General features: G+C 34.9%; 2 protein-coding genes and 1 long non-coding RNA gene across 9 annotated transcripts; 1 reads left to right on the forward strand and 2 right to left on the reverse strand.

Moving 5' to 3' along the window:
- Positions 1 to 8,338: 8,338 nt before the first annotated feature.
- LOC113691054 (WRKY transcription factor 1) lies at positions 8,339 to 15,937 on the forward strand. 3 transcript variants are annotated; one of them, XM_027209233.2, is made up of 5 exons: positions 8,339 to 8,625; positions 11,801 to 13,199; positions 13,285 to 13,459; positions 13,544 to 13,702; positions 13,983 to 15,471. In XM_027209233.2, exons 2-5 carry the CDS (start codon positions 12,101 to 12,103, stop codon positions 14,038 to 14,040), a joined length of 1,491 nt encoding a protein of 496 aa, XP_027065034.2. In that variant the 5' UTR covers positions 8,339 to 8,625; positions 11,801 to 12,100; the 3' UTR covers positions 14,041 to 15,471. The 3 variants fall into 3 exon arrangements, with proteins under 3 accessions (XP_027065034.2, XP_027065033.2, XP_071906841.1); XM_027209232.2 differs by having other exon boundaries at positions 8,359 to 8,625; positions 15,399 to 15,937; XM_072050740.1 differs by lacking the exon at positions 8,339 to 8,625 and adding an exon at positions 10,712 to 10,847 and having other exon boundaries at positions 15,399 to 15,937.
- Positions 15,938 to 16,680: 743 nt separating this feature from the next.
- On the reverse strand, positions 16,681 to 19,778 carry LOC113690598 (scarecrow-like transcription factor PAT1). 5 transcript variants are annotated; one of them, XM_027208589.2, is made up of 3 exons: positions 19,689 to 19,778; positions 19,420 to 19,558; positions 16,681 to 18,676 (listed from the first exon to the last, which is right to left on the reverse strand). In XM_027208589.2, exon 3 carries the CDS (start codon positions 18,524 to 18,526, stop codon positions 16,892 to 16,894), a length of 1,635 nt encoding a protein of 544 aa, XP_027064390.1. In that variant the 5' UTR covers positions 18,527 to 18,676; positions 19,420 to 19,558; positions 19,689 to 19,778; the 3' UTR covers positions 16,681 to 16,891. The 5 variants fall into 5 exon arrangements, with proteins under 5 accessions (XP_027064390.1, XP_027064391.1, XP_071906842.1 ...); XM_027208590.2 differs by having other exon boundaries at positions 19,645 to 19,775; XM_072050741.1 differs by having other exon boundaries at positions 19,420 to 19,515; positions 19,689 to 19,742.
- Positions 19,779 to 33,482: 13,704 nt separating this feature from the next.
- On the reverse strand, positions 33,483 to 37,384 carry LOC113689993 (uncharacterized). The gene is made up of 3 exons (XR_003448284.2): positions 36,467 to 37,384; positions 35,869 to 35,944; positions 33,483 to 33,550 (listed from the first exon to the last, which is right to left on the reverse strand). It is a non-coding gene; the product is annotated as an uncharacterized lncRNA (long non-coding RNA).
- Between the last annotated feature and the right edge of the window lie 34,705 nt (positions 37,385 to 72,089).

Consider the following 72,089-nt stretch of genomic DNA (forward strand, 5'->3'; position numbering starts at 1 on the left):
TCAGTTCATAAGTGAGAGAAAATCAAGCCACAAGATGTAGCTTCTCCATTCCTCTCAGACAGACAGTTACAATAGGACAATCAATTTTGTCGAATCACTAGGGTTGATTCAAAATGAACTAGTGGGTGATTTTTATACCATTAGAAAGCTATGAATGTCTAGTTTCAAATCTGCAAATGGCACTCAATTTTGACTTTTGTACAAAGCGTTACGTTCAAACAAAGAGCTACTATTCGGCTGCCTTGACTACCATTTTCCGGATTTCTTCCATTTTTGAAAACCCTAGTTTTGAGCAACCAATTGAAACGATTTTTGGTAGACACTTTGTACACACAATATACAACATATAACCATCAATTTCACAGCCAAACAAGCACCAAAATTTTGAATTAAAACAGAGCAACATGGACAGAAAATTTCGGCTAGCTTGCACTTCCATTTTTGTTTCGATTTCCCTCCACTTTCTAACCGTAATTCTCTCATATAATTCATAAACAACATCAACCAAGCAACAAATCCTCAAGGCAGCTACCTATAATCCACCTCAAGACAGCTAGCCTAAAGATTAAAGAAAGAAATGAAACACCTCAAGTCCGCTAGCCTATTCCTTGCTTAGGGTTGTAAACCCATGCAAACTAAAGCTTCATTCTTGAAGAAATTAGAAAGATTGAAGAAGGTGGAGGGTTACCTCTTAAACCCTTGAAGAAACCATAATTTTTCCACCCAAAAACTCTCCAAGAAACACCACATGATGATGCCTTTCTCCAAGCTAGAACTAATCTCCAAATAGTATGTGATTTGGGTGAAGATTTGTGAGGGAAATGGAACAAGATTTGGAGCAAGATGAAGAAGCTTTCTTCCTTCCTTTTCCTTTGCTATTTCGGATGACCAAAGAGAGGACAAAGAGAGAGTGGTTTGAGTTGTGTGAACCTTCCCTAGAAGATTGAAGAAATTGTGGAACTATGAATAGGGTTTGAATAGTGTCCTGTACTACCACTTTTCTCTCTTGTTTGTTGTACTGGGGCACTAATTCTCCAATGTAATTCCTTTAACACTATATTTACTCACTGTTATGAGTCTAGTATAACTTTTTCAAATCTCCACTTAGTTGTTCCTACGCGTAATACGCGAACTTTCGACTCGCGCGCGATAAGGCGAAATTTACGAGTAATTCATGCAACGATAATATAATTAACTAATTCTAGGGTAAATAATTATAAAAATAACTATTTGAAGAATAAAAATATGAGTCCTCACACTTTGAGACTATTTTCTAATGGTGAAGTTTTGTGATATTTTGACCTACAGAACCCAAGTTACACTTTTTCAAAGAATGTCACCAAAGTGAGGAATTTTGTCAAATGAATTGAGTGGGACTTAGAAAACTCTGGAAAAACTTTTATAGGTTTTAGACCTAACTTTCTTTGGTTAAAACTTGCATATTTTGATTTGAAATACTTGGTGATACATTAACCTTAGCATGCATGAAATATTTCACTTGATTTAAACAAAAAATCATGGCCCTTTTAGTCTTCTAATATTAGGGTTAAACCTGTAGTTTCTGTGGTTGCTAAGTGAAGTATCGAATCTCATATTTTCTCATTATCTTGGTTTTATGTTACTAGACTCTTGATGGATTACATGATCACAGACTTGAGAATGTTCTAGAGGAAGAACCAGGGTGACCAATTTGTGAGGTCAAGTGGTGAGTGTTCCTTGCATGTTGTGTTTCCAATGACTATGTGAATTATTGTGAATATTTGTTTAAGTGTTAAATGCTTTTCAATGATTGCTAAATGCATTTTCTATAGGTGCGTGTGTACTTTATCGCATTCGACCTAAGTAAACGTGAAATTTCCAATGATCAAATGATTGAATGTTACTTGTATATGAATGTAAGCCTTTGGTTGAACTGGACCCTTGCCCTTCATTGCTAGTCGACTCGAGCTAGAAGCGGACTTGGTTGGGCGACTGGTGACCCTGGGACAATGTTTGGTATACTCGAGTATGACCATGAAATCTGGTGGAGTACTGACCAGTGAATGCAATGCAATGAATGAAATGAACATTGAAAGAGTTTTCACTTTTAAATGTTTTCAAATATCAGAGGAATAAAGGAAATGGTCGAAGACTAAATGAATGAATGGCTCCAAGAGAGCACGTATCCTTCCAATGATTGAATATTTGTTTCTTGATGTTTATCACTATGCAAAGTGTACAAATTGTTAAATATAATACTTCTATGTTTTCTCTACCCGATTGCTTGTTTGGGAACCTCACTGGGCTTTTAGTTCATTCATTTAGTTTTGTTTTCCTTACAGGAGTGGAGGCCGGATCAAGTAAGCATGTAATAGTGTGTATAATCTTCATGTACTCGTAGTTTTATAGATGGAATGTATTTTGGAGATTTGGTAATGAAATCCTATGTTTCACTTTTGAATTGTAAATTAAGTTGGAATTCTTGGATGAATGGAACTTTTATGTTTATCTAGAGGTGTGAAAGACTATTTCAAGAATGTAAGTGAGTGAGTCCTGACGAGAGTTGGGCAAGCAATCCACCAAACCCTTGGGCTCGCCCTAGGGGAGGTGGGGTCGTCACATATTAGGCTCCAAATGACATCAAATTCATGCACAAATAACAGATTTCAAATAAATGGTAGACTAGTCAAACAGTCAAGTGGAATCGAGTGCGATAAAGTACACACCCGTCCAGTCCAATATTAAACCAAAGTCACAATCATATAAATAATTAATTTCAATCACAAGTAGTTCACTTTACACAATAAGCCATGTGTGACAGCCCCACCTTCCCCTAAGGCGAACCAAAGGGTTCGGCGGACCGCCTGCCCAGCTCTCGCCAGGTCTCAGTCGAGCCGTTAAAAGAAATCGAAAACGTTCAGGAATGTAATAGCGCGCTCAAACGATTCAAAGTCGCCAAATAGCAAAACGAAAATCAACACCAAAAATGAATAGTGGTTGCCACATCACCACCCCGCCAGGAGCCCAACGAGTACAAATATGGCCATATGACTCGGGAAAACATTTCCAATCCAAATAGGATACATGAACAGGGTAAATAGTTTTATACACATACGTTGGTAATTTACGGAACAAAAGAAGATAATTAGACCAAAATACATTTAGGGTTTTCCAACTATCGAGGAGCTTTACAAAGATATAATAAAACTAGCTCGACTCGTGCGTCAAAACATCTTAGCCCCAAAAGTGGTTCCCTGTAAGGAAAACAAAGATAACGGGAAGGGGTGAGCTTACGCTCAATGAGGTACCAAAATAATAGCAAATAAGAAACATGGAACTTCATATTCAATTAATCACATAGGTGCATCAAATAAAGAAGTGAACAAACACCATAGACAGAAAGGATACGGGTGGCTCTCAGGAGCCAAATTCCCATTTGCTTCACCGAAACTTGATCAAAATAATAGTTGACACTCCGTCAACGTTACAGAAGTAACCAATACCGTAGACTCCACTTTCTTCAATTCCTTCCACCTCACATACCCTCACCGGGCCCGAAATCCAATCAGATCAGAATTGGTAATACTCGAGTATACCGGAATCAAAGGTCTCAATACCCAAAGATCCCAAAACAAACTACCGTGGTTCGTTATCTAATCGACTAGGCCCTTGCCGGCCTGACTCGAATAACTAGCCACAGGGGTTGAGCTCAGAGGTCACAGAAAGGTCGTTGGATACAAGCTTCCAAACGACGTCAGAACAGATACAGATACAGATAGCAGATTCAGATACGCACTCAAAATTGGCATATGAACAGACAAGAGAACGAGTGTGATAAAGTATACCCTCGCCTCCATTTTATCAAAACAGTATTTGGCTCCAACAGTCATAAATCAAGTATTTCAGATATTCAGATATTTCACATAACGGGTAGCAGGTAGTGGAACACTCACCGGTGTCAGTACAGATACCTCAAAAGTTTTTTGCCCAAAAGAGAGTTTTAATCACCAAGAAACCCTAAAATAATCAAAGTAAAACAATTGAAGGTTCCACTTTCAAAATCGAGTATACAGAATGCACATGTGAGGCTCGACAACCAGTTGTAGGCCTCGCCAAATAATTACTAATGCAAGGGTGCAAAACATGATTTTTGGAAACGAAAAGGTAACATGAAGACCTAGGCTCAAACAATCCAAAAGCCTTTCATTTCTACCAAAAGGCAAGTCAAACTTAAAGGAAACAAACGGCCTACAAAATTGGACAGCATTTCCCCTAAATTTGCTTACTTTTCCAGCCGTCATGGCTTCATTATTTTCCTCAACCAGTCCCAAATTCACACACAACATAAGTTCATTCAATAGCCGTTTAGTAAGCTCCAAGTAGTACAAGTACAATTCAAGCGAGGGAAAAGTCCGGAAATGAAAGTCAAGCCCTAAAATAGTCAAATAAGCACAGTAAGACTCAATTACAATTCATAAACCAATTCCAAATACCACCAAAATAGGGCTCCATAAGCATACATAAGGATTAGAGGAAACCAGAAAATCCGGAAATGGAGTTAAGTGTTAACCCAAAAAAAATAGTTTTTTGACATCATTTTACGGTTTTGGTACCAAAGGCACTACGATTATCGGATGGAGGTGCAAGATACACTGTTTCGAAGCTAAGAGATAGGGCTACAATATTACAGAAGGTCACTAAGCCCAGTTTCAAGTGTAACCAGGTCAAAAATGCAATAGACTACACCGGGACTGCAAAAACAGATTCACAGAACGCATTCTGGTTCAAACATCATAAGTCAGCCTACCTAAGTCCAAATCCAGAAATTCCAAAGCCATCAGAAATCTAAGATACAAGGTTACATTTCATCAGAAGACCTCAACAACCAATTCGGAAGCATTCCCAACCAAATTAACCAATTACAGACGCAACTATCAAATTCGGGTAAAACCAGGGCAGCAAGGGTAATTCGGTCTTTTCACAAGTTACACTGCTCCGATTGACTTGAAATTTTGCAGGAACCTCTAAAATATCATTCCATACAACTTTCATGTTTTAACCCAAGACCAATTCGGCCTCTAACTATGAACTACAAAACCGGGCAGAATGTAGGAACATGAACCCTAGTTTTCCAATTTTCCTTCCAAAGCAGAAATTTCTTGCAATTAACCACTTTTTCCACCTTCTAGATTCATTAAATACCATTTCCAATCATCATACATGACCACATAATCATATTCATATGAAAACAGAAAAATCTCCAATAATTATAAAACTTCACCAATCCAACCAAAAATCAAGATATAATCCATAAAATTGTATCTTATACCACCACTAATCATGAATTAAGCATCATTAGAGGGAGGAGAGGGGTCCTTCTCAACTTAACTTAGCAACACTAGAGAGAGAGCAACTAGTCCTCTTAGCTTTCCAAATAACTCCACAAAACAGCTCACAAACACTCCCTTAAGGGTTTCTATGGAACAAAAACAAGAGTAAATGGTTGATTTGGTAGATTGGAGCAAGATTGAAGCAAACTTGGAGAACTTTCTTTCTTTCTTTCTTGAGAGAGAGGGCCGGCCACTAGAGAAGAAGAAAATGGTGAAATTTTGGTAATTTTTGTGATTTATTTGGTCAAATGGAAAAAGGTGAATAGTGGTCTTCAAGTCCATTCCAATCACTAAGTGACACTTGTCACTTTATTTAATGCATCCCTATCTTTTTGTTTCCTCTCACACCAATCCAAATAGCACCCTCTAATTATCTCTTAACACCCGGTAAATTAATTCCAATATCCAAAACTTAACCGAGTTGGCCGAATTTTTCCGAACTTTCCGCATTAGCGGGTCCCACGTCCGGTATACGCTCTTAATTTCTCAAAAAACTATTTGACACTAGAAAAATCATCTAAAAATCCTATTTACTCACAAAAATTATTTAGAAATTTTCCTAATTAAGAAAATGCAGAAAACATGCCATTAAAGATAATAAAACCTAGAAAATGGAAAAGTTACGGGTTCTCACACCATGCAAGTGGTACACTCACCTTTTAAGGTAGAACAACACTAAACATTCGACTCTGGGTTGTGCTCGTTCCCATCATCAAACCCTAAAAGTAACCAAGACAAGATGTCGTGGTCTGACCATTCAAAACTTAGGTTAATGAAGTGCTCACTTTAGACTTAATTATGAGCCATATGCCTATCTAGGTTTGGCCTCTCAAAACACGAAGTTCAAAGACAAATTTGAAAACTAATCAAAGAATATCCAAGTGCATTCTAGGGCTTTGGTTCAAGTGAGTTGTTAGTGTAAAATAAAAAGCACTTAGACTCACAAGATGTAAGAAACCAAAAGAGGAAAATTGGATATTTATAACTTATGAAGCTTAGCAAAACATACATAAGATATATGCACGACTTTTAGAAGAAAAAACAACCAATCTCGAGTCTAAAGTTGGGCAAACGAAACTAGAGAGAATGCTAGAAAAAATCATTATTTTTCCTCTTGTTTTACACATGGTTTTTGGACAAAATTCAACCTATACACCACTACCAAGGTGGACTCAAGCAATCATAAGTAACCTATGTCCAAACTAACCCAAAATCACCCCTCTAATATCACTCATATCACAAGAAAGGAAGTAACAAAAATTTCAGCAGCACTTTCCCTTATTTCCTTAACTTTCCCTTCCAACCTCAACACCTATATTCATAGCAATCCAACCTCAATCACAACCACAAGTTATAGCTTATAAAGTACACTTGTTTAAGGTCACAAAGCCACCCAAATAGCCAACTATCTAACTCAAGAACTACCCTAATAAAGCTGGAAAAATATAACCCTAAGCTGAAATTTACAACTACAAGCTGAAATTTTCCATAATGAAGCCAAAATAACATATAAAAACTAGAAAATTCACGGCAAGGCTGATAGATCATAGCCAAGCTCAAATCATCATATCAAAGCTGAAATTTCTCACTCAAAGCTGGAATTTTCCAACCACCACACAAGCCATCAATTTTTTCATAAAAACTACCAAAATCAAGCCTTAAATCTACTCATATGCATGTAATAAAAGAGAAGATGGTTTCTTGATATAGTTACCTTGAAACCCTAAGAAGAAATGGAAACCAAGAGCTTCTTTCTCCCAAATCTCTCCTCCAAAGTTCTTAATCCTTCCTAAATGTCACTTTTTATGGTTTGGATTGCAAGTTTATGGTGAAAACTCAAGGATTCAAGAAAGATTTGGAGGTTGAAGATGAAGTTTTTCTCTCTTTTTTTTCCTCAAGAGGGTTGCCCAAGAAGAAAGGAAAGATGATAGATTTTTGGTCAATTTTTTTGTTAATTAAAGGTTAAGAAAGGTCTTTGTCAAAGTCAAAGCTCCATGGCTTTGGTGACACTTGGCTTTCCAAGGTTAATTCTCATCTATTTGTCTTCCAAATGCTAAAATATTTAACCAATCTCTAATTATCTCTTAACACCTTATAAAATAATATCCCTTTGCACAAAACTCCTCTTAATCTTTAAAAATTTATCACACACAAACGAACTTAACATGCACTAACTTATACAAGAAAAATGGTTAAAAATCTTAACTCTCTTATAAAAAATATCTAGGAAATTAAGACAATAAAGTAAAGTAAAGAAAATGTATTCAAAGAAATAAAATCCACTCTTGAATTAATCATTTGCACCCTTGACTTTACTCGAGATTAATAGCAATTTCTAAAGAGAAAGCCGAATTAGGAAAAACCCAAAGAGAAGGATCAAAGTAGATATTTGACGTTATTCAGGATTAATTATAGTTCTCACTAATTAATTATTTGCAACTTAAATTATCAATTGTAACATTTGAGTAACTTATACTTCTAATTTGTGAAACATTGTTCAAATCAATTGAAACCCAATAAATTTAGAAATGTAATTTTGAACTAAATCCTATAGTATCCTTAGATGAATAATGAATTCCAATAAACAAATGCAAATACATAGTATCAAGATACATATAAGAGAATATCAATAAAGGTCTTGCAGTCTTTTTATTAAAAAAATAATGAGAGAAACTCATCTATCTTCATTTGATTTGAACACTATACCACAAATGCAAGAGTACGTGAAATCCCAAAGTCTTAAATTGATAGTTTAGGACGCAAGTTTGAATACTAGGTGACTGAGTGAAGTATTGTTCGGGATGCAAGTTTAAATAATAGATAATTGAGTGGTGCATGTTGCAATTAACCCTTTATTCGATTTGTTTGTTTGCACTTGCTCTTTTGTGACCAGCAGAACCAGAGACAGCAACAAAAGGTCAGATAGGGGTGATAGTTGGACTGAGTCTAGTCAACTCAGCTCAAAACCGCTTTCAGTATTTACTATATATTTATTAATTTCTATATATTTATTAATTAATTTTTTTAACTAACCACCCCAACAAGCTCCTCATTTTAACTTAATTTTCCCCTCTTTTTTTTCATTTTCATTTCCTCTGGGACTGTTTTTCGTCCTTTCCTTTGGCCCTTTTTCTTTTAGTATTATCGTTACCGTTAAATTACAGTTATATTTCCGGCGTCTTTCCGGCCTTCGTCAACCGGCGGCCTCTGAATGTTTATCTGCCGGCGTTTACTCAAGTAGTCGACTACTGACGAGGTGGGAAAATTACACTACTGTTATTTGTTTTTTTCTTTTGCTTTTGCATTATTCTTTTTTATTTTTTGAAATTATAGCTGAACGGAGCTAGGGTTCTCCTGTTTGAGCTTTAATTGTAGGAGTATTTGTTAGTTGGAAATTTGTATGTCTTGTTTAGTTAGCTCATATTCTTGTTTATATCTTTCTTTTGTTTCCTTTTTTGTTTCTTTTTTGAGATATTTTGGTTTGGTGTATCTTGTTGTCTGTGCTTTGGTATTAATTCTTTGAATTTTGAGAATGTTTTATTTCCTCAAAAGTAAAGGTGTTTCATGCTCTGGAAATATAGTGGTGGATCATTATAACAAGAAAAAGGGGCAAGTTTTCTTTTCATTTGTGTTTTTTTATTTTTTTTTACGTAGTAGAAAGGAAACTTTATTTGCGGAAATTTGAAAACGAAAGTTTATTCTTCCGAAGTTGAGTGAATACAAGGGGAGAATTGTGAAAAGGGCGCGCTTGAAGACAATTAATTCATAAAGAGGAAATATTTCGGTGGTATTTTCTGTGAAGGCCATTTACACTGCTTTTGTTTACAAAATTAGACATTTTTGTGCGCGCATAGCAGTACATTTTGTAGAGAAGTCAATATAAAGAGCCTTCATAATAAGTAGCCTGAAATTGTGACTTCTTCAGGTGTTATGAGGGCTCCAATTGTAGCCTTCTGATAAATTTTTCCCAATTTTGTGGCATATAGGGAAGAAAATGATCGAAAGTTCTTGAATTTTGTGATTTTTTGTTAATTATTGTTTGGTCAAATGAATTATAATGTTCATAAATTGAACTATTGACTAGCTGCCTACAAGTCATATGAGTTGGTAGTTATAAATGCTTCTTTGGTATGAACAACTACCCTTACAAAACGTGTTAAATCCTTCATTTGCTGATGTTAACACAAAACGTGTTAAATCCTTGGTTCTCAAGTTTCATTTGTCGCACATCTGTAGTGCTTCTTGCTTTCTTGTGTTTCACTTTATGTCTGTCTTTTCAATAATCAGCTCATATGGTAAAGCTTCAGCTTACTGGATGGTAGTAGCCTAAATGTGGTTATAGAGGGAAAGGGGGTCGTCTCTAATGTGCTTCTGTAAATTGCAAAATTTTGGAAATAAATAGTTGAAATGCATTTTTTTAATCGGTAAAGAAATAAAGTAGGTTATGATTGGAATACCCAAGAGATACTCAAGAAAGTAAACTTTGTTGTTCAAATAAATATGTTTGAAATATAAAATATTCTTCCATCTATTGCTCTTCTTTGTTACTCTTAGAGAACAGTCCTTTATGTATGTCCAGTAGATATCTTATTTTGTCCAAATGGAATCTAGCTGATGTAATCTTACTATGCCTACTTGTATCGAAATCAAATTATGACTTTGTGTTATATTTGTTTTGTTGGATAAATCTTAAGCCAATACACTGAACTTAAAAGGGTAGAGAATGATGTAGCTAAATTGGAAAAAATTCGGGGTGAACCTTGCATGCTTGTGTGGCTAGCAGGCTGGTAGGGATGCAATGAACCGCAGGATATGGTGGATTTCACTGTCGGAAGTCCATTTTAGTGTTCGTGGTTCATTCCTTCAAAAAGGGTGGAGACCTGATTCGGTAGCCTTTGGGCTTTAAGGATCACTCTCTGCTGTTTTTTCTCATCTTTCTTTTGGTTTCCTTGATTGCAAGAGATCTTTGCCGCATAATGTATCCTTTGATATAGCTCGAAGAATATGACCCCATGATGTATCGGAATTGGGCTTCCTTGTCTTGGTCTTGTTAAATAGATTTAGAAAAAGTCCCTGTTTTAGCAACCAGGTACTCAATTAGGAAGTCTCCTAGAATGTGGGCCCGTGCAAAGGATTATGGAGCCTTTTTGCATGGTTGTGCACATCCTCATAGTAATTGTAAGCAAGTTGGTACTTATGAAATAAAAAATGGCAAGCAGGTGAGCCATGAAACTGGGATTATCTCAAGGATTGTGCAAGGCCCCAAATCCATTGGGCTAGCTTTTGAAACACCAAACTGAAAAGTCAAAGTGGTCTTGAAAAGTTTCGTTTCTCATTTTCTTTTTTTTCTTTTTTTCTTTTTTTTTTTTTTTAGATTCTCAGAAAAGATATCTTTTTCTTTGGGAATTTTTGAAAAACAAATACCTAATTTTTTATGAATGAACTCCAATTTGGGACTACATGCTTTGGAGTTTGTGAGTGAGTTCTGTTATTCGGTAGCCTATCTCTAATGATTGGTGATAAATGTTAATATCTTGATATTATAGGCCTTGAATCTTATATTAGTCGCAATCTCCTCTTTAAACATGTATAATTGACATATTGGATTGTTAAGAGGTTCTGATTTGTTTGGAGTGAGTATAATCTCATTCACCCACCATGATATTACTTATAATCGTTGAAGTCCTCAAGATTAGGAAGTATAGAGCCTTTTCAGCATTATCTATGTCTTCTCAGACAACAGTTTTAACATTATTGGGCACATATTCTGTACGGGCATTAAATCCATTGCTCATTCATGCCAAAATGAGTCTCTGACAAAGTTGGATTTGCTTTTACTTTGGTCTTTCTAACTTGTAGGAGAGTGAAGAGGATGCAACTGTTAGTCTAGTCGTAGAGGCTGGAAGAAATGGGGAGAAATGATGACTTTTGGTTTGTTGAAGTTTGGATATGATGTTTTTGATTTATATAATATGGTTGGAACCATAAACATTGAAAATAGAATGAGTGAGATTCACAATGAAATTGCCTAAATTAAAAAATGCATTGGCGATTAATAAGTTCTTGAAATTAGGCATCTCTTATGTCTTCTTTCTCCCTAACACTAGTTCATTTAATAATGTATTTAAAGAGCTTTATACCACAAAGAACTTCCTTTTTTCCCCCTTCTGTAAGTAGTTGTTGGAACAATTTGTAGGTTTCAACGTGTTGAAGTATTTCATTTTCTAGAAACCAGCATCTTGGACTTTGGACTTCTGTGTGTGTATTTGTGTGCGAGGTGGAAATATATTGGACTTTCTTTGAGTTTGTTACTGTTGGTTCTTAAAATTCTGTTGATTTGGTAACTTGACTGGCATGCATTTACCAAAGTTTGTAGTCTTTACAGTATTGCTCATCGTGACTCTTGTCGTCATCATTTGGACACTCTGCAGGTTATGGACTTCTCAAATGAATTAATGGTATTCTGTCAAGACTCCTATCACTAGCTTACAGGACGGTTGGCCAAATGAGTTTTCTCTGAACAATTGCAGCTGAAAGAGGGCTCATTTACCCAAGATTCATCAATTGAAATACTAACCAAATTGATTACTGTCAGTGGGTATCTCCAGAGGAAATTTGTGGTCGGACTGCACAGGAGAAAGAGTTCGCATTTCACATTCCATATCCTAAACCTCCTAAATTGCGAAATAAAAATTGTGGATCATACAAAGTGTGAGAAAGTGTCAAGCAATATGCAGCCAAGGGATAGCCCTCATAATGGGGTTCCTGTGTCACCATCCAATTCAGGTGAGGTTGTTTCTTGTGTAGTACTGAAAATTGAATCAGGAAGTCTGCAGCAAAAACAGATCTCTGCGAGTGAAAGTTGTGAACCAGAGGCGCATAAAGTCCCTCCCTTAGTGAAAAATGAGAAAGATGAATTGAATCAGTGGCAGAGCCATGGTGCAGGAAATCATTCAACAGCATATGGTGAAACTGAAGTACTTGATAGTGGGAAAGATGTAGCAATATCCAATCAAGTTTCTATTATACCAAAAAAGGAGCTAGTTTCTGATGGTCAGCTTCATGCATCAGTGTCTAGTAAGCAATTAATCCCTGAGAATGGAAACAGGGCATCGCAGTTCAATCAAGTGTCTGTGCAGCCAAAGGAGGAGTTGGGTCCCTCAGAGCAGAATTTGAGTCCACATACTGGAAGCAATACACCAATGTCTGGTGAGAAACTGATACCTGAGAGTGGGACCCATGTGTCACAATTCAATCATGTTTCTATAATTACAAAAATGGATCCAGATGGTCCAGAGCAGGAACAAGGAACTGATGCTGGAAAAGATGCATCACTACCCTGTGAAGGAAGAGGAACTGATTCTTCAGTGCTTGAGAAGTCTTTGCAACATATGCAAAATACTAATATGCGTGTGTGCACATCTTCATCTGATCAAGAGAAAATCACTTATTCTGCTAAACCAGAGAAAGTTCTATATAAGTTGCAGCCAAGACGGAACCCTGATAGTGGGGTTCATGCAACACAATCTGAACAGGGAAGCAATTCCCCTAGAATACGTGAAAAAGCATTGGATGATGGATATAATTGGCGGAAGTATGGACAGAAGCTTGTTAAAGGAAATGTTTTTGTAAGGAGCTATTACAAATGTACTTATTCTACTTGTCGAGCCAAAAAGCAGGTGGAGAGATTGCACGATGGACGTCTTACAGATATTAAGTACATTGGAAAACATGAACACCCTAAATTGCAAAGTAGTCCCCAATGTACTGCATTTGTGTCTCCTTCCGAAGTGAGTAAAGCAGACATGCCTGCAATAGCTACATCAGAAGGTAAACTAAGAGTATATGGTTGGTTATGTTTGAATCTTTTGACAGGTAAGTAAGGAATTTAATTATTTATCCTGTGGCTTCTTAGCTGAAGATGAGCTGGTTGTTGCCCATAATGATAAACCTCAACCTATTGACCCAGCAGAAACTCCAAGGGAGTTGGCTGCCACAGCAAGTAATAATAGTACAGGAAAGGCAGTTCCACAGTTGCATAATCCAAGAGATGATATTGATAATGACTTCAGTCCCACTTCCAAGAGACAGTAAGATAACCAAAATGGTTTCTCTTAAATTTATCTAGGGCACTTTCTCAGACCGTATAACTGACAATAATTCTTTGGCCACAGGAAGAGAGAAACTTGTGATGTTCATAACAATCAAGTGAAAAAGACTCATTGTGAATCAAGGCAAGTGGTTCACATGATGAGTGAGGTTGACATAGTAAATGATGGCTATCGCTGGCGCAAATATGGGCAGAAATTAGTTAAAGGAAACCCCAATCCTAGGTATATTCAGTTGCATTACATTTGTGCTTCTGATTGGTGCTCTATGTCAAATTTTTAAATTGTAGTATCAATAGGAAATGCTGTTTCATAACTTCCATTATTAACCTTGTAATTTTTCAATTGAGCTTGTTCCATGTTTGTGGCATCATATGCTGCAGCTGAACCATCTATTTTCCTTTCTTGGTTTGGGAGACACTGTATATGTAAATGCCTGAGTTGTGGTCCATTCTTTGTTTCTTCTCTCTGAGATCACACATACAACATTTGTTTCCTATTGCAGAGACTTAGTTCTGAGCAGAGGAATGAGTAACCTTGGTGGAAGCAGCAAAGGGACATGAAACCTTGATTTTTTTTCCTGAATTTTTATGCATCTTTTACAAGTATTCTGCATGGACATATAATGTTAGCTATGGCATCTACACTAGAAGTTACAAATTTTAGGGGATGGATTCAGTTGTTTCATAATACAATGTCTTAGTATGTTCAGAAAATGATAGTTGATGGAAACTTGTGATTTCTTGTTGCACTTTAATTCTGTATAATCCGCTAAGGTTAGTTATTTGCTTGATAATATACTTCTCCTTTTCCTGTTCCATCTTCAGCTGTAGGTACTACTATTTTTACACGCCAGTTAGTTTCATTTAATGCAGATAGCAGCTTGTCATTTGTAATACAGTATTCAGTTTCTGTTTGACAAAATATGATAAGCAAAAATAGTGATAGTCTGTTCTCTTGGCTAAAATAAAAGTGACTCCATAGTTAAGTTGGTAAAATTCTGGTTTATTGTAATGAATTTCTTCGATTTAGTATTTAATTTGTTGTCTTTTTGCTCCAGCTTTAATTGGTTTTGGCGTGCTTCTTTTGTGGGTCTTATAAAGGAGTTGCATCTTTTATTTGTGTATGTCACCTGTGATGCATCTATTCATGGCAAAACTCCTGATTTATATTTTGTTTAATTAAATGTTATCTGAGGACTTTTTGATAGAATATTGATGCCTTATTTCAACTCTGATTGAACCTAAGCTCTTTAATTTTCAATGCCTACTATTAAGATCCAAGCAGTTGTGCATTTTCTGTTTCCATTGTGCTACTGTAAGTTAAGATAGGGTTTGTAATTGTTTGCATCTGCTAGTGGCCTATATAATGTGCACATCCACTGTAAAACATAAAAGAAAATTGACCTGATTGTAGGAGGAGTAATTTTGGCAGACATATTAATTGGCTTCCAGCTTTTGATGCGCAACCGATTTGCTTAGGAATGATTCCTTGCCATTACTACTAGTGATTTTTGAGGTTTCCCGATAACCTCTTCCTTGGGAGTCTACTTTCCATTTGTGATTTTAAAGTCAATTCCTACCATCTTTGAAACCCGATTCCATCTTTAAATTCAAGAAGCCACTGCATCCAAGCTGAGTTTGCTCCCTATGACTCTATATCACGGTTGCTGATCTCAATCATCCTAATTAACATAGAGATGTATTAGACTGGTCAGTGATGATTTCTGCACACCTTTCTTTCTTTTTCACCTGTCATTCATGTTTTAACTTTCATCCTATGTGGGCATTCATTTGGATGTTATGCCTCTGGAAGTCCCGGCAACTTTATGTTTTTGGTTAATTGACAAATAATGCTTAAAGTTGCTGTGCATCAAATTTGCGTTTTTATTGTTGTAAAATGTGTTTTCTTGGCTCTTCAGGAGTTACTACAGGTGCTCAAATGCTGGCTGCACAGTCAAGAAACATGTTGAGAGGTCATCCCATGATCCAAAAGTTGTTATCACAACGTATGAAGGAAAGCATGATCATGATATGCCTGCTTCTAGGACTGTTGGACACAGTGCAACAGAAAGTGGTACTAATGGAACAACAATGAAAGGAGAGGCAAAATCTGAAATTGGAGAACACAACGCGGTTGGCATGGATTTGATAGTAAAGATTGGTGCAAATTGATTTGGAGCTGCCCAATTACTATCTTTTTGATAGCTAGCATCATCAGTGACTATTTTGGTTCTGAGCAATTGCATCACTTTGTTCTCGTTTGTCCTCCAATTTGGGTTTTTTAGGTCTACTATGACCTGCTCCGAGAATGGAGTGTGGAAAGGGGTTGATAAAAATAGATATCTTGGATTGAGAAAACTAATTTAACTGCTTCATTGGTCAGGATTGATGATAAATAGATACTGCTGTACAAATTATTCAAAATAGGAGCTATGAACACATCTAAGATGTTCTCAAAGTATTTGTTCTTACAACGAGACTTCATATTTTTAAATAGGAACTAGAGAGCTTATAACAAGACTTAGGATGCGATTGATAAAACTAAAGTTTGAAATCTGAGTTCTTGAATTGTTAAGTATTAAATTAAATACATTTTAAGTGTATATTTCATTCCGTGATAAGTGAATAATTTATTATTTAATTTTGAAAGTAAATTTTTTTTCGAAAATTTAGTGTCACTTAATTAATTTAAATATTTAATTTTTTATTATCAAACAGTCTGAATATATTAAAATTTAAATTCATTAAGTTTAAATATTAAATTAAGTTATCAAACATACCCTTAATATTTTTTAAATATTTGTATCCTGAGTCAAATCTCTTGAGGTAATCATGTTGCTCATGATGATTATTTTTATTTTACATTATTTTAACTTTTTTTTTTTTTTTTTTTTGGTAATAACTCGTGATGATAATTTACCGTAAACGTTGTGTATCCAAGTGCTACGTTTTAAAGAAAGAACTGGACCTCCTTGCTCATTTCACCTCTTCATCCTAGATATCTTTCATGTTCAAAGCAATTACTGGTGTCGTGCTGTGCATTGGTTTCCCGATCCACCTTTTCTTTGTTTTTCAGTTGGGTACCAAGCACTTCAAGCTTTGGTTCCTTGACAGGACTTACAAACTGAAACTCATCTTCTAGTGATCCAAAGAAAAGAAATCCATGTAAAAAGAAACGCCAGCATATAATGCAAAACAAAGTTTAAGAAATGCAATCTGGTTAAATTGATCTCAAAGAAAAGCAAACTAAGCTGGACTTTACAGGTTTCATAGCTTGAAAAACTTCTACAGAAAGCATGAGTCACAAAACTCAAAAGGGATGGTGATGGCGAGCAAAAAAGGAGAAATAAAAATTGATGGAAAACTTGAGGTTCCATACAACCTAGCTTGTCCCGTCAGATGGAGACGCAGCTCATTTCCATGCACAAGAAGCAACCAAATCTCTATTCATCCAACCAAGATAAAGAGCCCCATCTCTTTCTTCTAGCCTGTATTTGTCCGAGTAGTTTTCTAGCAGTTTTTTAATGGTGGCATTAACCAAGGAACATAAGGGGTATGGACTAAAACCAGCCATTCTGAACCGTGATTTCCACTTCCCAAGAACCTCATGTCTTTCCACCCTTTCAGGACCCTCACAGGCAATTACGTTGACAACATCTCTTGCCAAGCAGTGCTGCTCAACATTGATTCGCTCTTTGTGATCTCTTGGAAGAGTAACGTCAATGGATTCAAACATAGCTGTATAGTAATCCAAGGTTTCAAGGAAACGAGGAAAAAATGCAGCAGTATTTGTATTTGATTCTTGTTCAACAAGAGTCACCACCTTGGGATTCAAGCTTTTCACCAGCCTTAGCAGTCGATCCCGAGGATTTTCAGTGCTGACACTTTCATCAGGCATGTGGTGCAGCACAAAAGCAAAATTCACTGCCAGTGCTTCCCCTGGTTGAATTCCTAGATCTTCAGGCTGGACTTCACAACCAGACATGGCAGCAGCATGGAATTCGAAAGGCACTTTGAATGACTCAGCAAGCCTAGACAACCTCTGTCCCACAATACTCAATCCTCCTCCACGTGCATAAGCTGAAGTGGAATCATCGATACCAGTTATGCGAATGTGTGGTGGCCCTCCTGGCCGAGCTGCAAAAGCCTGTATCAGAGTCACCCATTGACTACCCTGAGAAATTTGGAAATCAATGATGTGAACTCTGTTTTCATCCTTCATTGCTTCAGCAATAGCACCATTTGCTGACATATATCCAAATTTGAAGTAAGGGCAAACTTCATAAAGAATGTGCATATAAGATAAGAGTTCGAAGCTTGCAGGCTCCTTGCATCTCAAAGATTTGTAGATGGAACTTCCTGAAGCAGCCAGTTTTGCAACAAGTCCTTCCAACATGTAGGCTCCTAGACGCTGGATTGGTTCACCAGAAACTGACACCATCTGGCGTAGTTCAGACATTAGCCACTGTGATATCAATGTATCATTATCTGCTACTGCTTTTGCACAGGCAATAAGAATCTGCTTCAAATCTCCTCGGGGTATAACCTCGATCATTTGTCTCCAACTGTTTTCAAGTGCACCTTCATTGATTGGCAACAAATTATCACAAGCCCCAAAAAAGTCAGAGTCAGGTCCAAGCATTGCATTTTCTAGCTCCCTCAGCTTGTGCCTAAGGTCATTTACATCATTGGTTATGCAAGACCCACTCAAAGGAGAACCATAATTAGTTTCTGGTGACTGAACTGGATCTGTCATGTGCAAAGATTCTTGCTGGGACACAGGGCTCCCAATCGGCGAAAAACTCACAGTTGAAGGAGAATTGTAGATAGTATGATTGCCCGTCAATGACGATGACTCCAGGGTACAATATCGGTCATGAGAAATCTGAATGGGACAGCTAGGCCCATATCTGCTGTTATTACAGCTCAACTGGGGTTCAAAAGTTTGAATATGGGGCAGAAAATAGGACTCTACCTTCTGCAGAGGCTGATTTAGGAAGAATGTATTTGGCATGCCTACTTTTCTAGGTCGTTGTGACGCTTGCATTGAAAATGCTAATTCTTTTAACTTTATATTGCCAGAGTAACTGAATAGTCCTGTGCACACAGTTTCTGCTAGTTTTGCCAATCTATCCAGCGATTATAGATTGCTGATTATAAAAGATTCTCATGACTGCTAGAAGAGCATTTGCTTTCTCTGCAAATGAGAAACCAAATTCCATTACAAGGATCAGAAGCATTGTCAAGTTAAAATTTCAATTCAAGGATATCTGCTCTCTAGCCAAAACCATGAGAATCTAGAGAAGGACGATTAAGTTATTTGGCTGCTGCAATACCAGATTACTTCAGGAAATAACAGGTAAAAATATGAAAAAATTCTGCTTAATACCAAAGCCCTCCTCAATTAATATGACATTTTGATTAAATTCAATAAAAGTAGATAAGCGCGAATACATTCAAGAAACTTCTTGTTTGCTGAGAAAAAATAAAATCTAAAACTTTTTCAACCAGAATGGAGAACGTAGGTTTCAAACTCAAAGTAAGGCGCCCGAACATGAAACCAGTAAACATCTCACAGCCAAATTTGCCCAACTTTACAAAAAAAAAAAAAAAAATGCAACACAAACTAAGATTCTTCACAGTTTACAAAAGACAGAAGTAAACCATTCCTGAAGCACAAAATTAAATTAAAAATTACAGCAAAATGCAAAGAAAACCTCGAAATTCTGGCACATGGAGCAATTTAGTCATGCTGACTCAATTTTCATCCCACATCAAGAAAACTTTCCAACAAATTTAACACCTTCGGTAATTCAAAAGTTGCTTAGAATCAGCCTCAAAGTACCAAAACACAAGCGGGATTTAACACATTTCAGTTAAGAAGCATTAAATAATATCACAAAAAGAGTTTCTTGAGACTGAGAAGCCAAAAAGTCCCACCTTTGATAGATCTAACTCCAACCCATTTGCTGTAAGCTCAGGCTGAAAATGAGAATCAAGTCCAGAGCTCAGAAAATTCCATGAAAGGGTCTTGACCTGTGGCAAAAGCTTCATAAAAAATCACTGGTTTCTATCTTATCTGAAAGTAGGGGAAATGGTGTGAGTGAATATCAGAGCATGGGAACAAGAAACAGCAATATAAAAAGACCAAGAGAAGCAATTTACTGTAGTTCATTTTCAAATGACTAAGCTCTTCATCATCTACCAACCTTAATTCGAAGGAATCCCAAGTTTTGTGTCCTATTTTTAGCAGTGGGTTGAGTGCCCAGAGATGAGAGAAGATACCTGGGAGAAATACTGTAATATAAAACAACTAGGTTCAGAAAATGCCCTTAAAACTTCAAGCATTTACCGGTTACGCCCCTCGCGGCTTTTGGCTGTTGACATCGGTTCGTTTTGACCAAAATTCTTACTTCCTTTTAAAAATGAAAGGTTTGGCTTAACTGGTACTTTTGGCCTCTCGTTAAAGACAGGACTTAAGTTCTAATATTTTGGCAAAAATAAAATTAGGAAAACAATTAGTTTCATTCCTCACATTTCACAAAAATATTCTTTTCATTTTTCACTTTTAAAACGAATCGAATTTATCCTTAACATTTAAAAATTAAATCTATTACATTCCTGAACTCAACTTTCAATCTGAATCCAACCTTACAACCCCATTATAAATTCGAGAGTATAATTGGTACATTACTTAGTTACTCAACTTGATATTCACATGAAAATTAATGAACCCAAAAAAGGAAAATAAAAAATTATAACATAAAAAAGAAAGATTACTCTTTCCTATATTCTCATTATATATACTGACGGGTCTAAATACCTATCCCATCATTTCAATTTAAATTTAAATACCAAACTTGTATGTATAGTATACATCTAGACTCACAAGTATATACACTACAATGCATGAAAATATTTATCCAAACCAACTATTCCAAGACATAGGAACAGCCTTTTTATGTTATACTTTTTTATTTTTCCTTTTTTGATTCAATAAAATATCATGTGAATGTGATGGAGTTGATCAAATGATCCATCAATTCTATCCACGAAATTTGTTATTGACTTATTAGATGGTTTGATTCATATTGAAAGTTGGGTTCAGGGATGTAATAATTTTAATTTTTAAATGTCAAGAACGAATTTGTTTCGTTTTAGCAATGATGAATGAAAATAATATTTTTGCGATATATGAGAAATGAAACAAGTCATTTTTCCATAAAATCAATTCTTGATTGTTTCTAAATATAGGAAGTGCAATGAATGTTAGTGTATACCTATATGAAAATTAGGTATGTCATATATGCATGATTGAAATTTCAAATTTGAATTCATATTATATGACATTGAAAACCAGTTAATATAAAAAATTTATACATTGAGGGTTCATTTGGTTCACAGACTGGATGAAATATGATGACTATAAAGTAAATCAAGGGTTTGATATATAAAAATTTGCATTCACTCAAACTCAACCCCATTCAGGCCCTTAAAAATAGGTCCTAACCTAGTTTTTTAATCTAAATTTTAATTTAATTAAATAATGGGTCAAGTTTTGACTAAGTTGGAGTTAAGTTGAATAAAATCCAACCCATTTAAGAGTTTTTAAATGAGCCAAACTCAAGCCAATACAATATTTTTCTTTGGACTGAACTTGAGCTTATATAGAATTTGATTGAGAAAATAAAGTCAGTAAGGGCAATATAGTCCTTTTATGTAAGTAGGGGCAAATTAGTCAAAAATTTAAAATAATTAATAGGGGTAAATTTATCAAAAAATTTAAAATAATGATAGGGGCAAATTAGTCAAAAAATTTTAATATAATTAGTAGGGGCAAATTAGTCCGTTTATTATCATATTCTTGTGTGAGAGTATGGTTATATAATATTCAATATAAATATGTATTATTCGCAAGGGCAAATTAGTCCAAATATTGTTATGTTAGTAGTAGGGGCAAATTAGTCAAAAATTTGTAAATTAATTAGTAGGGGCAAATTAGTCCATTCATGTTATATTATTGTGTAAAGGTAAGGTTCTATATTTATAAGAGTATAAATTTTATATTATTTGTAAGAATAAATTAGTTTAAAATTTCATCATCCTATCTCTTAGTCATCCCCGATGATTAATACCACTTGCTCCATGGGATTATTTTATCCCATGAATGGACATTAATTTGACTAGTTGGGATGTGTCATCCCATGTGTAAAATTAGTCCATTGTTGTTATATTATTGTGTAAGGGTAAAGTTATATATTTATGAGAGTATAAATTTTATATTATTTGTAAGGATAAATTAGTCTAAAATTTCATCATCCTATTTCTTAGTCATCCCTGATGATTATACCACTTCCTCCATGCAATTATTTTATCCATTGAATGGGGCATTAATTTGATTAGCTGAGATGTGTCATTCCATGTGTAAAATGCAACCAAAAATGGAGTGACAAGGATGATTAATCCAATACTGTATCATTCCATGAATCAAACGAATTCTGATAGTGTATAAAAAAAGTTATCCAGTTATCCAATGTAAAGGATTAACTTTTTTAAATATAGTAGTTTTTTTACACTAATAGCTTTGGATGTATACTATACATGCATGATTTGAATTTTAAATTTGTGGCATGATCTAAATCGTAGAAAAAATTATACATTGACAGTAGATAAAAAATTATCCTAATGTAAATGTCCAAACAAGTGCCTGGATGGTACCTGCTGGGACAAAAGTAAAAAATAAAAATGAAACAAAAAGGACATTGGCTTTCCCTACTTCTAGTAAGAAAATTTCGGATTTTTTTTGGTGGGATCTTACTTACACTCTTTTAACTACCTTATTTGTTCTTTAATTTTTTAAAACAATTAAGTTTTATCTCAAACACATTTCATTTCCAAAAGAGTTGAGTAATCTATTTATCTCAAATCGGAATCTAAATAATGCAATTCTCTTTAAACTTCAAACTCTTATGAGTTTCCGCATAATTATCTTTTGTAATTTGGAAAAGTATTCTATTATACACAAAGTTATATCCATTAAAATCACATAGGAGCTTTGGAATTGCCAGTAGTGTATTAGGACTCCAGATCCATTATGCATCTTTAAATGAAAAAGGTATAAGGAACTCATGAGTGATGACCAAGAATGAATGAATTTAACTATTTTAGCTTTTTTTTGGGCTACTTATAGCATTGAAAGTGTTCATTTTACTTTTTTTCAGCATTCTCAGATTGCAAAAATAATACCCAAATCTTTAATTACTTTGGTATTTAAAAGTGTGTACTTCTTTGTTGTTTGATATGCGCTTTTTTTCTCTTCTAGGTCTCACGATTTCTTTTTTTTTTTCACAATTTGAAATATGTTACATAAGAATTGTCAACAAAAATTCATTTAAGGAGCTAATCTAATTAAGCCTCATATGCCCAAAAAGAGTTTTTAGTTACATAAGAGCTATATATATGAATCTAGATTTGCCCAAGACAATATATGCTGTAAACATGTGAATGATTAACTAAACAGATACTTCATTTTTTCTTGAAAGGAATTAAAGAGAGATGTCAATTAAAGAGATATGTTAATTACCTCTCTATCAACATTCACCCGCAAATGATTGCTGAAACGAACATGTCAATGGAATAAATTAGATTTAGTCACTTCCTTCAATTGTATAGATCACTTGGATAAATTGGAGAAATTCTTGCTGACAGAATATATACGACTTCCTTCCTTGAGGAAATGTCAAACTTTTTTTTAAAAATTTTTACAGTTAGCTTGTTTATCTAATTTCACTTATGTTTTAGAGGTTATGTTTATGTTCCCTTCTGTTGTATATCAATTTTTATTTTATAAATAAAATTTTGGATTGTCATCCTTCTTTTTTGTATGGGAGAAAGAGTATATTACAATAGAGGTTGTCAAAAATAAAAGTAAAATATACTCCCTCCATCACAATTTGTTTTTGTTGTGGTTTAGGAATTCAACTTTTTAAAAAGTAATTTGATTGAGATATTTATATTTCTCTTTCTAATTTTATCCTTTAATATTCAAAATTTGAATTTCTTTTTGACAAACCTCATATACGGGGATGGAATGCTAGCCCAAATTTAATAATACTTTGAAAAATCAGTAAACAACAGAGGGGGACATGTAGCTTTATTTCGAGTACATGACGAAGAATAAAACAATAAACGAGAGTACTTACTTTCTTATAAAAAAAAGTACGAATATATACAAAATCTTACCTCTCTAATGGTAAAATAGCCTTACATGACTCGACAAATCTGCAACATTATTTAAAATGATGCACGAAAAACCTTGCAAAGAGGCCAAAAAATTTGCATTAGAATTAATTTCTCGATAAACATGGAAAATTTAGCTGAAAGTTGCCCTAAAAGTGACAAAATCCTCTCAATAGTTTTACACAAAGGCCACCTCAACTTTTTAGAGGTTTGAAGAACACAAACTAAAACTTGAGAATCCACTTCAACAAGCAATGGGAAAATCTTGCGCTGCAGACATTCTTACAAACCAAAAAATAGAGCCTGAGTTTCAATAGATAAAACATCTAATTCACCGAACTCCTTATGAAAAGCAAACATAAATTCTCCATTAACTCCACGAACAATACCACCCCTGAAGCTATCCCCTCTCTAAGACTGGCATCCATATTCAGTTTCCAAAAACCCAGATGGAGGAAACTGCCATTGAAGTGAAATACAATGCCTTCTTAGGCGAGACTTAACGCGAACCCATGAAGCTACCAACATATCTGTTCAAAAACTGAATTTAGCATGTAACATACACATAATTTAAGGAATGGACAATTTTGAAAAAAAAAAAAAAGACTAAAAAGAGTTTTGATTTTTTTGGGATGATAAATATTTTAAGATATTACAAAATGAAAAATATGACACTTTCAATGGTATCAAATAAACAGGATTTCAAGAAGACACAAAAGCTAAGCAATATGATTTTTGGTGCTTGACAGTTGAAATTCCAAGTTGGAGTGCATTGGAATGACGAATGCAGGCGTGAATCTTGTTTGGACTCTGCTTATAAAGTAGGACAATCTAAGCTTAGCGTAAAAGTAGAACTTTTGGAAAGAAGTAAAACATAATGAATGTGATTTTGTCATGACTCTATCAATATCATTAAGCCACTTCGGCAATGCGCGTGTTGAACAGTAACAATGTTACAACTACTAATTGAGCAATTTTGAACCATCAGTTGAATTGTAATGGAAGTTCAGTGAATTGTTCCTGTTTCATGTTCGTCATAAAACAGTCTTAAACTTGAGTGAGATGAACAACTTCAACCGTGAAAATTTAAAGTCAACCAGAGCACGGATGGAACTAAAAATTTTAATTTGAGGATATAAACTTTTGAATCAACATAAAATTTTTAGATATTTATAGGGGGACAAATAGTTTAAAATTCATAGAAAATTTCTATTTTGGCTTGACTTTAGCTAAAAGACTAAAAGTTCAAGGATTAAATTGGTTAAACTAAAAGTTTAAGGACTAAAGCCGCTTTAATTAAGAAAAGTTAAAACACTACATATGATATTTTCCTTATTTCAAAGAACAAGTGCATATTTACCCATTACAAAATGTAATTTAACAGTTTGTAGTAATCGATCATATTAACTGAATAGAGTCATGACCATTGCTTCTCTTATTACATTTCAAAACACTCCAAATTTAAAAGATTGATTTTCTTTGTCCAAATTAGAACAGTTCATCACAGGATCAGCCAAATCTCCAGTTCAAAATAAAAAATAAATCACTTAAAAAAATAACTTGCTTAGATACTGACTTCCAACTTGGAAATTTGGAATAGCCAAGAGATCGGAGGTTGTTTTAGTCATTCAAGTAAAGGGATTACTCACCTTTTGTCCATTCGGATTAGAACTTATAAAGTTGAGTTTAAAAGTGATTAGCAATAGTGTCCTTGTAAAAGCATTTATTAAGCACGAACTGGAAACTAGGACTGACTAATTAAAGCTAAAAAGATTAGAAGTTTTGATTGTGACCCACACGCTAAGTATTGAAAGCGAAGAGCACCTTTCATTGTTGGCTTTTTGAGATAGAGATGACGTAGGAACAAGTGCCTTCCACTTCATCCATTATGCTCGAACCTCATTAGAAATGCACTTCGGACATCATTATCATAAGTTTTAAATTTTATAATGCTGTCTCCATCTTCTCATATTACCATTTTATTCTAGCAATAATTTTCTTTTGTAATATATTTTTTCTTTAAACATAATTTGCTTGTAGAAAGCACAATACTGCAAACTTCCAAACTCGTATTTCCCATTTACCCAATTTTTTGATGCATAAATGTGCAAAAACTTTTCCATTTTCCACTGCCAATTAAGTAGGGGTAACCAAGTGATGTTGTGTTGCACTAATAAATGAATATAGCAGAATATTTCTGGGAGATTGTGAGTTCCTACCCTTTTGGGATTAAATAGTCTTACACCTTATACACTCGGCCCCATGCAAATCGCGCAGTGATTTCTCCCCCTGCAATTCTGTTTTGGAATAAGCATACAAAGTGTTGAGGAAAAGGGAATCTTGTTCCACCTTTGTTCTTTGTCATTTGTCCCCTCCAAAGTGAGTTTATCTAGTGGCCCACCATTTATTATCTTCACCTCCTCTCTGTCCAATGGAGGAACAACATAGATCTTCATGATATTCTAATTCCTTTGAAATTAGCCTAAACGAATGAGTAAGCAACAAAATAGAGAAGACATAAACAAAAGTTTGATTCTTGAGTGCAAAAAGCGTCACGCATGCATTTTATTTTGATTTGAAGCTTCTATCTGCTGCATATTCTTTAACAATAATACAAGAAATCTATCCGTGGCATCCGATGTATATCAATATAGAAATTCATTTAACCAAAATCTTTTTTTTAACCCTCTCACCCCTCCACACCTTGTCCATCTCAACTACTAGGTACGAGATCAAAATCTGTTTGTTACGTATTCGAATTTGATAGAGGTACTATACTGCTAGTTTCAGAAAAGTTTTTTATGCAAATGGTCTTCAAATTGAATAACGTGATTTTTTGTTGTTAATTTTTATGAGGATTTATTTATGACATTCTTTATGTATTAATACATATATTCAATTAAAGTGTTATCCAACAAGACCACATTAAGTAATTCAAATCGAGGTTTTATAAATTTAGCACACAAAAATGTTAAAAGCAAGTTAATCATAATTAGACCTTGGAAAGACGAATGGTCCTCTTTATGCACACATGTACATGTAGAGAGGTTGATTAGGGACAGGAAAATTACTCCCTCCCTTTTTTTTATAACTGACGTTTAAAAAATTTGCTCTTAAGTACTTTTATCTGTTGTTGTATTATCCCCATGCAGTATTAATTATTTTTTTACAATTTTGCCCTTTTATCTCTCTTTACCAATACAGGGCTCTTAATTACTACTCCTAGTAATTATTACTTCTCTCTTTGCTTTTGGCCTAGTAAAACAGTACCATTTAATATTCTAGTGAGAGAAAACATGAGTGAATTGGACAATTAATGAGGGTACAAAAGGAAAGTAGTGTATAGATTTAAACAATGAAAAACTTTTCTTAATTGGTGTGCAAAACCTTAAACGTCAGTTATAAAAAAAGGGAGGGAGTAGTACTTAAATGTTTTTTTGATAAACGAAGTCATTAACATGATGTTGCTTGGTACAGAATTACAGGCAACTAAATTTCACTAAACCCGCTTCATTTCCTTTTTTTTTTTTTCTATCGATTAAAGATTTTAAGTAAGCATTATTCTCTAGTTAATTAAGGTGAAAGAAGAAAGATGATTTGTGTGTTATATACTGAAACTTATACAGGTTTCAGATTCTCCTTTTTTTATTTTACATTTTTTCCTCAAGCATATCATGGCCATGTCCCTTTCTTTTAATTTATTTCATCAATTATAGGAGAACTTTCTCGGAAATTGACTACCCAAGGTAGCAAATGAATTAAAAATTATTGAAGGGGAACAAAAATTTTGATGATTGCGTGAATTCCAAACCTATATTCCATCACAGAAGCACACAACTAGAAAGCGAATAGACGCACATCCCATCTCAAAGAGAAAATCTAACAAGTAAATTTGTCTAGGCAAAAAAATTAGAAGGGTGCAATAGTGCATTCATCTGATTTGGAGATGGTACCTTCGTCTTGACTCCCAAAGGCCTAGTTGAATTTTTCTATAGGAGTAGGTTAGTATTATTATTGTTTGTTATACCAAAAAAAAAAAAAAAAGATTAGCCAGGTAAACCTTTGTCTAACGGGTACCCATTGGATATGCGTTAAAAATATATTTTAGGTGTCATATTTTTGGAAATATAAGATTTATTAAGGAAAGAAAATAAATACAATAGAGGGTGGATAAGATTAAATAGGGAAAGTAATAAATGCAAGGGAAGATAAATATTATTAGTATATGCACCTATTAGAAAAACCCTTATATTTATGTGAAGGGCATAAGCGTCAAGTTGACATTCAAATGTGGACTCATTCTAAGAAAACTTTCATGCATAAATAGTCAATGCAATCTGTGTTCTGTATAATTGTGATAACCACAAAATTTTGAATCAGAGTAAGATACAACTAGATGTTCGAAGAATTTGTATGAAATTCTTGATATAAACCAGAAAAAAAGATATACAAGGTCCATTTCGTCGCCAGAACTGACCTCCTGACCATGACTTAAGTCATCTATATTAGGGCAATGACTTAAGTCAGCTATATTAATGACTCATTCTAATTATGTGTAAGTTTCATAGGAAAAATAAGAGTTGATTTTGAACCACATGAGGAATGAAGAAAAGCTAATTTTTCTGCTGATCCTCTTCTACACGTTAGAAAAAATTTCTACAATTCCGTGCTTGCAAATGACGTTGTATATTAAGCTAGTACTACTTTCTTCATTGTGCATTCGAGGAATATATATATATATATATATATATATATATATAAATATATATATTTATGAGTAAATCTTATATACGCTAATAATATATACACTACCACTGTTAGATCTATGACATATGTGTAAAAGTTAAATTTCAAATTCAAAATTTGCATAGTTGTCGTTCATCCAACGCTAATAGTATATATTATTAGCGTAGGAAAGATTAATCCTATATATATTGATAAAACATTGTAGTGTTATTAAATCTATACTAACAATAGAAATTATAACGAGACATACACGTACACAACATATCTGAATACTACTACTACAGCTATGAAAAATTAATAAAATATTATAGTATGAAATACCAAACATAATCAAATTTAAGATATAATACTTTAACCAAAGATTATTTGTGCATATTTTCAGTTGTTAGATTTGCTAATTAACTAGTTCAAGCTAAAATATGGTGAAACCTAATGTAATAGACCTACAAAGTTTGAGATTCAACAAGCAAATCTGAAAATAACTTAGATTTAACATATGAAATCGAAAGAGTAAATAAAAGTCTCACTAGAATTCCAAGAAGAGAAGAAAATTCTAACTAGGCAACCCAAAGGAGGAGAAAACTCTCACCAACTCAAGAGAGAAGAAACTCTAGATGAGAGTTATTACAGACAAAAAGAAAAGAAAGAAAATCATGGAAGGGAGAGAGACCGATTAGAAAGATGTTCAGTTTTTAAGGAAAGGAAAGAAGGAGAAAAATTTAGATTTAGAGAGAAGATATTGTACTGTAGGTATTTTTACCATTATATTTAAAATTCTTTTCTCTTAATACACTTGAAAAAAAATCAAATTAGAAATTCATTTGGATGTGAAGGTATTTTTTGGACTTTTGATTTTCCTTTCCCCAACCTGCTAGTATTTTTTATGCTCATCTAAGTAACCAAAGCATCATGAAATGATGGATTATTTGTATGATGCTATTGTAGCACAAATTTCATTGTCTAAAACAAAAGATAAGAGAACTTGTAAAGATATCAAATATATTAAATCAAAGAACAAAAAGATTATAATTTTTGAAAATTTTTAAATCAAAAAAATTAATCTCCTGATTCATCTCTTCAAAATACCTTAATTGAAAGGTTGAAAAGACTTGTTATCTGATTAAAAAGAGTGTGTTTCCTAGAAGTTGTGTGTAGAAAATGATTGAATTGAGGATGACATTTGAACACTTGAATTTTCAATCTTCAAACCTTCAACATGGATGGAAGGATTGATTTGACTTGGATTTGAGGGAAAAAGCCTTTGAGAGAGTTTGATAGAATTTTTCCAAAATTTAGGGATTTCAATATATTTCTTGAGGGAATACTTTAAAACCAAAATATGTAGGCATAGTCCTCTAGAAAATCCTCTGAAAACCTTCTGCACTTGAGTGACTTATAATTCAAGAAGCCCACTTATCTTGGATTTTAATAATAGGTCAGTATAAATAGTTTATTGTGAATTAACAAATCAATTAATTTGCTCTAGTTTAAATGGATAGTACAAATTTAATTTGATTTAACATCACATATAATACTAGACCAATTTGTCAGTCCATAACATAACAAACCTTCATATTTAATTTAATTTAAATTAATAAAAATCAACTCAATTTATTTAATCTTGACTAAATAAATTTTAAAAAAAAATTTCTTTGTCTATAGCTATCTCACTAGCAAGATTTACTGTTAAAAACAAAACTTGATCTTAGAACATTTTATTTGTGGATTTGCATGTGATATTTACATAATGCAAAAGTAGCTGAAATATGGAAAATTGCTTTAAAAATTGGATTCAAATGATAAAAATACATTGGTTTAAACACGCAGGTTAATGGGTGCTCAATGACCACCCATTAAGAAGGGTTTTAGGGGTTAGTTTTTCAGACAATTAAATCCACTATGCACATGCATTCAGCTATATCAACATGCTCATTTTAATTGCTAAACTTCAAATAAGACACTTTGGTCCCTGAAATATAAAATTGTCTCACATAAATGAAGTCATTGATGGAATGGGACAAATTATATACTTAAGTGGAACAACTATGGTACTTCACGAATTAAAATGGAACAAATTTTATATTTTGGAAACTAAAGTGTGACAGAATTTAAATTTTAAGAACTAAAGTATCCATTTTTAAAATTTGAGGGCTGAAATGAGAATTCAGATATAGTAGATACTAATACTGTATAACAAAAGTAAACACTATTAGAACAAATATAAATATTATAATAACAAAGATAGACACTAACACAACAATGGTAAATGCACAACAAATTTTCTCCTTCATACAAACTCGTGTCCATAAATTTATATGTTTTTATATGTTGTGGTATTAGCATTTATATTTGTTGTTCTAGTATGTACATTTGTTGTAATAATATTTACACTGCACGGTACATTTGCTACTAATAATTATAGAGCCTGTTATCCAATTTGTGACTACCCCATATCCCAGGCCAGAAGGACAATCCAAACAAGGTGCAGTATCAAAGTAGCTTACATACAATACTTTTACTTCATCTACTTATTTAAGTATATTTTACGCATGGAAGTTTGAAATGACGTTTTCAAAATTTTCCGCAATTCCACGGAACAAAACACAAGAAAGAAAAGTAGTAGACGTTCCACTATGAGACTTGACTTTGCACCCAATTTCTCTGTCGTTCTACCCCGACAGACTATAGGCATTATTTTGGCTTTTCAGTATTTTAAAACTTTTGACCCAATAAATTCTACACAACCATTTTCTGCTTCTTCTGCTTCTTCTTCTTCCACTACTTCTTGTTAGTTGAAGCCTTCATTTTTTGTCTTCATCTCCCTTCAAAGTCGAGAGATTCAACAAAACCGATTCTTTGCTCTATATTTTGGATCGCACGTGGGTCCTCGTGACCCTCAAGTTCATAGTTTTGTGGGTAGGTTAATTTTCTTTTTAGAAGTTGGTTTGATTTGTACTTTTTGTCCCCCATGCATGATCCTATTTAAATAAATATGTTGTTCCCAACTTTTAGAGTGGATGATAAATGTGGAAAAATAAGCATCATTTTGTACTTCAAATTCACACACACACACACACACACAATCAAGAGTTCTTACTTACAATCCTTTCCATTTTACCACATAACCCAATTGTCTCCCCAATTGTTCCAATGTGTTAATAGACATAGTTTCTAAAATTGACAAAATAATTCAATATTGGTTTTAAAAAGGAGAAAATAAGTATTTGTATATAAAAATAATTAGATTTAAAAAATAAAAATGTAAATATGCATGAAGTGATGAAACGTGTTTTATGTTTATTTCAACGAATTTCATTTTGTTGTTTAAATCCCCTGTATATTTGTATACTCCTTCAGTCCTAGTTGATCCCTCTTAAATAAGAGATAATCGTTGCTTCCAAACAAACAAAAAAAGGTTTTTATGTAGCAAAAAAAAAATTTTAAAGTTTGGATGGATTGAATTAGGCCGATCTTCTATTGACTAATGAATATGGAATCATTTACTTATTTTTTTGGTGTTGTGTGGGTTGGTATGTCAATGGGTTGGATATTATCCATATCCAATCTAAATCCAATATACTTGGGTAGGTTTGGATTTAATTTCTCAAATCCAGATCCTACTCAAACCCAAACCTTGTGACAGAGTCATAGGTCTGGTTTTGTAGGATCCATACCCAAATCTAAACCCATACCAAACATTTTCCAAACACAAGTACATACATACATACATACACACATATATATGTATATATACACTAGTAAATTTATAAAATAATCTAATATTCTATGGCCAATGAATTGAATCACTACAAGAAATTTGGTCTTTTGTGACAATAAAAAGTCACCATTAAAAATTAAAAAGTCGTCATTATATGAGTATAGTGACGACTTTTTCCATTGTCACATCGTTATCACTAATTCTATGTCACAAATAGATATGTGTGACAACCTATACAAAGTCGTCACTAAATATTACTATTTAATGACGAAGACTAAGTCATCACTAAGGATTAGTATTCTGTGACAAAGTTTCTTGTCACTGTTTCAAAATTTTTGCTATCATAAGATAGCAAAAGTCATCACAAATTTGAACGTACACAGTGACGACTTGAACTTGTCACTCTCACTCCTAGTATTCTGTGACAAGAATAGTCGTCACTTAGTGAACTTACAACTTTGTCTACAAGAGCTGCAATTGTTCATTCCAAATCACTACAAGAAAATTGTTCATTAGTGACAACACAAAGTCATCACAAAACATACAAATATCGTCACAAATACCTTTTATTGACGACTTTTTGATCGTCACAAAGTCGTCACTAAATCCCCGTCGGTAAAAGTAAACAGTGTTTAGGTCATCACTAAATAGTTCTCATTAGTGACGACTTTAAGGAGAGCATTTTTGACAAAAGATCAAGTCGTCAATAAAACACTTCCAGATTGTCGTCACTAATGACAACTATTTAGTGACGACCTGAAATGTCGTCACTAAATAGTTGTCATTAGTGACAACAATCCGGAAGTGTTTTATTGACGAATTGACCTTTTGTCAAAAATGCTCTACTTAAGGTCGTCACTAAAAAGCACCGAAAGCCATTGTATATAACTATTTTACTGACAACAATTGTCGTCACAAATTTAGCTTAGATTTAGTGACAGTCTCTGTTGTGACAAGGAGTTTTTATTTTCTATTTTGTGACAACTTTTTTTTGTCATTAGATAATTTCTCAATAGCTTAATAGTCATAATTTGACCTGTAATCATTGCTAAATCATTGATTTTAAACAAACCATACAAATAAACATGAACGATTGATAACCAAAAGTATTTGCATTAGATTATATGGTAATAATATAGCATTCTCAAATGCCAAATTCAAGTGTACATTACCCAACTAATGCCTACAAAAATAACATTTGTCCAAAATATCACTTGTACATAAGGTACATTTACAAAAGCAATCACAGTTTAAGAAATTGAAGAACATCTAAATGAACCACTCCATGAGCAAAAGGCAATTTTGTCTTCAACATTCTTCAACCATAACCATAGATATCTTCCAAAAGCTAGTATGAATAGCATTTATCTGTCATAAAAGAGTAAAAGAAGTAGGTAAGAGGAGGAGTATAATAATAAAGAACAAGTAATGAGACTTAGATTATTAAGACAAAAATTACAATTCATTAAGAATCTCATATAATTTGGGCCCACATATTACAGCACCAGCAAGAAGTTAGAAATCACAGTCCAATCTATACAAATACAACACTGCATAAGCTCAACTAAAGAGCTCTCTGCCGGAACTTCAAACAAATTCACAAGATAAAAATCTAAGGTCCAACCATAATCTTGCAAATAAAAACTTCAGCATTCACAGCAAAACAGCCCTCCAGGTCATCGGATGGAGGAAACTAACAGCTTTCATTCAAAATGGCATAAATGAAACGACAATGGCAAAGCTGAAAACATATTCTACTACAGGAGAACTGATATGGGTCAAATTATTCACATGCCAAGTGTAGAATCCTTTGAAAAGAACATACAAAGCCATGAGGAACTTTTCTTTTGGACAACAAATATTCTCTGCAATAATTTTATTCCCAACCGTGGCCTTCTTTTAATTCATCATTTCAAATCTATTGCACACAGGGACGGAGCCAGAAATTTATTTTTGGGGGGGGCTGAAGTGTATTAAAAAAAATTTTTGTGACGAAATAAATATATTTAATAAGTAAAATTTAGAATCGATAATTATAAAAATAATAAAAACATATAATTATACATACCCAAAAATTTGTTATTGATTAACACTTGAAGTATTGGTAGTTGTTGCACTCGAATAACGAAGAGGAGGCAATTGCATTCTGCGAGTTTTCATCCGTTGAAAACGCTGCAATATTTGCTCAATATTTGAAAACGCTACAATTATGGTCTAAATTCCAGAATTAATCTGTCCAAAAAACCACATAAAATATGCAAACAGAGGACTAAGCTTAAAAGAGTGAAATTAGTTTGATTTTTCCAGATTTTGGGCCACGGTGAACAAAGGGAGACTTGGGGGGCCAGAGTGCAATTTTAGAAAGTTATTTTTGCAAAGCACATTTCTACAATCTGTTCATGCAAGGCTACGGTGAGAATTTATGCAACATCAACCTGCTACCTTCTCTAGTTCACTATCAATTCGAATATGTCACTCACAAACATCAGCTTTTTGAATCAAACAATCGCAAGACACACTCCTAATCACCACCCAAGCCAAATATTACCCTTTTGTTGCAAGATCAAATCAGAAAATCTGGTTTGGTGACAGCTAGCAAAAACAAAGGGGTAGCAGTGGTTTTCAAAATAACAAAACAAAAATGCAGCGAAAATGTTTAACTCTTGTTTGAAGTGCCGAACCAAAACATTCAAGAAAACATGCTAAAGATCAGATCTTGAATTTGAACAAAATACTAAACATGCTAATCCAACACCACTTATCTAATCCACCTTTTCAATATAAGACCAATCAGCAGGTTGGATGGCTGAAACTTGGTGAGCAATTGCAGAAAAAAAAAACAGCAAAGAGGACTGCAAAAATTTTATTCTGCTGCAGATTTGATGCTCATCAAAATGCAACCAAAATGGCTTAGAGCTCTGCCATAACTTCAAACAAACTCACAAGATAAAAATCTTAGGCACAACCATAATCTTGCAATAAAAACTCAGTATTCACAGCAAAACAGCCTCGCAGATCATCGGATGAAGGAAACTAACAGCTTTCATTCAAAAATGGCAGAAATGAAACAACAATAGCCAAACTGAAAAACATATTCTACTAAAAGGAAATTGATACGGGTCAACTTATTCACATGCTAAGTGTAGAATCCTTTGAAAAGAACATACAAAGCCATGAGAAACTTTTCTTTTGAGCAACAAATATTCTCTGCAATAATTTTATTCCCAACCGTGGCTTTCTTCTAATTCATCATTTCAAATCTATTGCACAACCACAAGGGAAAAGCAGGGAGCTACAGCATACCATCAAAACCCAACCTCTTGCATAATTGCCAAAAACGTCAACTACCCAACTCTAGTAAACAAAATTTCTGGGATAAGAACACGCAAAATGCAAGCAAAATCGTCTTCAAGCAAGACTGTCGGTTAGGTATTTCGTCAAACACCACATGAGCATAAGAAATTTTAGCTAATCTCTCGCTCAATTGATGTAAAGCAGCACCCAAAATTATCAGAAATCCCAAGAAAATCCAACCAAATCAACACATAAAACACGTATAATCATAAAATTATGGGCCATCAACAGGGGAAACGCAACAACCAAGTCATGGCAGACCCATTTGAAAAACTTTCCAAAACTTGTGATCAAGGAAAAAAAATGAGATACAAATGAAAGGGATAACTTACGGTGGACTGCTAGCGGCGGTGCTCTTCTGGCAGCAGGACTGGAGACAGTCGGGGATGGCGGTGTCCTTGAGATCGACTGAGATAGGCAGAGTAAGCCTTAGCGTTTGATTATAGGGGGTTTTCCGGCGGCTTGGGGGGGGGCTTAAGCCCCCACCAGCCCCCCCTTAAATCCGTGGCTGATTGCACAACCACAAGGGAAAAGCAGGGAGCTACAGCATGCCATCTTAGCAAAAACAAAACCCAACCTCTAGCATAATTACCAAAAACTTCAACTACCCAACTCTGGTAAACAAAATTTCTGGGATAAGAACAACGCAAAACGCAAGCAAAAATCATCTTCAAAGCAGGACTTTCGGTTAGGCATTTCGTCGAACAGAAAATAGGCACTAAAATTTCACCGACTTTTTTTGCTCAATTAAGGTCATTTTCAGCCCCAAAAGTTTGCCAGAAACACAGCAAACAGTCCAATTAACACATACAGCATGCGTATTCAAAAATCATGAACAAATAACCGAAAATTGCAACCAAACACAGTCACGGCAGCCTGTTTCAAAGGCTTGAACAAAACTGAAGTTTTAAAGAAGAAAAGACAGCTTACCGTGCTCTTGCTTGATGAAAATTGGCCGGTGATGATGGTGGATTCGGTGAAGTGGCGGCGCTGGCGGTGGTCGACGGCAGTGGTGATTCTAGTTCTTACTCTCCTCTGCCTCCGTTTTGATTTTTCCCTAGCCCGAAGCTTCTTTCTTCCTCTTGTTCTGGTTCCTGCTCTTGTCTTCCTCTCAGAAACTCCCCGAAGTTCTCCCTTTCACTTTCGCGTCTCCCTTTTCTCTAACCCTAGCCGTCCCTTTTCCTCTTAGTTTTCTGCTTTGTTCCGCCGCCCCTTGTCTTTCCTTTGCTTTGTTCTTTTTAGCCCAAACCTCTCTCGGCCTTCTCTGTTTTTCCCCACCGAAGCCCCCCTCTCGGTTCTCTCCTTTTTCTTCTCCTTGTTCTCAGCCCCTCTGTTTTCCCCTTGCGTTTTTGCTCTTTTTTCCTCCTCTGCCCGTCAGCCGCCACCCTCTTTTCCTTTTCTCTGTTTTTTGTTTTCGTTGAGCTTCCCTCTCCGTCCTTTTCCCTTCACTCAGCCGAAGCCTCTCCTCAGCTTTCAGCCGCTAAACTTCCCATTTTTTCCTTTCAATCTTTCTCTTTCTTTTTCTTTAGCCTCCGATGAAGCACCTCCTTTTTTTCCTTTTCGTTTTCCACGGTTCCTTTTCATCCGCCACCCCCTTGGTTTTTCTTTTACTCTGTTTTTTCCAGCCGTCCTCCCCTCTCGGTTCTCTCCTTTCTTTTTTCTCTTTTCGGCCACCAACCAGGTTCCCCCTCTACTCAGCCGCCAAACCCTCCTCTTTGTCTTGCCTTTTTTTTCAAGCCCCGTTGCCCTTTTCTTCTCTTTCTTTTCCTTTTCAAAATATCTATCCTACAAGTGTCTAGACACCTCACCATCTAGGTGAGGTGAGGTGTTGTCAAATGCAAAAAGGGACACTTGTTTCTATCCATGATCCCCACTTGTCATTATTTTTTTTTGCTTTTTCTTTTTCTCTTTTTTTTTAGTACGAGACAAAAATAAATAATAAAATAAAATGAATTAGAACAAAATAAAATAAAATAAAATAAAAATAAAAATAAAAGCCCTAGAATTGAAACAAATAAACCTATTAAATTAATTAAACAAAATAAAATTAAAAAAACAAAAATTTGGTGTCTACACATAGTTTCAATAAAAATAATCATTTCCCAACATTTGAGACCAATCATCATGTTTTTTTTTTATTTTTAATTTGGTTTGAAGCATAGATTTTATTGCTATAGTATTATTCTTTATTTTTTAGTACAAAAACACAAATTTTCGTCAATATAGGTGGCAAAATTTGTTAATTACATATAAGTGAAAATATACTTTTATAATTTGCAAATATTTTACCCCTGCAATTTTTTATAATTGCAGCACTAAAGTACATCATTAATTGAAAATAACGAAAGTCAAATTCTATGGTTATAACAGACTTTCATTAAAAATAATCAAATGCTATTAATAAGACATTATTGTTAAGTCAAAATCAAAGAAAATTTAGTGATGACATAATGTTATCACTAATTTATTCAAGATTATAATGACAAGAAAAGTCATCACTAATTAAATTGCTAGTTTTTAATATTGTCAATTGCTAGTTTTTAATACTTTTGTGAAAATATTGATAATGGTTGAGAAAATTTTGTTACATTACTGCAAGTGATAAATGTACTTTTGTTCTTTTTCAAACATTTATTTTAATGTTTAATTTTGTTTAAAATTATTGTACTAGTATAGATTTGCAAGACAAAACTTAAGTTCTCAATAGTTAAAAAATTCATTACAGAGAAAACACAAAGTAGTAGTTACAAAATGTGTATAAATTACAGATATTTTGTTAATTGCTTTGTAGTACTTTGTTATTCCTCTGCTAATACTACTTGGCATGTAGTACAAAGGATAAATCTGTCATAAATTTCTTATTCCATTGATAAAAAGACCTGCCTGCCTTATAACTATTGTAATGAAAGATATATCTTTAGAATTTATAACAAATTATTACTTAAGTTTGAGAAAATTATAAAATATTTATGCATAGTTTATCAAGATACCATTCGCAATTTCCTAATAAAAAAATAGGGGCTAAATTGTAAAAGCTAGGGTGCCATAATAGAAATAATAAAATTGGTGTATTACATATAGGGGTTAAATTGCAAAAGTTAGAGTGCCATAGTAGAATTAATGAAATTGGTGAATTACATATGGGGCTAAATTACAAAAGTTAGGGAGTAATAATAGAATTAAAGAAATCGGTGTACTACATATGGGGCTAAATTGAAAAAGTTAAGGTATCATAATGGAATTAATGAAATTTATTACAACATTTGGGGCTAAATCGCAAAAGTTAGGGTGGCACAGTAGAATTAATGAAAGTGACTTAGAAATAAGTACTTTAAACAGTGACGATTAATTCTTGTCACTAAATCCGAATCGGTAGAGTGACAGTGACGATATTAGAAGTTGTCACTATATAGATCATTTTAGTGACAACTTTTTCAAGGTCGTCACTGAAGACTTAGTTGCTTTGAGCAATTATGATAATTTTCCTTGTCGTCACTAAATAACCACTTTTTGTGACGACTTTTGTCGTCACTAAAAAATGTTGTCACTAATGACCATATTTCTTGCTGTGTAGTTTGTGACGAAAATAACGGGTCGTCACTAAACATTTAGTTGCTTTGATGCAATTGTGACAACTTTAGGTGTCGCGACTAAAGAAGCACCTTTTGTGACGACTTATTGTCATCACTACAGAATGTTGTCACTAATAACCTTTTTTTTAGTGATCAGTGACGACAACAAAAAGTTGTCCGTAACTAGGCCAAGCAATAGTGATGATGTTTTTAATGTCGTCACTATTGTGTGTTCCAAACACTCCCGCGCTCTTGCTAAATCTTGGCGGGAATTTACTAGTGACGACTTTTCTAAGTTGTCACAAATGAGTTGGCTCCCATTAGAGGTTTGTGACGAGTTAGAAAGTCGTCAATAAAGGATCCACTTTTGTGATAACTTTTTTTCGTCACAGAGAAAAGTTGTCACTGATGACCAATTTTCTTGTAGTGAATATAACATTGCCATGGCTCTCGTTCTGACAATTATAGCAAAAAAAATTAAATTTGGCTAAGACTGACATCTTTTGGGAAGGTTGTCACTGAATTTTGTTTAAAGGAGTTGAAATTAACCGATACAAATATGGTATTGCAATGCCATTTTCAACAAATATAACAAAACATTCAATTTGACAAAAGACAAAACCAACGTAGAATATATGTCGCAAATTCATATATTTGGCCATAACACATCTCCAAATTAATCAAAACAGAAGTGAACCACAAATGTTGGGAATATAGTAATCCCACATAATCAGTTGTAAGTTCTAATGGCCAATACATATCCTTCCCAAAAGATAGGATACTAGATTTTACCACTAAAGCATAGACTACACAACTATGGTCAGATTTTGAGCATCTCTTGCAGCACGAGCATCAGTCTTCTCACGATCAAAATATGAAGCTAGACTGCATTGAAAATAAACTTTTCTTTAGAGTTTCAGCATATCCAACTACTATGAACTTAAGTAAAAAAATCAGCCAAGTGGGTGAACCAGCCAAAATAAAAGTTCAGCCAAAAATCAGTAAAATACTTTTTCTAATTTCGCAAAGAATCATCAGGTTGGGGTTGCTTCTCATGTAAAGGAAAATAAGCAAAGATGGTTTTCTTGCCTCCTTTCTCTCCTTTGTGCATAGAATATCTAAACAGATAAAATTTAGTATCTTTTTTCCCAGCTACAAAAGAACAGATATTTGAACCAGTACACTTTCACAATAATGGTCTTTGTGCGTCCATTTCTTCCTCTATATGATCTTTCTCATGTATGCATGAACTCAAATCTATTGCAAATGCTCACAGTTTACTTTCAAGTGCTCAGCAGTGTACTTTCAAGTGCTCACAATGCGCTTTCAAGATACAATAGTGTACTTTCAAGTGCTCACAGTTTCACACAATGCAAATGCAACAAAGACTAGAAAGACAGGGTGCGAAGTTAAGGCTTGATTTTCGCAATAAGTATCATCTTTGGACCAACATTAAGCATAAAATTATACCAATAATCAAGTCATTGAGTCTTAAGGTTGAAACTCCTCACCTTCTTGCTATCTATCATTTGCGCAAGTCTTTCATTTGGGCTATCAACTCCTCGTACAGCCCCCTAGTTTCAAGTTGCTGATCATGCAAGCTCTTAATTAGCTCCTTTGGAGCATTGAATTCCTCTGTAATTTGTGTAGCTCATTAATCTACCACATCTGCCCGTCTTCAATGTTCATCAATTTCACTCCTCAAGTGGTCAGTCTCCATTGCATGCCTCTTGGTTGTGCTGCGGTTACGAAGCTGTCCAGGTATGTATCCAAGTTGCTGTTGACAACTTTCAGCACTGCTCATTGAAGTTGTAGCTTCCATATCTTTCATTGTTGCCTAAACAAGACAGAATAGCTTAGGTGTTAAAAGGCATGTCACAAAGGAGCTATAAATGCATAAAAATAGAAGGACATCTCGCACCAAAGTCTCTTTCACTAGATCATTTATCAGCCATCCTGTCTTCTTTGATGTACGATTGATTTCAAACATTTCTATCTCTGAAAGCTCCACTCCCTTTTTCCTCTTCTGTCAAATAGAAATTTTGACACCTGACTTTGAGAGTGAAGAAGGACAAAAAACATAAGCACATCTCCAACAGTTTTAATTGATTACCTTCTCTTCAACAACTCTAGCAAGTGACTTTGTTCCCACAATAGTATAAGTTTCATTCTTGGCACGATTTCCTTTGTTACGGTCACTGATTTTCTGTAATATATAAACAACCAGCAGTAATTCTAAATATTTGAAATAATTTTAATATTTAGGCAAGACTAATTCAAATATGTAACTAGACCTTGAATTATTCACTTCCAAAGTAGTTGCATATCCATGTCCAATCCTTAGCTGATACACCTTCAGGAACATGTTGAATTGCTTCCTCCTTCATCCCAAAAGTTAGAAAATAGTGATGCAACCGATATCGGTGATTCCGAAACAAGGCGTTCAATTGCCTATTTATAGCAGTTTTTGAGGTGATATTATTCTCAAATTGGAAGTCATCCTACAAGACAAATATAAGTACCAAAAAATTAAATAGAAGTACATAAGAATATTGTATGAGTATAAAGATCAAGCAATTCATTCTAGTAGTGATATAAGCAAAAAAAGACAAGTACCGTAACCGTCTTGTATATGTTCTCTGTATATTCAGCCTCAAGATGTAACCATTTGTCAACATTAAGCCTTCCAAACTTCCTAACAACACAGCCACTCTCACTAATGAAGTATTGAGAGTCCTTTCCTACTATGCACTTAATGGAAGGGTCAACTTCAATAGTTAGAGTTTCATTATCCTCTCTTTTGCGGGCTAAAGTAATGTTTCTAGTACGACCACTTCTTTTTGGCAATGGCACAGCTATAGTTAAACAAAATTCAAGGCTAAATTATCTATAATAGTTCAACCAAAATAAAAGAACTAGAAATGTAAGTGCATAAGTTGGTACCAGTATTATCATGTTGACCATCCTGAGATCTTGTAGTCTCATTTGCGTCTGATGCCAATGAATCAGGAGTTTGAGGCTGCTCGTTGTTTGAACCAGTAGTAATATTTTGTGGTGAAGATGCTGGCATCACAAAGGTCTCATTGCCGTTTGAGCTAGTACTTGCAGATGGACCTTGTTGCTGATTTGAAGATGGTGGTGGTTACTTTTGCTGTGCTTGTCTTCTAAGTGTTTGGGCTCTCGTTCCGGGTCCAGCCATCTGAAAGCAACAACTAACCAAACATCCATTAAAAAAATGTTACTAAAAAGATACTCAGGATGACAAAACAAGATGACATCAGACTAACAAACAAGATGACAAAACTTTTGGACTAACCAAACATCCATTAAAAAGATAAATCAAACAAGATGACAACATATTGAATCAACTAAACTAGAAGTTGTACTCAAGATACCAACAATCATTAGATTCATATTGAATCAATCTTATCTAATTAGAATCTGTGTCATTGTCACTAAGAATATCCTCATCTTCGTCATCATCGCAATTGTTGGGTCCCCCAATGTCACTGTCATCAATAAAGTCTTCATCAGTTTGTTGAGTTCTTCTCAGCTGTTGGTCACCATGAATAACGGATGAAGGCATGCACTTTAATAGAATGCCATCTTCACTTGAAATTGGTGGGGGGTTATCGAGATCTATTATAATATTGAATTCCCCCCTTGTGCTTCCTCTTGATATATCTCCTCAACTACTGCCTCTTTGTCCATATGTTCGGGAACATCATAACAGTTTCTTGGACCGAACCTCTCAACTAGCAATAAACTAAAGGCGACCCACAAACAAGCATCTTCAAAGCCACAAAAACCTCCAGAATTTCTGAAGTTTCCTCCAGAATTTCTGAAATTTCCTCCAAAATTTTCTCCTTCCAAGATTCAGCTCACAACCCCCCCCTTCCAAGATTCAGCTCAACATGCAGCTCACAACCCTCCCTTCCATTTCGTTTCACTCTCACAACTCAACATTCAGCTCACACGACTTACAGGAGACAGAACTATTCGAAAATAGATGGAAAAAATTGAGATTTCTTACCTCAAATTATGCCGTGACAACCTTAGGTCTTTTTTTCCTTCTGATTCAGTTTTCAAACTCTGGCTTTTCCCCAAAATTCATGGTCAAATGTCGTGACGAACTTGGGATATTTGTTATCTCCTACTCTACTAAAGCTGCCCTATCAGTTTGGGTAGCTCAATTTAGGGATGCAAATGGTGGCTCAACTTAGGGATATTTGCTATCTACTACCTACTAAAGCTGCAATTTCAGTTTGGGTAGCTCAATTTAGTGATTATCTCAGTAATTTTAGAAAGATCCCAGTGGAGAGAAGGAGAAGAAAATGGTGTCTGAAGGCAAAGAAAGAGGGAAATGAGTTTTGTCTGAAATTTGGTTAAGTTTTGTTGAGTGTTTGTCTTCCAAATGAACTTCAAACGATGTCGTTTCTGCTTCTTTTAGAACCCACCTCTACCCCTTCAATTTTCATCTTCCCGCTTCCACTATTGCACACTAAAAAATAATGCCTTCCCTCTCTAAATTGTTGAACCTTTTTTTTATAGAAATAACGCCTTCTATTTCTTTTTCTTTTTTCCCAATCTTTGTTCAATTAACATTGTTTATTATTTTGAGCTTTTTTAGTTCACAAGCTGTATTAAAACTTTGGAATATAAAAATTTAGTATTTTTTTTCTTTTTTTACTAACATAGGTTTTTTACTAAATTTTGAATTTTTTTTTTTACCAAACAACTCAGCGAAGGTCAAAAACTTGAATCAAGGCATCTCAACATTAGGATCTCTACCAAAAATAATGTTCAAAAACTAAAAGGCTTATTACAAATATGTTTATGATTCAAAAAAAAGATCTTTAAAGGCAAATATTTTTGGTATCAATTTAATAATGTTATCAATTATGCACGAAGTCTGGTCTGACAAGACCAAACAATCTGTTTAGTTGATCAAATAACCAAAATAGTTTACTAATACATGCATGAAACACTAAATCTATTTGATACAAGTACTGATTCATTAACCATAGATCCAATTTGATTATTGTAAATTGTAATACATAACAAACTCCAGTCATGCAATTGTCAAGATTTTTACTTAATTTCATATTAAATTTTATTATTCTCTACCATTATTTTCACACTATGTTAATCAGTAATTTCCCATATATTGTCAAGAGAACTAAATAATGAATTCATGATATTTTTTAACTTTATAACTAGGTATTAGTTATGTTTGGAATAATTAAAAAATAGGTAAACATCTTTTTTTACAATACCTTCCTCATTTTGCTAATGATGAACGCAACCTAATGTGTAAAAGCATAGGGTGCCATAATAGAATTAATACAACCTTTCTTTATTGCATATGTTGATAAATTGCAAAAGACACTAGTGTCATGGTAGAGTTAATGAGATTAGTTTACCAAATATGGGCCTAAAATATAAAAGTTTAGCGAAATAACGTAATTAATTAAATTTATTTACAACACATGGGCCATATCGAAAAATTAATGTGATATATGGGGCTAAAACGTAAAATTTAGGGTGTCATAGTAGAATTAATAAAATTTATTTATAACACATAGGCCATATTGAAAAAATTAAGGTGGTATATGGGGTCAAAAAGCAAAAGTTAGGGTGTGATAGTAGAATTAATAAAATTTATTTACAACATATGGGCCATATTGAAAATATTAGGGTGACATAGTAGAATTAGTGAAAGTGGGATGAGAATAAATGCTTTGTACAATGACGACTACTTGTTGTCACTAATTTAGAACGTATCACCATATTGTGACGATATTAAAAAGTTGTCACTGAAGTTGGTCCTACAGTGACAACGTCTTTTCCAGTCGTCATAATGGTGATCTCCCGCCAGACTACATAGTTGCACGCCATCCATACTGTGACGACTTATCCCTTGTTGTCACTGTTGACGGGTGAACCCACAATCAAGCATGATGACTTTTAGTGTCGTCACTGAAGTTTTCAATTGTGACAAGTTTCTATATTGTCACAGAGAATGTTGTCACAAAAGGCCAAATTTCTTGTAGTGAATACAGTAAAATTTCATGATTGTTAGATTAAATGCTACATTCTTAACCTACTGAAATGCTACCTAATTTTGCCTATCTATTGTGCGCCTCCGCTATCTTTCTCTCCCTCTCTATTTCATTTCATTAGAAATCTTGCAAACTATTTCTTTTGTCCTACCATCTCTCAATTTGTCTTTACTATTTTCATCTATTACAGTTGCATCAAAATCTGCATTTAGTATTGGTGATAGGGTGGTTGATGAAACTCGTGTCAAATTGCTTCCAGATGTGGTTAAAGCATTAGTGACTACTGATGATTAGATTGAATCAAGGAAAAAGCTGAATAAATGTATATAAATCTTCTTATTCTATTACTTAGTTCGGTTGTTCGTATTTCACTTTCTTCTTCCAAGCCAAGCCCTTGGACTCGCGAGTTCATAATATTGCATTCAATTTGTTGAATGTTAATTAATCCAAATTTATGAGAGTCTAGGTTTGGAATTACTTTTTCAGATCAATGAGGGTTTGAATCTGGATCTAGGTTTAAATAAATTTAATGGTCTAGATTTATATCAAAAGAATCCAACTCAGATCCTACTCATTGACATGCCTATGTGTGGAGTAGATAAGCTTGACGGGAATGACGAATATAGATTGGGCCTAGTATGCATTCAAAATTTCTGTCCGTTCTCTTAACTTGGGTCAATTTGGCCCACCAAACAAAATAGCCGCTTCAACGGAACAAGTCTCATTTCTTGAGTGTTTGTCTAATTATTTGACAAAGGAAAATGTTAATCATACTCTATTTTTTTATGTTAATCACACTCCCATCATTTATTTTATTGTACAGCCATATGATGAAAATGATAGGGATTAACAAAAAGAAGAGCACAATTAATATTTCCCATTGACAAAATACATTAAATCCCCCTTGAATTAGGAATCTTGTTTCACCTGTGTTTACTGTTTTTGTCCCTTCCAAAGTGAGTTTTTTTTTCCGTACTTAAAAGTTTGGGTGAATTCGATTTCGATCATCACTACAGGTCAAAACATGTTGTTGGGATCTTAAGTTGTTTACAAGAATTTTTATAGATTGCCCACCAACACCAAAGTGAGTTTATTTAATGGTCCACCATTTATTATCTTCACCTCCTCTTTGTCCAATGGAGGAACAACATGGATCTTTACGATATTCTAATTCCTTTGAAATTAGCCTAAAGCAAATGAGTAAACAACAAAATAGAGTAAACATAAAGAAAAGCTTGATCCTTCAGTGGAAAAAGCATCAGTGCGTTTCTACTAAGGAAATGTTTGTAATTCATTTTTTGTTATTTGCACTTCTACCATTTGTTTTATTATATAATTTAATAAAAGGAAACTATTTGACTAAAATTATAATGAGAGTGTGGTTAATAAAAATGGGAGTGCAAATAACATTTCCCTTCTATTTTGATTTGAAGTTTCTAGCTGCTGCATATTCTTTAACAATAGTACAAGAAATATTCCATCCGTGACATCGATATGTATTAACGTAGAAATTCATTTGGACAAAATCTATTTGTTATGTATTCGATTTGGACAAAGTGTAGCCTTCAGTTGGTGTGTAAACTGCATAATCTGCATGCATGTTAAATTTAACGTTAATAGAGGTATTATATTGCTAGTTTCAAGAAAGGTTTTGATGCAAGCGGTCTTCAAATTAAATAACGTGATTTTTGCTGTTAATTTTTATGAGGAAGTTTTTTTTTTATTTTTAATTTATGACATTCTTTAAAAATCAACACATATATCCAATTAAAATATTATCCAATAAGATAAAATTAAGTAATTTTTCAAGAAGGTATTGATTTAGTCATTAAAATTGAAACTCTAGAAATTAAATGTCCTTGTTTAATTCCCAGTGTCCCCCTCCCCGGGTTCTTAAATCACATCTCTCCTCTACCAAAAAAATGAGTAAATAAATAAATTAAGTAATTCAAGTGGAGGTCTTTTGAGTTGAATACAAAAAAAAAAAGGTTATAAGCAAGTTAATAATAATTACACCTGAGAAAGGGAATGGTCCTCTTTATGCATACATGTACATGCTGAGAGGGTGATTAGGGTCAGAAATTAGTACTTATGGCCATTAATACACTGGCTCTTTTAGAAACTACGTATGGTCGTTAATATACTGTTACTTACCGAAAGAATAGAAGCAATTAAATTTCACCAACTCCTTTTCAAGATCGATTAAAGATGTGAAGTAAGCATTATTATCTAAGTTGAAAGAAGAAAGATAATTATTCTGTTACATACTGAAACTTATACTTGTTTCAGATTGTCCTTTTATATTGAAACTTATACTAGTTTCAGATTATCCTTGATACGAATCCTGAAGGGTCTCTACGAAATGACGTCAATCCAGAGCTCAAGATCATTAGGAATAGGTTTGAAGGCAGAGATCTTGACCCGACAAGATCCTTGGAAGAAGAAAGATAATTATTGTGTTACATACTGAAACTTATACTAGTTTCAGAATGCCGTTTTATATCGAAACTTATACTAGTTTCAAATTAACCTTGATACGAATCCTATAGAGTCTCTGTGAAATCACGTCAATCCAGACTCAGGATCATTAGGAATGGATTTGAAGGCAGAGATCTTGACCCGACAAGATTCTTAACATGCGAACCTTGGTATAATCTTAACCAATGCGAAGGAAAATTGAAGAACCTTGGTCTAGGTAGGACTGCCACAATCAAGGTGGTTACTTGATTGATACATTGGCTTAAACACACAAAGAATTCTCACCCTGAATTGCTCGAATAAAGTTCACAAGAACAAGAGAATAACTCTCAATTATGCTAGAAATTCTGAATAAAGTATGTTTGGAATAGGTTACAAGAAAGTTCCTAACTAGCCCAAATTCAATTCGAACAGGGATTAATTTCCTTATGCTATCTGAACCGTTAAACTAGTAACATAATAGCTGGCCCTTTTATTTTTAGTAATGACTAACTAAACGACCAAACAAGAACCAAATGAAAACACAAACAAATGGAAGACAAATCAAAACCCTAGTTGTAAATGATGAACTCTGGCACTGGACTTGTTGCTTGTCTTGGCACCAGAATTATTCTGTTCGGCCAAGGCTCTATGATGATCGCACTGGTCTTATGTCCAAACTTGGTGCCGGCCTTCTTTTGGACTAGCTATGCTTTCAATTTGCCTCGTGTGCCTTGTTCCACTCAACAGCCATTGATCCAAACTAGTTCTTTGGGCTCAGGCTCTTCCATTTGCACCTTAGACTCCATTTCTTCTTGAGCATCTGGAACAAATGCTCCAAGAGCCTTTTTAAGTTTCTTAGTTCCAGCATGTGTAATTGGTCCAACTAGAATCTCGAGAGGATCCTTTCTTGAAGATCTGATGTCCATATTATTCCCCTTCTCTTATGAATGATTTGTTCTCAAATCTTGCTCATGATCATCACCTTCATCAAATGGACTTAAATTAGAAACATTAAAAATAGCACTAATGCCATACTAATGTGATCGATTGTCCAACATTGCAAGTGGAGCAAGTCAAGATTCCATTGGGTCCAATGACACGCGTACAAGCTAAGAAACTCAATGATTCTTTGCAAGCTTTGGTCAAGGCAGTTCAAGAGCAGGTTGGTGTCCCTAAGGCAATTGAGGCGTTGGACATCGCAAGGGACGTCGTTAATGTGATCACCACATCAAATAGCACAGGGAAAGAAGAACCATGACTGATCCGCGCTTGGATCCGTCCACGGATCGGATCGTGGATCCGGTCTAGAACATTGTTTCATTTCGTAATCATTCGGCCAAGCATTCTGTCCCTTAACCGCGGGACTAAAACCGTGGAAGAACCAAGACAAACCGTTCGCCGGTTACATATTGTGGGACTAAACCAGGGGAGACTCCGTAGCAAACTGTCCGCCGATTTCGTGTCGAATCATGGACTAGCATTTGCTTCTTTTAGTCGTTTGTTGTAGTTATCTAATAAAAATCATGTCCAAAATCTCATGTTGAGTTGGGCTATGGTTCATAGCTGTTAGATGTATTTTTAGTTTGTTATTAACTTCGATGAGTCACGGCCAGCTTTAGTGAAGATAAAGCTGCGACTTAGTCTGTAGTAGTTTCCTAATTTGATTGGGTTTCTTAGTCTAGTCGTTGCCTATATAAAGGCTTAGCATTGCTTTGTAATAGATACATTATTCTGACAAAAAAATTGAGAGAATTCTCTTGGCTTCTTTGAGGCTTTCTTGAATATCTTAGAGGGTAGATCTAAGAGTTCAATTTGACTTATCAATCAAAGACTGCACTTGATTGCGGCGTGTTCTACCCATACCAAGGTTCGTTGTCCACGTGAACAATGGATTGAAGTCTTTCGCTGTGTGAGTTTCAAGTGTCGTGTCAAAACTTTGATTCCTTAATCTAGATCCTTGGGCTTGTTCTTGCTATGGGTGTCATCGTGGGATTGACGGGGTTCGTATCAGCTGACATCAGAGTTAATTGAAGGTATCGAGTTATATCATTTCTTTCGTTTTGTGTTTTGTCCGTATTATTTCTTGTCTTGTTTAAATTCTTTCTTGTCTTGTCCGAATTTGTCCTCTAGGATTTATTTCTTGTTGTCATTTCTTTTGTGTCAAATATGCCCATTCGTGTGCCTTGTCTTTTCATCTTGTGTATCTGTGAGTCATAAAATTTTTTTTTCTTTGTGGTTAAAGGCTGTTCTTGTTTATCGTTGGAATCTTGAAGTCAATCTTGGAGTTTCTTGAAGTTCTTGATTGAAAAAAAATCATCAATCTTGAAGTTCTTGCAAACCCTAGTTGAATTCTTGGGAGAATTCGATTTCTTGGGGCTGTTCTAGGATTTATTTCTTGTTGTCATTTCTTTTGTGTCAAATATGCCCATTCGTGTGCCTTGTCTTTTCATCTTGTGTATCTGTGAGTCATAAAATTTTTTTTTCTTTGTGGTTAAAGGCTGTTCTTGTTTATCGTTGGAATCTTGAAGTCAATCTTGGAGTTTCTTGAAGTTCTTGATTGAAAAAAAATCATCAATCTTGAAGTTCTTGCAAACCCTAGTTGAATTCTTGGGAGAATTCGATTTCTTGGGGCTGTTAGAATCGTTTCTTGAAAACTTTCTTGAATTCTTGATTTCTTGACTAAGATGGAGGAATTCTTGAAAAGAAAATCTCGAAACAAAGGTTGGTTCTTAGCAATCTTGAACATTGGTTCTTGACATCCTTGTCGGGTTCCAAGACAAAAAATAAAAAAAGAGAGAAAGAAAAGAGAATAGCAGCGAAGAAGAACGCAAGTCTGTTCGAATAGGAAAAGAAATCGCAAGGCTTAAGGAAACTACAATGGCCGCGAGCTTGCATTATTCCTTGTCAGATTGGGATTCTTCCAAGTAGTTACTAAATCTAGTCCTTTTTCTTTGAATCCCTGGGAGTTAATCATATAAGGACAATAATCCTTGTCTCCACAGAAAAAGGGAAGGGAAAGTCAGCTGTGGCTTCCTAAACGTTAAGGGTTTCCAAATTCCAGCAGCAAGTTCGTTTTCCAAGTCACACTAGTATTAGTTGTTTCATATTCTTTAGCGCAACTTGTCAGCAATTATTTCCACGAATTTTCAGCATATTTCTGGTTAGTTTGAGTCTTATTTTCCAGCTTTATTAGTGTTAATCACTCCAGTTTTCATCGTTAAATTCCTTAGCATTCGAGTCAACAAAATTTCTAGCGTTAGAGTTTTTGTTTATCGTTTAGTCCAGCAAATTTCCAGTTATTTCTTGAATCATTTTCTGGCCCAAAATCTTTCTTATTTGATTCAGTTTTGTCTCAATTCAAATTTCTCATTGTCACGTTCAAGTGGTTCGAAATGGGTAAGTTGATTGCTCACTTGTAGAAACTCTAATTTCTTAAAGACAAGTTGTCAAGTACCTTGAGATTATTGTGTGTCACTATTAGAGAGTTGTGTGAGATACACGAGTGTGAGTGAGAACATGTGAAGGAATGTCTGAGGATACATACACTTGTTACTTTTCATAATATTTGCAAGTTACATAAAGCATGTCGAACGATGGAGAATCATCACAATTTGACCCTAAACTTAATAATGAAGCTTTGATCGGCCAATTCCAAAGGATGTTGAACCAATCCTTGGAGGCAGTTCATGAACGGATTGATCAATTAGTAAGTTCTCATAGTCGCTCCAAATCTGGTCGGGGAAAAACTCCAATTCATGAGGAGTATGATTTGAATAGTGAGAAGGAGGAAGTTGTTCAATGCCCTCGATGTGAGACGAAGAAATCCGATGCCACACTCAAGGGTGTAAAGATCAAAATACCTTCTTTTCAGAGCAAAATAGATCCAGAGGAGTACTTGGAGTAGAAGCAACATATTGAGATAGTGTTCAATTGCCAAAACTACACCGAGGAGAAAAAGGTTAAGCTTGCTACACCGATTATGCAATCGTGCAGTGGGAGCAAGACGAGACCTGCTGTAGGAGGAATTGAGAGCCACAAATTAGCTCTTGGGATGAGTTGCGGACTGTAATGAGAAAGAGACTTCTGCCTAGCCATTACTACCACTATCTCTATCACAAGTTACAAGCGCTCACTCAAGGCAACCGAAGCGTGGATGATTATTACAAAGAGATGGAGATAATCATGCTTCGAGCAGATATTGTTGAGAACCGTAAAGCTACTATGGCACGTTTTCTTAGTGGTCGAGTTGGTGGAGTTGCAGATGTATGTAGGGAGGTAGTGGGCAAAGCCTCTAAAATTGAGTGAAGACAAAAGAGGAGGAGTAGTTCACAACCTAACACTTTTCCAACCACCACTTCATGGAGGCCAAATCAGCCAAAGCAGGAGGAAAAGAGCTCGAGTGTGCCTTCAAAAATCACCACTAGACCCAAGACTAACAAGGGAGGCCCGAAATCATTTAATGAGATGCCAAGGCAGTGAAACTATGAGATTAAGTGTTTTAAGTGTCAAGGACTTGGTCATGTTACTTCTCAATGCCCTAACCGGCATACAATGATCATCCTTGATCGCGGGGAGGTTGTGACTGATGATGAGAGTGAATATTCAGACATGCTCCATTGATTGAAGAAAATAAGGAGGTAGAGGAGGAGATAGCTACAGAGACCAAATTGGGTTCACTATAGTAGCTAGGAGAGCTCTTGCTGCCCAAATCAAAGTCGGTGAGGCTCAAAGGGAAAACATATTCTACACACACTGCCATGTGAAGGAAAAATTGTATAGCCTTATCATTGATGCGGGGAGTTGTGCTAATGTCGCAAGTGCCTTGATGGTGGAAAAGTTGGCACTTCCAACTTTGCAACATTCTCACCCATACAAGCTAAAATAGTTGAATGAAAGTGGAGAAGTTCGAGTAAACCAGCAAGTGCTTGTTCCTTTTCGGATTGGAAAGTACAAGGATGAAGTATTATGTGATGTGGTTTTGATGCAAGCATCACACATCTTGTTGGGAAGACCATGGCAATATGATAAGAAGACTAGTCATGATGGCAATATGATAAGAAAACATGTGAAAGAGCCAGTGTCAAGGAGAAACCCAGGTTACTATGTCTTCTTCTATTGCATCATTGTCCTCTTCTGATCTTATTTTGCATAAATCTTGTACTAATAAGTTAGATTATTTATATGAAATATTTGTTGATAAATCCAACTTCCTTACCCCTTATCAATCCCTATTCTGCTTTTTGAAAACAAGCCTTTTGACCATTAAGGGATTTAATCAAACATCATCCGAAAGGAGCACGTGAATATATCCAGGCTTCCAAAGTTGATCAACATCATATCCTTGCCACAAAGAAGGAACAGTGTATCATACTTTTATCCTACCTGATTTTCCTTCTCAATGGAAACAACAAGAATTTACTCATATTCACTTTGGTGCCATACAGTTTTCTCTATCCTTTCATGGGAGAAAAGGTTTACCTATGGTTGCTACAATAGCTTTGTTGCACACAAGATTTAAAAAAATACCAACATGCCTGTATCACAACAGTTGAAACAACCCTAAATGCAGGAACAGTTTTTGTAACATTATTTCCAAATTTTAATATGTCTTTGTCTGATCCTCATTTACTTGATGCTCTTAAAGTACAGGTCTAAATAATAGGAGCAAATCAAGTCTCAGATGCCATATCTGCAACTCTGTTGACCTTGGTCGATCAATCCTTGGTTTTGATGATTAACAAACCAAAATGTAGATTTGGGCTAATGTTTTTATGTGAGTAATTTGTTAGAACAGATTCTTGTGGCATAAAAAAAGAAGCAAAAACAGGGCACTCATGTGGGACGTCCGAAAGGAAGCTATCGGACGTCCGAAAGGATGAAGAACATCAACGGACGCACGCATCGGACGCACATCGATCGCATCGGACGTCCGAGAAATTTCGCAAAGATTTGATGACTCTCTGACGACGGTCGGACGCAGGGTTCGGACGTCCGACAGGTGGTTTGGACGCAGGGTTCGGACGTTCGACAGGTGGTTCGGACGTCCGACAGGCCAACGGCTAATTTTGACAGCATTTAATATTTGATCGTTGGAGAGTCTTTTGGAGCCATTTCTCACCTTCTATAAATACCCCAAAGCACAAGAAGACAAGGGATTTTTGCCAACACAAAATACAAGCTTACAAGTGAGATTTTTGAGTAGAAAGATTCTTTGTTGGTTGTATAAGGGGTTGGGAAAGTTGGGTTGTGAGGTTGCTCAAGTGAAGGTTATTCTCTAAGAGGAGTAAAACCTTGGTGAAGGTGAACCTATCACTTGAAGTGGTAAAACCTTGGTGAAGGTTGCCTCATTTGTATAAAATAGTTCTTAATTGGGTGAGTGATCTTTCAAGTGTAGGTTGTTGAGGGTTAACTAGAATTGTTGTAAAACTCCTTGACTCAACCAAAGTGTGTTTGGGGTGAGGAAGGAGTGAACCTTCACTTGTACATCTTGGTTAGCATCGCCATCAATTGAATAGGCTATTGGATTGATATTTGGTTTGCATTTCTTATCTTTTCTCTTTAATTCAGTTTTCTTTATTGTGCTTAAATTTGATATATCTTTGTGCATCATTGTGAAATTGTTTGTACTCATTGGGTTGCACCGGGCACTTACAATTGGTATCAGAGCTTGGTCTCTTTTGATCAAGCTTAACCGCTTAGAGTAAAGATCATGGCAACCATAAAAGTTTCCTTTTTAGAAGGGCAATCTATTGATAGACCACCTATGTTTAATGGTTCTCATTTTAGCATGTGGAAACAAAGAATGATGATTTTCTTACAATCCGTTTATATTGAATTATGGTATGTGGTAGAAGATGGTCCTTATGAAGCTAGAATAGTTGACTCTACCACTAATTTGAGTAGATTAAAGACTAGACAAGAATTGAATGAAAAAGACAAGAGATACCTTTCTTTGAATGCCAAGGCCATGTGTATATTGTACAATGCATTAGATGTAAATGAATCTAGTAGGATTAAAGGTTGTAAATCAGCTAAAGATATTTGGGATAAATTGTGTGTATTTCATGAAGGTAACCAAGATATTAAAGAACAAAAGAAATCTTTACTTGTTTCTCAATATGAATTTTTCAAAATGCATCCTCTTGAAAACGTTGATAAGATGTGTAGTAGATTTTGTGACATTATTCAAGATCTTAAATTGCTTGGAAAAGAATATTCTTTGGGTGAGAAAAATAGAAAGATTTTGAATGCCTTGCCAAAAGAATGGGAAAACAAAATAAATGCTATAGAAGAGGCAAAGGATTTAAATTCTATGTCCATTGAATCTCTTGTGGATACCCTAACCTCTTATGAATTAAAGCTGAAATTCAAAGAGCAAGAGGAAGAAAATGCAAGAATGTATAAGAGAGGCATAGCTTTTAAAGCATCTCAAGTGGGGGATAACCCATCCTTCATGGGTAATGAAATCATGGAAGTGGACAATGATATAACTCCTCACATCAAAAGTTTCAAGAAGATCTTCAACAAGAGATGTTCAAGAGGAGATTGCAAAATTACATGGGATGAATGCAATTCAGAAAGAGAAAAAGAAGAGTTGGCCCAAATGGCACTAATGGCCGTTGGAGAAGATGAGGTAAGTTCTTATCACTCTTCTTGTGATGAAGATAATGAAGATGATGATGTGAAAATTCTTATGATTAAAATGCATAAAAGTTTGAGAAAATCTTATGCTAAAAATAAAGATTTGAAAACAAAAATAAATGATTTGTTGGAAGAAAACTCCAAATTTTTTCAAGAAAACAAATGTTTGAGAATGGAAAATGATGATTTAAAAAATCAAAAAAGTGTTTTTGATTGCAAAAATAATTTGAAAAGGAAGTTGGAAGAGAAAACAAAGTTTTATGAAAAAATGTTGGAGGAACAAAATTTGTTAAAGAAAAGAATTAATGACTTGAACGAGTTTCTTCAAAATGAAAAACAAAAGTTTTCTCAAACAAAAGAAAGCAAATCTTTTCAAGGCACAAATAAGTTTGCTATGATAAGAAATAAGAAAATTAGTTGCATTAAATCCACGTATGTGCAAAATACTTCTATCATGTGTCACTTTTGTTGCAAATGTGGACATATGCAAAATGATTGCTATGTAAAGAATAATATGAGAAAAGGCATGAAATTCATGTGGATTGCTAGATCATGTCGTATTAACTTCCAAGGACCCTATAAAGAAAGGGTACCAAATGAAATTTCTCATATTTAGGTACATCATGAAGATTTGATCCAAGAAGTGCTATATGGTTGTAAGTACAATTGAAAATTTTGATATTCAATATGGTCTTGATTTGAAAAATAAAGGGGGAGTTTGTTTTTTTTTTTATTGATGCCAAAAGGGGGAGTAGGATTTATTGAAATTTCTTTGTATGTTGGCACTTTCTAAGGGGGAGCTTTATTTGAACTTATTTGATAAAAGAAATCTTCATTTTGTTTGTCATCATCAAAAAGGGGGAGATTGTTGACCTTGGTCGATCAATCCTTGATTTTGATGATTAACAAACCAAAATGTAGATTTGGGCTAATGTTTTTATGTGAGTAATTTGTTAGAACAGATTCTTGTGGCATAAAAGAAGAAGCAAAAACAGGGCACTCATGTGGGACGTCCGAAAGGAAGCTATCGGACGTCCGAAAGGATGAAGAACATCAACGGACGCACGCATCGGACGCACATCGATCGCATCGGACGTCCGAGAAATTTCGCAAAGATTTGATGACTCTCTGACGATGGTCGGACGCAGGGTTCGGACGTCCGACAGGTGGTTTGGACGCAGGGTTCGGACGTTCGACAGGTGGTTCGGACGTCCGACAGGCCAACGGCTAATTTTGACAGCATTTAATATTTGACCGTTGGAGAGTCTTTTGGAGCCATTTCTCACCTTCTATAAATACCCCAAAGCACAAGAAGACAAGGGACTTTTGCCAACACAAAATACAAGCTTACAAGTGAGATTTTTGAGTAGAAAGATTCTTTGTTGGTTGTATAAGGGGTTGGGAAAGTTGGGTTGTGAGGTTGCTCAAGTGAAGGTTATTCTCTAAGAGGAGTAAAACCTTGGTGAAGGTGAACCTATCACTTGAAGTGGTAAAACCTTGGTGAAGGTTGCCTCATTTGTATAAAATAGTTCTTAATTGGGTGAGTGATCTTTCAAGTGTAGGTTGTTGAGGGTTAACTAGAATTGTTGTAAAACTCCTTGGCTCAACCAAAGTGTGTTTGGGGTGAGGAAGGAGTGAGCCTTCACTTGTACATCTTGGTTAGCATCGCCATCAATTGAAGAGGCTATTGGATTGATATTTGGTTTGCATTTCTTATCTTTTCTCTTTAATTCAGTTTTCTTTATTGTGCTTAAATTTGATATATCTTTGTGCATCATTGTGAAATTGTTTGTACTCATTGGGTTGCACCGGGCACTTACAAACTCTCCACTATCAGATGGTGTACAGAGTACAAAATCATGCACTAGATCTGACAATTCCTGTTGGAGGGGAAGCCCTTCTCATCCGAGTAGATGAGAAAATTCAGCATCTTGAATTCATGTTCCAAGATAGATTTCAAAGTTTGAACTAATCCAATTATTGCCAGATAATTGGATTACTGATTATGAAACTCTTCACTCTCAAGCAAATGAACCAATTAAATCTTCTAATTCAAAAATTTCAAAAGTATCTGAGGGACGTGTTTCTATTAGTTTTGATCATTCTCATCTTAAGTCAGATTCAAAAAAGGCTTTACCCCTCTATTATGCTTGCATAGGTTTCCATGAAAATGCCAACAGAACAAGGGAAAATTTTAGGAGCAAATGAATATAACAGTGAAAGATGCCATTTGCAAGACATCATTGACCACTTTGATAAGGAAGGTCAGCATATTTATTATTTCCAAGATCCCATTTCTGGACACATATATTTTGATATATGCAATAATTGTGATGATTGTTGGTATAACTCTTATGAAGATAATTATTCATCTTCAAAAAGAGGCAAGAAAAATAAAACATGTGAAAATAGGCCGTGTAAGCTTGATCTTGAGCCAAGAAATCCTGACACTGATAGTTTCACTTCTCTAAGAAGTAAATTTGATGGATATCAAATTCTGTCCCAATGGATGACTCAGATATTGCCAACCCCCAAACAAACACTTCATCCATATTATAAAAAATGTTTGAGTATTTTGAAATAGGAAGCCTGCAAAGATCTTCCACAGAAGCATCCAAAGAGGTGTTTAAATGTACAGCCTGATACACCTCTCCCACAGATCTTCATGTTCAATGAAGAAGAATTTCCAAAACTAGAATCTTTTGTTAAAAATGGTTCTAGACATACTTCAAAAGTTCAAAATGCTCATCCAATGGTTCTAGTACCAGGATAAACAATTCGTACCGGTATGACTGATGAAGTTCTCAATTGGCAGATCGAAAATCCGTTGGTACAGAATTCTGCTTTGACTTCTGTGAGAACCCGGAAAATTAGGTTGTATTTATTTATTTCTTTGAGTGCATTTTCTTTGCTTTACTTTATTACCCTAATTTCCTAGACATTTTTATAAGTGAGTCAAGTTTTAAAATCATTTTCCTTAAAAGCTAATCGGTCGAATCGAGCCAGCAAAGATTTTGTAAACACCAAAATTTCATTTATTTAATTTAATTTTAGCTTTATTTGTTATTTAATTCAATTTTAGTTGTATTTTTATTCTTGTTTTATTTTATTTTAATTAATTAAATGATAGTTAGTGTTTATTTTTGCTTATTTTTATAAATTAGGTTTTTCATTTTTATTTTTAAGGTACTTTTGCATTAAATTTCTAAAAAATGAAAAATTTTCACAAAAATTCAAAATTTGTCTTTAAACCTTTTAGATTCATTTTTTAAAGATAAATAAAAATTGTGCAATGCATTTACAATTAGGAGTTAACATTTTTTGTTTTTTACCTAAATTGATTTTGGAAAAAATATACAATAAGTAAATAAAAATAAGAAGATAGGTGGAGGGGATCATTAGACAAGTGTATTAGGGGATCATTAGTTAAGTGTATTAGGGAATCATTAAACAAGTGCAGTGCATGTAAATAGGACAAGTGTCCTCATTCTTGATTGACAACACATGCAAGGGGGATAGCTGACTAGACAATTGGGGGCCTAGGATAATTTGGAAACAAAAAAGCAAAGAAAAAGCAAAAGAGAGAGCTACGGGCAGCAAAAACAAAAAGAAAAACCAGAAAAAGGAACAAGGGGGATTCTAAGAAGCAAGGTGACGACTGAGGAGGAAAGAGGGAGGAAATAGAGAGAGGGACCAAGAGTGAGAGATAGAGAAAAAGGAAACTAAGAAAGGGGAAGAGAAGGAGGGAGCTTGGCGGCTAGGGTTGAAGGGAGAAGCGAGGGTCTAGAAGGAGAAAAGAAAAAGGGTTTCGTCGGGGCTGAGGGTGAAAGAAAAAGCAAAGGAAGAAAGCAATATGAGGCTACGGGGGATCAAAAGGAAAAAAAGAAAGAAAAAGGAAAAAAGCAAGGGAGGAAACCAAGAGAGAGAGGCTGAGTGAGGGGCGGAAGAACAGAGAAAAAAGGAGAAAAACTAGAGGGGCGGCGGACAAGGAAGAAACGGGGGGGACTGAGCGAGGGAGGAGGAACCAAACAAGGGGAAAAAAACAGAAAGAGAAGAAAAACAGAGCAAAGAGGAAAAGAGGGGAAATCTGGAAATTGAGAGAGCTTCGGGAGGGAATCAAACGAGAAAGAGAGCAAGAAAGATAGACAAAAGGAAAAAGAAAGCAGAGGAGAGGAGGAATGAACCGGAAAAGAAAAGAGGCAAAACTTGGTGGAGGAATTGCAGCTTGTTGCAGGCTCACCGAATCCACCATCATTACCTGTGAAATTTCACCAAGCAAGAGCACTGTAAGCTGTCCTTGTTCTTTAAATTTCAGTTCTATTCAAGCTTTCGAAACATGTTCTCCGTGGCTTTACTTAGTGCAATTTTCCTGTTATTTGTCCACAATTTTGAACATACATGTTGTATGCGTTGATTGGGCTGAATTTTTATGTCTCTGACAAATTTTGGGGCCGATTATTGTGAGAACCCGTAATTTTCTTATTTTTCTAGGCTTTATTTTATTTAATTACACGCCTTTTATATATTTTTATGGGTAAATATGATTTTTAAATTATTTTTCCAGTATAAGTTGGTTCATGAGATTTTATAAGTATATATTGGATGTGGAACCCACTAGTGCGGTAAGTTCGGTAAAATTCTGCCAATTAGGTTAAGTTGTGTATACCGGGATTAATTTACTAAGTGCTAAGAGATAATTAGAGGTTACCTTAAGTGGATTATTGTTGGAGAGACAAAAGGATAACAATGAACAAAAAGGGTGCTAGGTGGAACCTTTTTATTGGTCATGGACTTTGACCACTTTACCATCTTCACTAAATAAAACAAAAATTGACCCAAAATCCCTTCTTATTTCTTTCTTCTTGGCCGAGCCTCTTGGAGAGGAAAAGGAGAAAAAGCTTCCAATTTCTTCCTTCTATTTCTTGCTCAATTTCACAAACCAACCGTTAGAACCTTGATTTACTCCATAAAAACCTCTCTCTTGGTAGGATTAAGGTGAGTGGTGGAATAGTTTGGAAAGAAGAGGTGCTTAGTTGGCTTATTTCTTGAGTTTACAAGGTAAGTGACCAAGAGATTCTTCCTTTACTCATGCTAGTGTTAAATTAGTGACTTGTGATAATTAAGGTGGTGATTTTATGGAAGATTTCCTAACTTTTGGTAGAGATTGATGAATTTTTATTTTATGCATGATTTTTCTGATTTCATATGTTAGTGTTGATTGGACATGGATTAATGGTTTCTTATAGTGTAAAATAGAGTTGGTATATGTTGGATAGGTTTGGTTGTGTAAAATTTCCGGTTTGGCGCGAAATTCCAGATTAGGGTTTCACTAACCCCTGTTTTTCCCAGTACTGTTTGGATAGGAAGAAGGCCGAATTAGCTTTGGATTAAAACATGAAAGTTGTAGGAAATAATGTTTTATAGTTTCCTGTAAAATTTCAGCCCAATCCAAGTTCAGTAGCCTATGAAAAGACGGAAATACCCAGACTGCCCTAGGTAGGTGTTCGGCGGACAGGGTTGGTAGTTCACCCAATCTGACCGAGACTTTCACCCTGATCCTTACCGAATTGGAATTTGGCCAAAACACAAAAGTTATAGTGCTGTGTCTTACTTTCTAATGGCCCTTGAATCACCCCATTTGGACTTCGGTAGCCTGAGTTATGGTCATGTAACCAGAATGCGGTTAGCTAACCTGTTTGTACAATTCTGGTTTGGTTCCTTGAAATTTTGACCTTCCTACACTACGAACTAGACTGAGTGGTCTTCATCAAAATTGTAGCCCTTTATCTTAGCTTCAAAATGGTGTAAATTACACCTCAATCCAATAAGTGTAGCTCCTGTTGTGACCTTTCCGCTAAGCAACGTCAAAACTGTCCTTTGTTTTCAACTTAAACTTCATTTCCGCACATGCCCCTAGCTTGATTTTGCACTTATACGTTCTATTTGGCCTTACTTTGGTAGTATGTGAATTTGATTTATGACTCGTATGGGAGTCTTATTGTGTTTTATTGAATGTGTTAGGGCGTGTCGGTGACGCAAGACGTTCGTCGGACGGAAATTGTGATAACTCTCTTTGCTTGAGTGGTGAGTGTACTACTCACATGATTGATACTTCTTGGCTTTGTTATACTTGAGATTTATGATTGGAATGTTTGTGTTTACTGATGATACTGGTTGAGACGAGGGTGTACTTTACCACTCTCGTACTCTATAGTTTAATTGACTGTTCACTGTATCACTTGAATTGATTTGATTATACTTGAACTGTGTCGTTTGGACGTGTCTCCAACGACTTATATTGTTGAATCTGAGCTCAACCCCATTGGTGGTTAATTGAATCGAGCCAGCAAGGGCTTGGTCGAGGAAATTGATAAACCATGGGGACTGTTATAAGAAATCATTGAGTATGAGACTCTTGGTTCCGGTATACTCGAGTATTACTATTACTGAATTGGTTGGAGTTCGGGCCCGGTAGGGGTATGTGAGGTGGACAGAAATTGGAGAAAGTGGAGTCTACGATAATTGTTACTCCTTAAGCGTTGACGGAGGGTCAACGAGGTGAGATCAAGATCGGTAAGCAAGGAAAGGGGCTCTTGAGAGCCGTCTGTATCCCTTTAAAAATCTTTACTGCTATATGGTGTTAGTCGCTTCACCTATTGAATATATTTGGACTGAGTGGCTTTGTGCTTATTTGAACTTTATTACTTGGGTAATGGTACCTCATTGGGAGAAAGCTCACTTTGTTATCTTTGTTTTCCTTACAGGGAAATGAATAACTTTTGGAAGACTATATTTTTGAGGCCGAGTTGAGCTAGTTTACATATTCTTTCGTATAGCGCCTCGATGGGGCTATAAACCTCAGATGTATTTTGATCAAACAAGCCCCTTTAAGTTGTAAATGTGCAAACATGTATATATGGAAGTGCTTGGACATGTTCATGTGTTATTTTGGGTTTGGAAATGTTCTTTTAGAGTTTTAAAGTTATATAAGGTTTATGGCACTGTTCATGTGTGGCTTCGTTTTCCGTTTTCGTTTCGTGATTTTTGGTTCGTAAGAGCACGCTATTAGTTTTCCGGAACATTTTGGGCTGTGGTTAACTGCCTCGTTAGTCCTGGCGAGAGTTGGGCAGACAGTCCGCTAATCCCTTTGGTACGCCTTAGGGGAAGGTAGGGCTATCACAATTATAGTTTCAATGGAGCAAAGAATTGGTGAAATTTTTAATACCCCTGACCTGTTCGATGAAATGCCTGATTGAAAATTGTACTTGAAAGATGACTTTGCTGCACTTTGCATGTGAGGAAAATGACATGGTCAGCAAGTTCAATGGTAGAAAGCAGAGTTTTGAGGGATTCTTACGTGCTTATGTTTGCACCATTTCGGTTTTTTCTTTGTCTTATTCTTCCTTGGGTATGAACCCCTCTGTTTAAGGAAAGATGGGCGCAATTTAGATGTTTTTCTTCTACGAATAAAGACTAAATGGTAGCTGGTGTCCTTTTGATCTTTAATGGTTTAATATCCAGGATTGGGTTGTGTTAATCAAAGGGGGTAGAATTTGTTAAAGAGTTTTTATTTGATAGGTTCTCAGGCTTTAGTTTGCGTAAGATTTATGCATGGAATAGGCTTTCAATTGCAGAACCTAGAAATTAGTGTCGAAGAAGAAAGCTTTTGCGAAGCATGAATGAATAAATTTTTGAAAATTACAATTTAACCCTTCAATTTTTGCTTAATTATCCTATGACCCTAAAAACTTTAGTTTTCTTTCGATTAGGTCCTTATTTTAATTACAATTTGGTCCTTTTATTTTAGTTTTCTTTAATTTTAACCCTAACAAATGTAATAATAGGGATTTGGCCCCTAAACTTTTATAAGTGTTCAATTAGGCATTTGTTTGTTTTAATTTCTTGAATATGGGTTGTTTATTTTCATGTAAATGTTTTAATTGATTCAATTTCATGTTTATTTTTCATTTCATGGGATTATTTGTTAATTAATGTGATGCCTTGACCTTTTTATTTGTTTCGGAGGGCAAAATAAGAAAAATTGCAATTTCCTTACGTCGCCAATTCAAGGGAGGTACAATTTATCCTTTATTTGATTCTATGTGCCCCTATGTGACTTTTATGTGTGTAATTGCATGCCTTTTAAATTTTTTTATTTTAATTATTTTGATTTTGTATATTTATTTTAATTTAATTTTTAATTATTTGAGAGACATTTAAATGCCAAGTGTTGTAATAGTTAGGTTATTATTTTATTTTATTTCATTCTTTCCCATTTTAGATTGTAATTAGGGCCCCTAAGTACAATAGTTAGGTTTTTTTTCATTTTTATTTACTTTGTGTGTTTTGCATGCTTGTGTGTTTACGTGTTATTCACTTTCTTAGGGTCTTGCATCTAGATATCATGCTTATGTGTTATGTGCTATATGTGATTTATGTGTTTATTTGCTTTATTATGTTGTACATGATTTATTTGATTGTAATAAACGCATGACGTCACCACACTAGTCCAACGTTAGTTGTGGTCATTTTTTCCGATTCCACACTAGTCCAATGCTAGTTGTGGCTCTTCTTTCTAATGTCTCGCTAGTCCAACTCTAGTGTAAACTTATAGACATGGACTAATCCAACGCTAGACCCCGTAGGAAATATCCACGCGTTAGATCATGTTTGTGTGACCAATCACGACATTTCATGCATATTTTTTACTTTTTAGGATTTTTGCCATTTTGCATGGCATTTCTCTTATATGTATATCCTTTATTCCTACGTGTGAGACATAACATTAGAATTGTATTTTTATTTAAGTTAGAAATAAGTTAGATCATTTGCCTGATTAAAATAGGAGAATTAACCCGTCGAATATTGGATATGGACAAGTATGGCTCTCTAAGCCTTAACACGCTCGTATTCCCTCTATTAAAGAAAAAATTAAAATCAAGAATATTAGTTCCCCGCACCCATTATGATGCATTCCCTTAGGTCATGTATATTTGCATATTATTAGTTTCTTTTCTTTTTTTTTTCTTTGAATCTCATCTTTTGCACATTCGTGACCTCTTCAAAGAGTCACTCTTGCACATCACAATTAATGTGATTTGCATCAATTAAACTTGGAAGAGATATTCCGACCCCCCGATATCCTCCTAGGGTTAGGTTTTGCATCCGTATAGTGATATCCAAATGTGATAAATTCTTAGGTTAAAATAAGAAAACTTTTGACTAAATCACGCAACTAGCTCTAGGCTAGGTTGGAAAGGTGCTTTGGATTTTATTCTTGCCTTCTCTTTCTTCAAACGTGACTTCCGACAACTTTTCTCTGATTTTCAAAAAGTTGGAGTCGTTTAAAAAGTTTTTTTCTACTTTTTTATTTCAAATTCATTTTAGGTGACTTGGTACACCTTAACTCAATACAAAGTGGTGACTCCTATTCTTGATTGTTAAAAATTCTTTTCAAACTATTATTTTGGATCAAAATCGTCGCATTTTTTTGTCTCATTTAGGCCCATTTTTCTTTATTTATTTTCTAAAAATCAAAACTTATTTTTCACAAAAAATAAATCAAAAATTCATTTTTTAAAACACGTTATTTATTTTATTTAAAAATGGGGCACGACAGCTGGCGACTCCACTGACGATTTAGAGAGTCCGAGCATTTGATTTAGTCAATTCTTTTATTTTTCTAACCTTCTTATATATCACATTTGAAGGTTTTAGGTTGCATTTTTTTAGGGTTTCTTGCATTTCACACGTGCAATTGTCTCGATATCTGTGTATGTGAATGATGTGTTTATCTCTTTCATTTATTTATGTTTAATCGCGTTTGCATCTTAGAGGGTTAGCCACCGTAGAGCTTTCATCCACATTTTATGGTATTTAATCCCTCCCTTCAAAAGGAAGCACTTCATACATGCATATGTTTTACTTTATAATCCATCATTTCTTTTTTACTTTTAGTGGTTGTCACACTACTCCACCCTGTTAGGATTAGGATCGATCCACTTGGACATACGGCTATGGTACGACGTGCGAGTAGAAATGTCTGAGGAATCACTCGAACCACCGACTCTTAGGCTTTAGGATTGATGACCCTTCGCCTTTGGTCTAAAGGCTTGGGTGCCTAAAACCTCATCGAGTTTAGATGCATTAGTGAGCCCAACCTTATGCATCCATATTAGAAATATCCTAGGATAGAGTCAACCTTACCCAACTAGGAACACTAGACACGAAGGGGGAGATTCCACCCCTCTTTCCTTATTTTTCTTTTTGCTTTTTGTATCATATAAATTGTCCCAACGTGTTATGTGTTATTTGTGGAACCAATATTTCTTTGTTTTCTCGTCTTTTGCATTCACAAACACTAGAAAATAAGAGGTTTGACATGATACTCTTTTATGACCTACCTTTTTATATAGGTTATTGCACATTTAAATTTCAATATATTGCATTTGTAGGTTAATAATTGCTGTGACGCCCCCGCTTCTCCCAAGGGCGAACCCTAGGGTATCGGCGGGACGCCTGTCTAGCTCGCGCCAGGACTCGAAACACAAAACTAATAAAACTATATTAAACCAAAAGAGAATTGTTTATAATATATACAATCACCAAAAGTTCTATTTACATTTTCAAAAGTATCGAGTCAAACCACTTTAATATACTATAACCACAACCAGCAGAAGATAGACCCTAAGGAGGGTCCTTATACAAACCACCAAAACAAAAAAAAACATACTATATGTCCAACTATTACAATCAAACCTAACTATACTAGTGTACGTGCCAAAAGTCCCCACGTCGACCCCTGCTAAGGAAAACAAAAGGAAAGAGGTAAGCTATATGTTTAGTAAGTAAACAGGGGCGAAAGCGTAAATTTCACATAACAACAGTTACACAGTAAGAGTAAAGCAAAAGCAGAAAAGTAACATCACATAATAAGGATACAGGTGGCTCCAAAGCCAATTCATGTGCCATGTATGATCTCCTGCCGACACTCCGTCGACTACAATTAATGGTCCGTAGAACTTCACTTGTACTCCCACCATACACCTTATCACCCTCTCTGGCCAGACACCTCACAAACTTGCTCGAGCGAACGAAATTGAGCTTAGTTCACAAGCTCGGGTCACAAACTTGGTCCACATAATCGGTGAACCAGATTCACAAACTTGGTGACCTCAAACCAGGTTGGACTGATTTCGACCAAGCCCTAACCGGCTCAAATAATCCATCTAGGTCATGAGATCGGGCCCCAAACTCACAAACTTCACAAAATTTATTCAAAAGTCACCCCGAGCCACAAGCTCAAGGGGTTTAGTTCCAAAAATGATTCATATACATATGTCATGTACAAATATGTGCGCAAACTAGGGTTTAGGTCGAGTGCGATAAAGTACACCCTCGCCTAGGTACCCTTTTCATACATATCAAAACATATAAGCAACTAACACGTAAGAGCGGCCTGAATACTTACTCAACGAACAAAAGATCAAAAGTTCAAAATTTGTGTCACGAGGAGTAGCTAGTAGGCCCCACCGGCTCCACCTAACTCACCACCGTCTGAAATAGAAGATTGCGTCACATAATATCATAAACGGCTACTAATATGCCTAAAACAAGCAAAACGGCAAAATCGGCACATACGAGTGCGGAAACGGCACACGGAAACGGGAATGACAGCCTAGCCATTTTGCCGTCAAAACTGTTTTGAACCTAATCGAAGTTATGAGTGTTGGATCAAGGTACATGAGGTACCGTTGCGAAGCTAAGAGAAAAGTCTATAACTTTCATGAAGACCCCTAACTCCAGATCTGAACAGAGATGGGTCGAAAGTGCAGAAAACCGTTCCAGGAATTCGCACTCCAAAGTAACGGACAGGGTATGTTTGCTGGACTATAACTCCCAGCTCACAAATCCAAATTAGGAAATTCCAAAGGCATTAGAAATCTGAGACATAAGGCTAAAACTTTGATGTTTTGGCCAAGACCTGAATCCACTCAGAACAGAACGAAATTTGAGTGTCAAAGTACCCGTTAGAACTGTCCAGATTCAAAGGCAGTTCTGACGATCGATCTTGTTTGGGTCATAACGGAAGCTACGGAACTCGGATTTCGACGAACTTTATACCGTTTCGAAGCCAAAACCAAGATCTACATTTTTTAGGAAGAAGTCACTACCCAGATCATACGGTATCAAAACCGAAAAAGTCACGGGCAGAAGCTAAACTAAAAACGCACAGAATCTGATGTTCAGAACAGGCTTGAGTATTTCATCTATAACTCAGGATACGCTAATCCGTTTGACCTGAAATTTTACAGGAATATACAGGACTTAAGAGGCTACAATATTGAAGAAGGCCACTCAGTCCAATTTCGAGTGTAACTACGTCAAAAATGTAACATACTACAGGCGCAATTCTTACATTCGGGTAAAACCAGGACAGCAAGGGTAATTTCGACTTTTCTCATTCTACGCTACTCCGATTGACCTGAAATTTTGTAGGCACCTCTAAAATGTCATTCCCTACAATTTTCATGTTTTAAGCCAAGGTCAATTCAGCCTCTAACTAGGAGATACAAAACCACACAGAATTGAAGGGTATGAAACCCTAGTCTCCAAATTTCCCTCCAAACCAAAAAGTGCTTGCAATTAACAATCATTTACACCTACTAGCCTCATTTTAGGCCATTTCCAATCATCATACATAGCCACATAATATTAATCACATGCAAACAGCAAAAATCCCAAATAAACAGAAAACTTCATCAATCTTAACTAAAATCAAGAAATAGTCCACCAAATCACACTTGTAACAACCACAAGTCATTAATTAAGCATCTTTAGATAGAAGAGAGGGGTTCCATAATCACTCACCTTAGAACCAAAGAAGAGAGACCACTTAGCACCTTAAACTTCCAAACAACTTCACTAAACACCTCACAACCACTCACTTAAGGGATTTTATGGAGTAACTTGAAAATTAATCGGTTTAATTGAGAGATTGGGCAAGATTGAAGACAAGATTGTGGAGAGTTTCTTTTCTTTTTTTGCTTGGAGAAGGTTGGCCAAGGAGAGGGAAGAAATGGTGAATTTTGTGGTCAATTTTTATATTAATTTGGTAAAGGCATGAATAGTGGTCAAAATTGTAAGACTTATTCTTATGGTGACACTTGTCACCCTATTTAATGCATAACTATCCTTTTGTCTCTCCACTCTCATCCATATAACATCCTCTAATTATCTCTTAGCACTTGATAATATAAATCCGGTATCCAAAACTTAACCTTACGGGCCGAATTTTACCGAACTTTCCGCACTAGTGGGTCCCACGTCCGATATACGTTCTTAATTTCTCAAAAACTAACCGATACTAGAAAAATCATCTAAAATCTATATTTACTCATAAAAATTATCTGGAAAATTTTTCTAATAAAGAAAATGTAGAAAAGACGGGCGATAAATAAAACTCCACTTAAGCTTTCTAATATTGTAACACTAGAGGTTTGCTAATCCAGAGTTTACTAACCATTTTCAAACTTGTTAAACCTCTGTAAACTATAACAAATCCTATTTTACTTGTGCCAAAACACACACTAGAATACCGCATATAAATTATAGCTCGAGCTTACGAATAATACATAAACTAGGATTTTATCATAAGCAAGGTTAGGGTTTTCAATTTTAGCCGAGATTAGGGTTTCTCCTTAACCCTAAAACCTTAATTTAACCGTACAAAATAATGAATAACCCTAATATCAACTTACGAACGGACTGGGGCCTCACAATTGCACATCATTTTAGGCCCACCCTGGCATACGAGGGGTCCCTTAGATCATGTTTTCATTTCAAATTACATATTTAATTGCTTTGATAAATTGGCATCATGCATTCCCGTCTATATTTCTTGTACCATCCAAATGGGTAGTGCACAAGGTAAGGAAGGATTCGATCTTTCCATGATAATAAAGCAACTGTTACACATTAGAATATAAGCATTTAGCAATCATTTTTTGGCCATTTTATCAGAATTAGTAAAAATTCCTTGAGTAAAGGACATTAAATTGAAGAAATTCATAATTAATCCATCATTGTTCAGACGGTAAATATATTAAGGTCAAATCTTGATTTTAGAAGGCTCGTAGACTAATGCATCGCATTAAATTTTTACCAAGAGGTAGATAATTGAATCGATTTTTGAATAAACCATCAATTTCATTCAATCCATTTGAGCTGATTATTCATTTTTTAGGACAATTTAATTCAATCCACCTGACCAATTTATTCATCAATCCATTTTGTCAATTCATTCATTTCATCTATTTGATCAATTCATTTACTTTTAGAATAATTTAGTCATTTTTGAATAAAGCATTAACTCAATCCATTCATTCATTTTTAGGGCAATCTAGTCAGTTTTGAAATAAACCATCAATTCCATCCATCCCCTTTTTATGAGTTTATTCGCATCTAGGATGATTGAGTTGATTTTTTTTGGATAAACCATCTGCCCCATGCAATCTATTTGATCAATTTATTTTTAGGATAATTTAGTCAATTTTTTAATAAATCATCACTTCTCTGGTCTATTTGATTAATTGATTTCATTCAATTTATTTGACTAGTTTTAGGGTGATCCATTCAACTTTGAATAAATTATCAATTTCATTCAATTCATTTGACTAGTTTACCCATTGTTAGGGCGATCCGGTCAATTTTGAATAAATCATCAATTTCATTCAATCTATTTGACTAGTTACCTATTTTTAAGGCAATCCGATCAATTTTTGAATAAATCATCAATTTCATCCGATCTATTTGATTCTTTTATTCTCTTTTAGGGTTTCGATCTAAGGTTCGCTAAATAAACTAGTAGAGACATTGTAATCCTTTCAAGAATAGGCTCTTTCACACATCATTTAATGTGTTCGGATTGTGTTCTCATTTTGTGAGGGTAGATGTCTCTTGCCACACCAATCGATCAAATTTTTCAAATTGTTTTTCACTCGAATATCAATAAGTTGATTGGGTCCATCAGGTAATGTATAGTGCCTGCTCTGAAAGATTGCATCCTCATGCTAGGCTAACCATTGGCATAAAAGAGTTCCCCTAATAGGACATGCATCTGAATTACCTCAATATATACTAACTCGCATCTTGTTCTTTTTCTTTCTTTTCTTACTTTGTTAACAGCTGGGCAAGAGAGGAATTTAAATAGGTTTTTTCCTAAAATGTCAAGTATTTTGCAAGCATAATTACACAAAAAAGCCCCATCATTACACAGTCACATAGCAGAGGTTCAAGAAATAATGTAAAACATGAGTACACATCCTGAATTGTCCAAAATGTTAAACAAATTCAACGGTGCATGATTGATCAAATGCAGTGGTGTACAACCTTACGTGCTGGTCAAACTGAACCGCAACTACTATCTCTACCCATACTCAAACCTCTTTTTGCCCCACATTTCGTAAATTCACCTGAGAAAGCTTTCATACATCCCACTCATGGCCTACTATATACCTATGCATCTAATATCCACATCAATTTTCCTCATACTCAAGTTCCTCAAAAAATTATCCATCTGTTGGATCATTGATTTCTTTTCTCTTGAAGAGAAGTTTCGATAAATTTGGGGAATTATTTTGATTAAAGCCAATGAAAAATTGTTTATGCGTGTATCTTTTGTTTAACTATGTTTTTTGTAAATAGTTTTCAATCAAGTGGCTTTTGAAGACATGTTTCGTTTAGCAAGCAACATGATATTAAGTTTGATTTTTTTCTTGAAATGCAATAAAATGTACAGTTTTATATTTATTGTGACTTATCCATTCTTTTCAGATGGCCCAGAATAAAACCCCCTTACCCTTTGGATATCACCATTTTGAAATTTAATAACTGCAATCTTGATATCTCTCACGAGTTTTGGAATTGAAAATTCAAGACGAGAGCGATAACGAGGAAGAATCTGAGTCTTTGTTAAAGAATCTTGAATAGTATGAAGAGAAATCCAAATCGAACTTAGAAGAAACAGAAATCATTGGCACTGGGGTCAATATCAATGAGATAAAATTAGCATTCATTTGAATGAGAAGCAGAAGAGGTGCTTACAATAAGAAAGTCAAGCCACGACTATTCGAAGAAGAAGACAAAGTGTTGAAATGAATTTTGCCAGTGCAAGAAGAGGCCAAAGGCAAGTTTCCTCAAGTTGGTGGGGCTCATTTATCGTCAAGAAGGTATTGCCTGGTGGAGCACTTGTTCTCGTAGAAATGGATGGATAAGTTTTCCCTCAACCGATCAGTTTGAATATGTGTAAGAAATTCTTCATCCGATAAATGGGAGTTTCCTTTCAGGGTTAATGCGAGGAATGGAATGAAAGTCAGGTTTTCTTCCTTTCCAATTAAACATTCGATCTCTAATTATCCCTTATGAACCTTCAGAATAAATTATTTCGTTTGGCAATCCCTGAAGATCGCAAACCCCACACTGAGGCAAGTTTGAGTTGAAAGAAAAGGAAAGAAAACTTCAAAAGGTGAAAAGTAATAGAGGAGCAAAAAGAAAAGAAAATTAAAGGCAAAAAAAACCTCAGTTAAAAAATAAACTGGAGCAAATTTTGAAAATTTTAAAAGATGAATGGATTGACAAAAAAAAAGGAAGGAAATGAAAGAGAAGAGAACCTCAGTTGAGAATAAATTGGGGCAAGTTTTAATTTAACCCTAAAATAAGGTTGGCGCAACAATGCGATCTCAAATAATTTAAACCACTTTTGAAATCTGCTTTCAAACCTTAACTTTTTTTAATCACCCCACCAGACCCCATTACAAA

Source organism: Coffea arabica, chromosome 5c (genome assembly GCF_036785885.1).
Source record: "Coffea arabica cultivar ET-39 chromosome 5c, Coffea Arabica ET-39 HiFi, whole genome shotgun sequence".
Classification (NCBI taxonomy): Eukaryota; Viridiplantae; Streptophyta; class Magnoliopsida; order Gentianales; family Rubiaceae; genus Coffea; species Coffea arabica.

Excerpts from the sequence above, each read along its gene's own strand:
- LOC113691054 (XM_027209232.2), top strand. The coding sequence starts at position 12,101 with ATGCAGCCAAGGGATAGCCCTCATAATGGGGTTCCTGTGTCACCATCC. Across the intron at positions 13,200-13,284 it reads TGCAATAGCTACATCAGAAG|CTGAAGATGAGCTGGTTGTT; the intron begins GTAAACTAAGAG and ends GTGGCTTCTTAG. Across the intron at positions 13,460-13,543 it reads AGTCCCACTTCCAAGAGACA|GAAGAGAGAAACTTGTGATG; the intron begins GTAAGATAACCA and ends CTTTGGCCACAG.
- LOC113690598 (XM_027208589.2), bottom strand. The coding sequence starts at position 18,526 with ATGCAAGCGTCACAACGACCTAGAAAAGTAGGCATGCCAAATACATTC.